We start from the raw sequence: 72,089 nt of genomic DNA on the forward strand, positions 1-72,089 counted from the left end.
CACAAAAGTTAAAAATGAAAAAGGAGGCTCCAAAACAAAATTAATTTTCCAAGTGGCTCATTTATTAGCCAAGTGAAAAGAACTGTTTGGCAGGGGTGAGATAATTACATGTATTTAATTGCTGCAACTGAAGCAATGTGTCCAAACAAAATGAATTTATTCAGGACTATTAGCTTTTTGACAAGAATAGTCACTCACAGAGTTGGGGACAATGGAATTAGCATCCATACTCAATTCTAGAAAAATAAGATGAGTCATTTTAAATTATTTTTCTTGGCTCTTGATAAGTCAACAGGTATCACTAATACTACATAGCAGTTTATTTGAGAGGTCAAAGACAAATTTGAAGTCATGAGAGTTAGCCTGCATGGATAATTGACATGGAACAATCACAGTTAAGAATATTTTCAAAGATATCAAGAAAAACACTAATTCATTATAATTTGAAGGAGAATCTACTAAGGTATGACAAAACCTATGGTATTAAAAATGTCAACAGTGAAACATGCCTCCAGAATGAGTTGAATCTATATGGATCTATTTTACAATGGATCTATTTTACAATGATGATTTAGCTGTTTGTTATTGAATCATTGGTGCCACCAGTAAACTTCCTTATTCTTATGAACTTAAGCATAATTCCATAAATGCTTATGAGAAATAAAATCTGAATATTCTGATCTTCCTAGTCATGCATTTGTTTGATGGCTTAACACCGGTAAAGTATTATTGTAATTTTTTGAATTCAGGGCCAAGATTAAAATTTTTCTAAGTGGGAAGAATCACCCTTATTCACTGTTTTTGAACACCGACTGGCTTTGGGAATTAGATAAATTAGATAAAATTAGATAAATAATGTTTCTTAGTGAATTCAATTTAAACTTACAAGTCCAGACAGCACTTATATATGAAAATTATTTTTCAGTAATTTTGACCACAATCAAATGAAAAAAAAAAAAAACTTATGTGAAGCTTCTTTACACATTTCCCACGCTGTCACAAGAAGTGATATCTTAATTCCCCACAAATTTGTAGCAAATGTATTTTTTGAACTCCAAAGATAATTCTTGCAGGACATTTCAGACCTCAATAAAACTGCAAAGGAAATTTCCATATTTCAAAGTCTGTCAAATGTACAATGGAAAAGCTTCCACCTAACCTTCAATTGGAAGTAATTAATTTTCAATCTAAAAGGAAAATATCAAAGCAAGAATCTAAGTCTATAAATGTCTTCCAAGCAATGAAAATGCACAATTAAAGTCATATGTTCATGGAGAGATATCAGTATTACGGAATATCATCTGCATAAAAGGACATTTTTAAGGAGGAAATATGTAAAATTTTCTTCTGGATAAGCATTAACCAATAAAAATTTGATAAAATTTGATGAGAAAGCTTGCTTTATAACTAATTATTTTATTATGATATATTTATTATTTCATCAATAAGAAAATGGAAGAAATTTGCTGTCTCTTCTATTATATAAGTTACTACTTAATATCCTCAATTTTGCCTTTTGGCTGACACAACCTAAAATATTTATTTTCTGGTCCATGACAGAAAAATTTTGCCAACCCTACTCTACTTTAATGCATCCTAAACCACTGCCTAACATATAGCATGACTTTGTTCTGGAACAAGTAGTAAGGGAAATTAAACATTAGGAATAAGATCGTCGATACATTTCTTTGAGAAACTGAAGCAAATGATATTCATATTTAACAGTCTTTCAAGAGGTCTAGAGTTGTGATCTAAACACTGTCAGGATTACAAGGGTTCATTTTCCGTATTTTCTTAATTTTAAGATATAAACAGCCAAATATAAGCAATGAATCCCAGTAAAATATTTTCAGAAAAATAAGTCAAATTATATAGTATAAAAACCAAATATATTGATCTGCATATTCAATTATACACATTGAATGAAAAAGCATATCCTAGTTTCAAAAACTTTAAAAAATATTAAAATATACACATAAACATATACATAAATATATATGAATGTGTATGCATGTATATACCATAAGTAAAAAAATTAGGAAATCAGATAATTTTCTGATCATAAATGTGAATAAAAAATTGGGAAATCTAATAATTTTCCACACTTCCCATTAAGTTTGAATATATGTTTCAGTCTACATCAAATAACCATTCCCCAGTCATTTAATGACAGGAGACACAGTTCCAGAGATATAAGAGCTTGTCTTTTTTTTCTAAGATAAGGTTGTATATTTGATGTGATCTGAATCCTTTCTACTTTGCAAAATTTGATGGGAGAGAAAGTGCCTATTAATAAATAATAAATTGTATAACGGGTTAGAAATTATAATTACCAGAGGGTTAGGGGGAAAGATCAGGGCAGGGGAAAGGAATATAAGGAATGTCAGGAGTCAGAATGGTTTACAATTTTAAATAGTGTGGTTAGGGTAAGTGTCATTGGACTTGAAGGAGAAAAATATAAATGGTCAATGAATATGGGGGGAAAATCTTAAAGATCAATAGTAAAAAAAAAACAAAGCTAAGAAGAAAATCTTTATTGATAAAATTAGCAAAAGTGACAACTATATAAAAATACCAAATTCGTTCTTTCATGGTGTGCTAGCAGAGTGTTAGATTAATTAAATTCTGAGGGTCATTTGGCAACAAAAAATAAAAGCCTTAACAATATGCATATCTCATGAGTCAAGAATTCCAATTTTAGAAAATTATCTTAACAGCAAGTATGCACAAATACTTGAAAATCTTGTCTAACTAGGAAAGATTAAACAATTATCAAACATTCAATAGACTACCAAGCAACGAAACACTGATGCAATCTATATGTATTGACCGGAAAAATCTGTGTGTGTGTGTGTGTGTGTGTGTGTGTAAAGCAAATGTTATTTGGTGATAGCGTACAAAAGACCTTGAACTTCCTGCAGGAGAGGAGTGTCCCTACCATAAGACTCTCCTCCTTGTGTCCATGAACATGAAACCCTGACAATAGGCAGTTTCTGAGGAACTAGCTAATGTCCATGTGGTACGGCCAACTGGGCCTTGTTTCACTGTTTTGGTGACTTTTAAATTCTGTTAGGTAAATGTCATACTTTCCACACGAACTTTAATTTTAAACACAAGCTGCCATTGGTTTCCCTTGATTATTCTACCAGTTTCAATCACTATGCCATAAATTTGTCTCCCTTAATTTTTTTTTTTTTATTGGCCAGACATGTTGTGAAGCTGTTCACAGAGAAGTTAGAAGGGCGTATCAGCAACAGTTTTCAATAGAAGTTTTCCATTAGACATAGATCTGAGGAATCCTGGTGACCCAGAAAAAGACCCTGTGCTGTGTAAGGTGTTCTGTTTTGATTCTGCTCAGTGAGCCTCAGATCCATGCCAGGCCATCTATGCATTTTTTTTAAAAAATATTTTTAGTTATGGATGGATGCAATACCTTTATTTTTATGTGGTGCTGAGGATTGAACCCGGTGTCTCACACCTGCGAGGCAAGTGCTCTACCACTGAGCTACAACCCCCAGCCCCATCTATGCTTTAATTCTGCTGGCCAATGGGGCATGCTTTGGTAGTAAATTGGCCTTTCCCTAGATATAATCCAAGAGACTAAAACATGGTTTAACATAAAATTATGAGAGTAAATATTTTATCAATAAAAACTGAAAAAAAAAAAAAAAGGCTGAAACCAACCACTCCCTGAAGAACATCCAGATAACAAGCAGGTCACTCCCACATTTGAAGGGAAAGGCTCATATTTTTTGAGCTTCATCCCCTCTGTTTCAAAAAGAACTTAAAGTGACAAAAGATATGGCTATTAAAATATCTAAATTTTTGGCTCACGAGTTCAAGGCCAGCCTCAGCAACTCAGCAAGGCCCTAAAAGCAACTTAGGGAGACCGGCTCCAAATTAAAAAAAAAAAAAAAAAATTGTGCCTATGAAGTAGGATTGATGGGTATAGTGGACAAACTCCAGACTCCAGGATAACTGATTGCCATTCCCCTATTAATCCTTTCCCTTCAAATGTGGGAGTGACCTGTGATTTGCTTCTGACCAATAGAATGTGGTAAAGGGGCCAGAATGTATGCACTTACATGTGATTGCATAGATAAGAAAGTGTGTTTTGTTGCAATCTCTTGTCCTGGCTTTGGAAGCAAGCTGCTGTGTTGTGGGCATGGCAAGAAATTGTGGGTAATCTGCAGGTACTTCCCTCTTTCCAACCCCACAGCTAGCAAGATACTGGAGCCTTCCATCATACCACTCCAAGGAACTGAATTCTGCAAACCTGAGTGACCATGTGAGAAGGTTCTTCCCCATGGAGCCTCTGTGGCTACCTTGGGATACCTTGTGGCCTGACACCTTGGCGGCAGCCTTCTGAGACTCCTTCCTTATCTTGTTAATGATTTTATATTGACTGTGGTATGAAATGATTATATTTTGGGTAGATTAAATTATATCAAAACCAATTTCACCTTTTTGATTTTAGCTTTTATAATGTGGTTCATAGAAAACTGAAACTTAAATATGTCAGTACTGTTAAGATTGAGAGCAGGTGATCTAGAAGTCAAGTCTGGACTAAATCACAGCCAGAATCCTTGGGGCATGGTGACCTAGCATTGTCCCTGGCAAATCCCTCATCTTGCAAGATGAGCCTTATCTAGCCTGGACCTCTCTTTTGAGCTCTAAAACCCTTGTATCCAATTGTCTACTTGACACACGAGCTTAGATGACTAGTCTCTAAATTCTAAGGGCCCAGAACAATCACTGTGCCTGTGTCAGGGGTCTCCAAGATCACCCTTAGACCTGATTATTTATTTGGACTCTCAGGGCTCAAAATCATCATGCCAAAAAGAAACAATCAGCAAAGGGAAGAGACATACAGGCAAAGTCTAGGAGAAACCAAGCACAAACTTCCAGCTGTCCTTTCCCAGTGGAGTCACAATAATATGTGACAATACATGCCAAGTGTTGCCAGTTTACCCAGGGCTTGGTGTTTGGAGTTGTTACCAGGAGTACTTTGAGTAGATATGTAGAGCCCACACATGTGATTGACATCAACTATTCAGACTTTAGGCCTAACATAGGCATTCACCATTAATCACATTGTTAGGATAAATTTTTTGCTCACGTTGGTACAGCCTGGACCGGGACCAACATCTGAGACATACAAATACTCTCTTAGCAGGCAGAAGATGCCAAGGCTCAGGGGTATTCTCAGGAGCCAACAGGGCCAGTCCTACAGACAGACCTGTCTTGAGAGTGATATGTAGCAACCCAGGTCTGCTAACTTCTTCTGCACTATCCCCTATCCCCCAAGCTGTTCTTCCTCTAATCCCAGCATCTACCATTGCCTAAGCCATGAGCCTGCCTAGATCATGCCACTTAACCCCAGCACCCAATCTGTGATTCTACCTATAAAATCTCTCCCTACCCCAAATCACTTTTCCCTTGGGTTACTACACCCTGGTCTCTTCTCCAGTTTACTTTCCTCCCCACAACTCTCCATGTAATTGACTTACATGGGAAAGATTTAAGCTTTTGCATTAAGCTATACCAGTTGTACCACAACCTATTCTAATATTCTGTGCAAAGACTCAAGTGAGGAAAAAGTTGGAAACACAAAAATCATAAAACAAGATTCCTACTCTCTTGAGAAAGAAGAGTTCTGGGACATGCTTACTGTGTTAAGCATTATACTAGAAACAAATATTTCTGAATTTTAAATATATGAATATTAAGGTATTACTGGCATTACAATAGTTCCTGAGCCCTCCCCAATCTAGTATTTGTAAAGAAGTATTCTTTAAACATTTAAACATTAGTCATATGAAAGTTTTTATATCAAATAATTAAATCAATCCACTCTAATTTACATCCAGCTTAGGGGAGAGAAAAACACCCAAAACACTATTTAGAAAAAGGACTGGAATAACTGATTTGTTTTCCTTATCTTTGTGGCCCAAATCCTTGCAAATGCTACATTAGATAACAGGGAGAATACCCTATGCTGCTTTGCATATGAACCACTTGTGAAAAACAATCTATTACATAGTACTTCCTGTGGTTAATAATGCCAAGACAAAATTGAAAGCCTGGTGTTACTATCACAAATGGATGAGGGGCCCTGGAACAGAACCATCAGTTACATTATTTAAGACTGAAAGTGTGGATAGTTTATTTTACGATTTAGATTTATATGGATTTACAATCTATCACTTAACTCAGAGATTCTCCACTGCAGGGAGTGTGTGCTTATCTTTTTATTCCCAAGGACTGGAAAGAAGTGATAAACCCTGACACATAGTAGGTGCTTAATAAATGCTTATCAAAACACTGAAAAAGAGTAAAGACAAACATAAAGTGTTTTTACTAGAGTTCAATAATCCATACTTAAATTCAATCTAGAAATAAGAACATGATTTACATTGGGAAATATATTTCAAAGATTTTACAACAGGACAATCATAGAAGGCCTTGATAATTCATGGCGCTCCAGGCATACACACTGCAAAATCCTCTTTTGGGGTCCCTGGGCTTTCAGATGCTTCCCAGGCTTTCAGATGCTCCCCCAGGGGAAGTCAAGACTGGATTTCAGGGTACTCTTTTCTCAACATGCATTATGGAATGTGTTTTTCCATAGAAATCATGTTATCACAAGCCTATAAATAAATCCTGGCTAGCTAAGGTTAAATACAGCACTCTTTCCAAATAACAAAGAATTTCAATTATACCATGAGACAAACAATTTGCTATGGACTGTCCTGTATCAATTAATATATTCTTCTGTAAGAAAACACCTATTAAATTTAATGATTTTCTGGCATCACTGATTGTTCTATTAAGTTTTTCATCACTGTAAACTGCAAGTGCAAACATTTAAGAGAAAGAAATTTTTATCTCCCATTTTCTTTGCCACTTTTACACTTTGAAAATTCAAAACAGATATGTCATATAGAAAAATGAATGAGGCATAAAATATTTCAGATTTACATATTGATAAAGAAGAAAACAAGATTATCAGGAGGGCTGATAATCCTGAAGTACACTATGGTACCATCATTTAATCATGGCTTAGATGTAAGACTGTAGCACAGCAGTATTAGTATATTGCAAATATCTTTAGAAGAGAAATTCTTGGAAATTTTATGTGTGGATTCAGGGGTTTTCCAACATGGAAAAATCACACCAACATTCTGGAAACCCTAGGTGATTGGGGATCATTTTAGAACTGGAAAGTACATGCCAGGCCTTGTGTCATACACCTGTAATCTCAGTGACTTGAGAGCCTGAACCAGGAAGACTGCAATTATGCAAGATCCTGTCTCAAAAAAAAAAAAAAAAAAAAAAAGACAAAAACCCAAAACAAAACAAAAATCTAGAATTACAAAGTATAGCAAAACAAAAGTGATAGGTAAAAAATATAACTTCTAGCAGATCTATACAAATACCAAAACCACAATAAATCTGGTTTTCATTTTACTGTTTCTTTCACACCTTACATTTTCAAAAAAGTCTCAAGGAAATTTTCTTTCCAATAAGAGAATTCAACACATTTTAAAATGAAAACACAACAAAAAAAGATGCTGCTTTCTAGAAATCCATCCTCATGCAATACAGTATTCTCTAAAGAGGATTAATATAAAAATCAGATTATTTACCTCTGGCAAAATACAACATGAAAACCCCTGGGGAAAATTTATTTCTAAAATTTCTGATTGCCTTTTTTTCGACCACATTATTGCAAAATAGCAAAAGAATGATTATATCTTAGCTAGGTCCCTTCTCAGAATCTCTCTTGACATTCTGTAAAATTTGTAATATTAAGACTAAAGAAGTGTCCATGCATCAAGCTGAAGATAGTGAGTGACTAATATTCAAGAGCCAGCTCCTTGGAACTATAAATAGGGTTAGTGTTAGTATATTCATTAACGTCTCAAGATACTATCAACCCTGAAAAAAAATGGCCACTGCTACACAACGCTAAAGAGTCACATATAGTGAATGGATAACATGAAAACCTTTTTTTGGGGGTAGTCTTGGAAATTTAAATGGAACAGTTACAAACAGGGTGAGCATATGTAAGTGGTTAAATTGCTAGAAAACAGGAAGGTAGATGGGACTTAACTACCACACCTAGCAAAGACTGGACCTGTGTAGGCTTTTATATACAGCAAAAAGCAGGGAGGGTTAGGCACTTAAAAGCTTTTTGATGGAAATCCAGGGGAAGAACTTGGGCCAACAAGTATTATTATTACTATCAATAATAATATACTATTCATGAAGAACATGCTATCAGAAACATTACAGAGACAAAAGAGCCTAAGATTGTTCTGAAAATGAAATGACACAAGACTGTCCAGAGTATCATTTCTGGATTATAAAATTCAATACTTTTGTACTGCCATATTTACTTATCATTAGTGATAAATATTTCATTGAAAAATTATTAAAAAATTATTGTCAATGATATAAAGTCCTAGCTGATATAGATTATTACCTTACTGGTACCCATCTAATAAGGAAAATATCACCATCCATCTTAAATATCTTTATCATCCAAATATCTTAAATCAATGCTCTTAAATTGTTATTCAAAGGTACTTTCGTTGACTTGCCCCATTACTCTATAATCAAGTCTTTTAAAAATTATAATATCCTATGTATATAAAATAAAAATCTAATGCTGTAAAAAATCTCAAAAATGTAATGTTAGTAATGTTGATTATCTAAAGAACTCAGCTTCATGGAACAGATTTTCGAATATTTATTGCCCATATGGATTAAAAAAAAAAAAAACAACCTTAAATGCAATGTGGCAATGGTCCTAACACACCTGTAAACAGAATACAACTGAAAATTTTACTATACTCATGGTTGTGTAGAAGTTTTTAAGTCTTAAAGCCTCTTAACATAATCATGTATATCTATGTACAAAACATACATAAATTTCATTTTATTTAAAACATACGAAAGAGGTAATTTCAAAATCACACTAAACATAATAAATATAGAACTTGCTTTGTTAAAAATCTACAGTATACATTCAAGTAAAGGTTAAACTTCCAATGCCAACTATATTTGGGACAAAAATTAAACATTTACAATAATCAGTTTCCTAAAAGTGCTATTTTTAATACCTATAAAGAGGAAACTCATTCTAGTGCTTTGTTTCCATCCAAACATCTATACATTCCTTTATTCACAGAACCAGATGTTTCTGTTACTAAAAATACATATCCAAAGCTTTTATATCCTTTTAAAGACATTTAGCATTTCAGCTCTTTGGGGGAAGACAGGGAAGTCCAAACAAACAACTCAGACCATCTTGAATTATTAGAGATGACTGACTTTATGGCATACCCTGTTTCAACTTAGATGTGAAATCTGATGAACATGTTAATGAAAAAAAAAAAAATCCCATCCACACATCTAGGGTAAGTCATCTTTTTCCACATGAGAATTTGTATAGGTCAAGGAGCATCCACTGTAGCAACCTTCCTGTGACCCAGGTCTTGATGCTATGCTCCATTTCTGATTTGTACATTCTCTTCCAACCTGATTTGGTGTAGTTTCTTCAGGAGTTATATTCAGTACATTGATTGAACTGTTGGAAAAAGAAAGGTAAATCTTTATAATTATCCCTTCCCTCTTTTATATTATATATGCTTTAGATATCCCTCAATGTCTAAATTCTGGCTGCTCCCACATCCTGTGCTAAGTACATTTTGAGGACATACTGATCAAGAACATTAAAGAGAAGTGCTTCAAAATGGGTTATCATTTTTACCTATCCATCTCCTTACTATCGATTTTATCTGTCCCTCTAATCTACTCTGAAGCATGCTGCCCAAGTGAAGCCTAAAGTAGATACAGAACATGTGGATTTTGAAAGCTAATGCTCCATGTCTCCATCTTTCTGCTACTATTTTCTAATCCTATTGTTTTTTTCTTTGCTTGTGTGCTTGTTCATGCTTGCTTTCATCAGTCCATCCACCCGTCCATTCAGATATTTAATGAGGGCCTATAAAAGTAATTAAGAGATCAGACTCCAAAGCCAGATGGTTTAAGTTCAACCAGCCTCAAAACAAAGAAATATGAAACGATTACTTTAAAATCCACAAAGCTGAGTCAATGAATAATATATTTTTATTGCCTGAATACCTTATATAATTTTTTCAGAAAAACTTTTCAAATGTACATTTCCCGTGACCTTTATTTACTAACCTGACCTTACAACATGACAATGTTGTTAGTCCTAAAAACTGAAACCAATTACCTAAAAATTTTATTTACACTTTATCTACACTTAAAAAAATTGCTTATACTTAATTCAGTCCTCAAAATCCCTGAACCTCAGAGCTGTCTCAGGTAAATTCAATGATCAACTTAGTTCTGTAAGTAATACAGCACATGTGTCACCCTGCAGATTCAAAGCACAGCCTTTGTATAAAGTTCTACTCTATAGTAAAAGAAGTAAGGAAGGAGCTGTTATAGAAATTAGTTACAAATACACCTAATTATTTTAATGTAATCTTATTATAAAATAAAACCCAAGTTTCTTCAGGAACAAAACATATAAATTTATAAAATAATATAAAACTCAAGAATTATGTCAAGATGCACAGCTTTATGTAATTCTATTCTGTTCATCTCATTCTCAGAGGTTAGAATAGTTAAACAGAGTTCATTTAAGCACCAAAATTTTGTTTCTTTGCCACTAAAGTTGTTTAGGGTAGCCCTCAAAATACAAAAACAGAAAATCTTTTTAATAATACATTTTTATTTACATATATTTTTGGTGCCACTGAATGTTTACAATGAACCAAACTTAACTTATATTAAAACTTAACTCACATCCTGTCATGTAGGTACTGAATGTTAGACTTTTTAATTAAACCACAAAACAATGCCTTCAAGGAATACTGACCTGTCAAATATTTCATAATAAAAATAATTATGTAAAAAAGTAAAAATTTACAAACTTAAAAATGACTGAGATAACTTAGATATAAAATGACTTCTTTGTATATGATGAGAATTTATATCTATATGTAGATAATTCTGATTGATAAATTTGGGAGTTACAGTAACATTCCATGTAAGAAAACACTAGGTTTATATTATTGTTAGATTATAAATTAAACTTTCATTTCCCATATTCAACGTGTCTATCAATCTACTGGCCTTATCTTCAAATACACCTCAAATCTCTACATTTTTATCTTCACATATGACCTGAGTTCCAATGACCATAATCTCTCATCTCAACTCCAATAATGTACTCCTAACTGGATCCCCTGGCTTAATTACTGACTCTTATACTGTTTTCCACATAACAAAACTGTACACTTTTAAAAACTTGGATTCCCACCCAAATCTTGAATAAAATTCTGTAATGCTTATCCAATGCCCTTAGAACAATATGTGATCTACAAACTATGTACTACATAAAAACTGTGAAAACAATATTGTTATATTATTTAAAATATTAACTATTGCAAATAAAATTGTATTTTACATGTGAAGTAAAAAGACACACATTATATAATTTTGAGCTCAAAGAATAGGAACCAGATGTACCTTGCTTGCTGCTGTACTCCTGGCACAATGCCAATATACTGGATACCTAGTAAGTACTTGTAGATTGAATAAACACATCTACAAAATTTCTATCCCAAACTTCTACTATTGCTAATACTACAGGTATGTCAACTTCTCCTCAGCATTGCAGTTTTTGGAAACACGTAAAAAGATCACCCACAAACAAATACCTATGTTCAGATACACAGGAACGTGTTGGACAAAAGTCTGAAGTAGAAGGTGAAGCAGGAAGAGATTTAGTCAGTTTGGAAATGCAAGCTGGAGACCCATTAGACACACTGTGAGGCTTCTTCTGCTGTGTCCTTGAGTGCACTATAAGATTGTCCCGATCAGAACCTGTTAAAAAAAAAAAGGCGGGGAGGATGCAGTACATGTGGTGAGGTATTAAAAACAGTGAAGACAGCTACTAGGATGATCCATTTGAAAGAGATATGAGAGAACAAATTAAATTAACTTGCCATATCCTGCAAACAGAAAGATCTAGTTATAAAAATGTTACCTCTAGACTGTGATTTTTCAAAACCTGACATTATTTCATTCACAATGAAAGTTACTTAAGATAGGCATAGTCTTCCTCTCATTCTCATTTTGACTCACTAAATAAAATCTTAAAGTTGATTTTTAGGTCAAATTAAAAGAACTTTTCCTCCTGATCTACAAAGGTTTATATTAATAATCTGTACATTTCATTTGGATACATATTCAGATTAAAGAGTTTATGAAGTACTCACTTCCTGAGAAGGCACTGAAAAGTTTCACATTTTCTGAGTTCTGGTAGTCAAATGTAGTCATATTTAAAAACTGCTGTTTTAACCAACTGGCTCTTTCTTCTTCAAAAGCCTTTCTCTACCATGACGACAAACCAAAGAAATAACGGTTAATACTTCAACATACACATGGTTGCCATTTCACGACTTCTCTATTGGTGTTTGCTCTCTGGCTTATTTATACATATTCCTTATATATCAAATAAATTAACCTAGGAAACTAAGAATATCATGTTTAAAAATTCTACCCATTTCACCAAATAAACCAACAATCCCTATTTTCATAGTAATTTTGAATTCAAATGAACAATGCAAAAACATACAGAACTCATTATAAACATAAAATCATAAACAGAAAAAGTACTTTATAAATTAATAAGTGGGGGGAAAAACGGACTTCTGGCTTCATCAATCATTTCTTTCATTCTCTAGCCCTTTACCAGCCACCACCACTAAGCCACAAGAGGGCATATACAGGTTATGTCACACCTCACCTTTCTGAACAGCAGTCTCTCATCCTTCCCTCTCATGTCCCAATGCCACCACTGTCCCCAGTGACCACCAGCAGCTAATATTTTTATGCAAAGAAAGACACCAGGCAAAGTAGCAAGAGCAGTGTCAGAGACAGGGGCACAGAATGAAGGTGCTCCCACGGGACATGCTGGCACAAACTGCTCTTGCTCCCCCCCCACCCCAGGAGACAGCTACTGATAAAATAGACTTTCATAGTGGGGGAAATCCATGTCATATCACCTCTTAAAATATAGAGTCCTTTATTCATAAATATTAATACAGAATCATGTATCTTCATCACACATTGGAAGAAAACTAATGACATGAAAAAAAGGCCAAGATATGTATATGTGTGTATATATATATATATATATATATATATATATATATGATGACCATGGGTAACAGGTAATTCAATAAATGGAAAAAACCTTTAAAAAATTTTAACATATATTATCAGATGAATCAATGACTGTAAAACAAAGCTTTATAAAGAAAAGCAAAATTAAGATTTTTTTAAAAAGCAAAAATTAGAACATTTAAAAGATAAATTCTGAAAACAAACTATGTGGCTAAAGTGAATAATAAAACTAACTCTGAACACCAGTTTGGTGATTCATAAGATAAAGGTAAAAGAATATCTAAAGAAATACTCAGAATGCCAAACATTGTCTGAACATACAGATGTCTAGAATACAGCAAAGTCAAAAAAGAGAAAAATTTAAAAATAGATAAAATTTCCGTAGACACAATCTTCCAGATAAAAAGAACTATTTAGACATATCCTGGTAAATTTTCAGAATAGTAGGAACAGAAAAGTCCAAACACTTCCAGAGAAGGGGATAAAAACTAACGTTATCTACAAAGTAATATAGGTTATAATATAATCTGGCCTTTCTTTAACAAAATCAAACATGAGAAGAAATGGAATAATTCTTCCAACACTATGAGGAGAAAAAAAGGTGACAGAACAAATGTGGAATGTATTTTTGGGTACTCCAGGATTCAAAATGTTTATCTCTTATGTACTATTTATGAAAAGTTACTTCAGATGGTAACATTGGAAATTCAAAAGAAACCCCTAAGAGAAAAGTATGAGATACATATAAGAAATACAGCAGCTAAGTCTTTATTTAGAAAATATAGAAAGTCAGAAAGGAAGCTACAGAGAAATTCAAAGAATTCACTAACTAGTAATACAGCTCTTCTGGGTATCGAAGTGTTAATAATACAGAAAATTTTCTATGTGTCTAAACATATTAGTTTATGGAATGAACAATATTTATATAATCATGATGCTATCAGTGTTGTTGCCTGGTTTTAAATTTTCAAATCTCAACTTTTGACAAAGTACTTATTTCTACCCTGATTATATTACAGGATGGAACACAAATGTGTTAACACCTGACAATGAAAAATAATACCATAAACAAAAATAGCCAAGTAAAGGGGGAAAGAGGGGTGGAAGAGGATAACTATCAGAATTTCTTCATCTTTCTTTGCAGGGATTTGATACTGTCTGAAGATGAACAAATGTGATATGGAAACATCAAATATATTATTTATTTACAGTAAAAAAGGAAACCAAAACAGCAAAAGTCATAATATTAAGAAGTCAGATGTGAATTAGGAAGAGTATAGATGGAAAATACCATAAGATCACTATATTCTTTATATTACACAACAGAGAATTGATAGACTAACATCGAGAAAAAATTATTTAAATACTATATATTTAAGTTAAAAGAATACTTTCAGAAGAATTTACCAACACAAACATTTAACAGTGGTTACCACTAAGGAGTGAAACTAGGAATAAAGGAAGAGGATTTTTTTTCTCACTTTGTAGTCATATTTTTTTTTTTTAAAAACTGTTCAGACATTACTTCTATAATTTTTGAATGGAAACATATAGGTAATACATTGCTTTAAAAAGCAAGCTGTAGAATTATACATGAATAAACAATCTAAACTATTAATTATTAATGCATACATCCCTGAATGAGAGACTGGAGATAGAAGGAGAATTTTGTTTTTAACTAATTTTTTCCCTCCAAACAAAGCACATGTTCTTGCTTGACTGTCTTCTGGCATACCTACTGATAGAGGCTAAGGTGCCTAAGACACTGTTGTATGAAACTAAAACACTTCACAGAAAAAAGCCAATCTGAAAGGAATAAATAAATGCTTATAGCTTATATTTTAAAAACTGCAATTCCCAATCTGGTAAGGGAAAAAAGATATCACTCTATAATATTCATATGCTTAGCCTCCCTTCAGCTTATGAGATGACCAATAAAATCCTTTAGAGAAAAAACTGGATAAGAAAGAAAGAAAAGCAAACTAAAAGCACTCTACTGAAGGCTATGTCCCAAACTCCCGAATTTTCAAAAGCACAACTATTTAAAATACCTCCAATCCTAAGCGAATAGCAGCTTCTGTAAAGTTTCGTCTTTCTTTCTCAAAATTCTTTTTTTGCTCTTTAAAAAGGGACCATTCTTCTTTGAGGCGTTCCTTTTCTTCCAACAAATAACAGTCTCGTAATAGTGAAGTGGTATCATCGTCACATGCAGTAGCGAGCTGCTGCTATTAATTTTAAAACATAGTAAGTTCCAGGGGATCCCTGCAACACTCCGAGTCGAAATGAAAGCAAGGGAAGACAGGTTAAACTTTAGCAAAAGGGCAGAAATTTATGAAGAATCAGAAAGTCACATGACAATTCTCCTTTCCCAAATACTACTATCTCAACTATATAAGAAAGGGTACAGGACATCACCTGTTAGCAGACAACTTGGTTTAGACTGGGAAAAGTGATAAATATAAAGATCTTAAGAAATACAGGAATAAAATCTAGTAAGATTCTGTAAAATTCTGGCCTTTTATAGGAGAGAACAGCTTTGAAAGGTAATTCACATTTACCTGTAAAAGTTGCTGCTGTGTTTTAATCATTTCTTTACATTGCTGAATTTCTAACTCCAGTTTCTCAGTTTCTTGTTCATGGTCTTGTCGTGATATCACATCTTCATCATTAAAACCTTCTAAATGTACCTTTGAAACTAACAGAAACCCAGTTAAGGTGACAAAGATTAATACCACCATTAGTTTTGGGATGTTTTGAGCATGTATTTAAAAATCAAGGGTCTCAGAACTTTTTGTAGAATCTCACAGTTTTTTTCAAAAAGATAGGGTTGTTTTTTTTTTTTTTTTTTTTTTTTTTTTGTACCAGGAATGAACTCAGGGGCACTCAACCACTGAGCCACATCCCCAGCTCTTATTTTATTTAGAGACAGGGTCTCACTGAGTTGCTTTAGTGCCTTGACATTCCTTATGCTGGCTTTGAACTCATGATCCTCCTGTCTCAGCCTCCCAAGCCGCTAGGATTACAGGCGTGAGCCACTGCGCCCGGCTAGTGCTTTCCTTTTAATAAACAAAATAAAGTTAAATTTGTTATTTTAACATTATAAAGTTTTTAAAAAGCAAAGCAACTAGAAGTTCATAACAACTCTAAATTTGTATGACTTTATGGATAAATGATATTTTTGCAAAGCTCTGTTGTCAACCTTTAATTTGTAATCCATATATATGCAAGACTATGTCCTGATTAGAAATAGACAAATTAGCTACATTAACAGAATGTTAACAAAAATAACAAATTCATAACTATGTTCTTGTTGATAGTGTTTTAGAGATCAATGCAGTCTTCAAATCTTGTTCTCTCATACTACATTCAACAAATAGGAAGTCCAGACATACTTACTATGTACTAAAAGACAATGAGGACTAACATGAATAACATGTACATTAATACTGAGACTAATAATTTTGCTCACTATTCTTTACTACTTAAAACAACGATGTTGAATAAATTTTTGGTAATTTAAAATAAATTTTCTTTCATGAACTTCTTTTAAACCATGTAGACTTTATTTAATAAATATAAAATATTAGGGATATATTCATCAACATAGATTTAAGTGTAAGTCAGGGAATAATGTCTAAAATAATACTGTTGAACTGAACCAGGATATGCTACTTTATATTCTTCTTAATTGATATTTTGCATTGAACATCTATTATTTTGAAAATAATTTTTAATTACTTGGAACCTAGTGACATGCAAATATCTTGGAGTGAGCAAAAGATTCATCTTTTTCTGTATTAATGAATGTCTTCATTTTCAAGATATAGAAAAAAAAATAGTTTGCTCAACTGTATACTGCATTCAGAGCAGATGGATACATGAAATCCTCTTTTCAAAGATTTACTTTGAGAACAAAGTATATTTTTCTTACTGAAGTTAAAATTTCATGGCAAAAAGTAGGCAAAATCTTGCTTTAAAACCACCAAATTGAGCTACCAGCTTCATGGCAGAGCCCATACTGTGGCTTTCCAAGTGACTGGAAATAAATGGCTTATCACAAAATCATTTTGCATGCAGGAAAGAAGTAGTTACCTTGATTATCAAGTTTTTCTACATGACTTTTCAAAATTCTCCACTGTTTTCTGATGCTGTTTGTAAGCTGCTCTCTCACAGTTTCACAAGATAGGTCCCACATACTCTCTCTGGTTAGTTCTCCAGCATCTTCTTCAACATCAGAGATAACCTACAAATGATGACAGTGAAAAGAAAAAGACCAGTATTTTAAAATGGTTTTACAACCAGGCAGTAATGATCAGATTGATTACAAGAAAGAGACCTACCTAAATAATTTCTGCGTTGTATTTTAGGCATACATGACCCAGTACTTTTATTTTGAGAAAAAACAATTTTGAAGATAATAACTCCCCAACTTAGTTCTCCTTAAATCTGAATTTGAATCTAAGTAGTGACAAAAGTCATGGAGCTGTTTGAGGAAGAGATGCTCACTACCTGTCTAAACTCATATAGAGAAGTGTTACATTAAGTGTCACACAGTCAAGTTCAATCAACTTGTTACTAATCTTAAGCTGCTTATAACATATATATATATATATATATATATATATATATATCAGAAACTAATAAACCTTTGAAATAACCTCTAAAGTAAAAGCAACTATTAATCCTACTTTCCTCATACAATTTTTATACAACTAGAAATCTTTTAATTATGACAAGACATGAAATTATAGAAGAATGTAGCAAATTTTAGTGATAAATTATTATATAAAGAATTACAGTAGGACAAAGGACATGGGAAAATAATACTAAAAGGCAAATGTCATAATGACCTGCTATCTACATAAAATAGTTCTAATTTGTTATTATCATCCAGGAAGGCAGATATACTTTATTAATTTGAACAATAAAAAGAAAAAAATAAGATACAAGATGGAAAGAAAGAGTTGATTAGACTGTTCCCACAGCAGATACAACAGCACTGGGCTAAAAGAGGTCAAGGTCCCCAAGGCAGAACATGTACAGGAAAGGCCCAGGATGTGGCTCTTGTGATTCTGATTGTTGATAATTTATCTTCAGGAGTTACTTGTCAGTAACTTCCAAGGAGTCACATCTTTTCTTCTGTCTATTATATACAAGTCTATCAGAATACAGATTGAATATCCCTTTTCTATAATGCTTAGGACTAGAAGTGTTTCAGATGTTTTTGGATTTTGCAATATTTGCAATATATACGTATACATAATCTCAGGGATGGGACTCAAATCTAAACCCAAAATTCATTTATATTTCATATATACCTTATACACACAGGCTGAAAGTAATTTATATATATTTTAGTAAGCTTTTGTTTTGACTGCAACCTACCACACGAGGTTATCTGTGGCATTTCCTACTTGTAGTATCATGTTGGTACTCAAAAAGTTTCAGATTTCAGACCTATACTACAAATTAGTTGTTTAAAAAAACTAGTAAGATTTCTTACTGGGTGTTTCCCAAACAGTATAACAAGATGAAAATTAAAAATTTACCTAACTTGAATTTTAGGTATCAAATAGCCAACGTAATAGGTATTTCATTTAGCAAGCCAGCTAAATAATAAACGAAATATGGATGTTATTTAGGCTAAAATGCGCCAAAATCTTTCCTTTAAAGAAGGGAATGGTTGATTACTTAAACTTTAAGATTAAAGGAAGCTAGAAAAATGGATCTTCTAAAAACAGCAAATATACTTAACAGGTATTTCCCCAAACTTAATACATTGGAATTATGAAGAATTACACACTGGCTAACTCATGGGAGGAAAGGCATCTGAGAAAAGAAAGATCTCCTTGATTTATTACTCACTTTTTCTGAATAAAGGTGATAATGAAAGATTATTAAAGGATGGGTCAAAAACTGAGAAAGACTAAGTAATGGAAACTATGCTAAGTCTGAAGAGGTATCAGTGAAAGTTAACAACTGACTAGAAATGAAGGCTTTGTGAGAAAAGGTTAACAGCTGATTAGACTGTTCCCATAGCAGATACAACAGCACTGGGCTAAAAGAGGTTAAGGATGGGTCAAAAACTGAGAGTATAAAAGAATACAGTTTGTATTCTCAGTTTCAGTTGTGTTCAGTTATCTTAGTCAACTAAGATCCTAAAATACATTTGGAGCAGTAAGGTATTTTCAGGGGAAGGGAGAAATCACATATAACTTTATAAAATATTAACTATTTTATTATTAGCTACTAATTATTAATATCTTATTGTGCCTAATTTATACATTAAACCTTCTCAGAGGTATATGTTATGGTTTGGATATGAGGTGTCCCCCAAAAGCTCCTGTGTTATGCAGGAATATTGATAGGTAAAATGATTAGATTAGCAGAGCTGTAACCTTCCTAGTTTCAATGGACTAACTGGATGATAACTGTAGGCCAGTGGGACATAGCTGGAGGAGGTGGGTCACTGGGTACATTCCCTGAAAGGATGCATCTTTCCCACAGTTCCTTCCTCCTTTCTCTCTCTCTCAGCTTCCTGGCTTCCATGAATGAAGCAGCTTGTGTCTATCATGTCCTTATGTCATGATGTGCTGCCTCATCGTGGGCCCAAAGCAATGAACTCAGCTGATCATTGACTAAGCCTGTGGTACTGTGAGCCAAAATAAATTCTCCCTCCTCTTAAGTTGTTCTTGTTGGGGATTCAGATCACAGTGATGAAAAGCTGACTGATATAGTATATGTATAGGAAAAAACATGAGAAAGTTTAATAGGAAAACAGGATATACAGGGTTCAGTATGATCTGTGGTTTCAGGCATTCACTGGGGGTCTTGGAATGTATTCCTATGGATAAATGGGGTTGGGGACTATGCATTCAAGTAACATTTAAAAACAAATTTTAAAGAAAAATAGGAGGCAGGATGAGCTTATTAGACTTATTTGTTAAACCCCCAAATAAATAAGTCTCAAATATGGGTTTAAAATACAAGTTCTGGTGACTTGCTAAGCATTTCTCATCAACAGTGTTATTTTTAGATTTTAATCACTAATGTGAATTAAGATTACTATCAGATTACTTAACATGTACAATGGTTCTCCACATGTCTCTCCCAAAAAGAGCTTTCTAATATATATATATATATATATTATTTTTTAGTTATAGTTGGACACAATATCTGTATTTTATTTTTATGTGGTACTGAGGATCAAACCCAGGCCCTTGCACATGCTAGACGAGCGCTCTACCGCTGAGCCACAATCCCAGCCCCACCAAAAAGAGCTTCTTGAGGGGAAGAGTCAGTATCTTTTTGCTTTTTCTTTCCAGAAACTACAACATAATGAACAAGCAATAAATACGTAGATGAAATGATTATTTGGTTCCCAAAGTTAACAAAAGTACATCACATGACACTTAGAAATAGTTGAAAAGATATTTGGGGGGCTGTGGCTGTGGCTCAGAGGTAGAGCACTCGCCTAGCATGCGTGAGGCACTGGGTCCATCCTCAGCACCACATAAATATAAAATAAAGATACTATGACCACCTATAACTAAAAAATAAATATTAAAAAAAGAAGATATTTGCACAACGGTTACAGCACGAGCTCTAGAAATAGACTTTGATTCAAATCCTAGTTTTGTCATGTATTATACTGGGCTACTACTGTGGCTCAGTTTCTTCACCTCTAAAATGGGGATAATTATAGTACCTAAATAATCAAAGCTTAATATTAATACTCTCACATATATAATACATATCATAGTGCTTAGTGTGGACTAAGTCACCAAAAGATTATCTCCACTATTTCCCAGGGCATGTCTAGAAACATGCAGGGACACTGGTTGTCACAGTGACTGGAGGTAGCACAGCAGTGACTGTCCTGTTCAAATTACCAATAGTGTATTCACTAAGCATACCTACCCAATGTTTAAACTGCCCTACTGTTATGGTTTGGATGTGAGGCATCCCCCAAAAGCTCACGTGTGAGACAATGCAAGAAGGTTCAGAGAAATGATTAGGTTGTCACAGTTTTAACCCAATCAGTGAATTAATCTCAGGGATTAACTGAGTGGTAACTGAAGTGGTAGGGTATGGCTAGAGGAGGTGGGAATTGGGGTGTGACTATGGGTTATATTTTTGTATCTGGCAAGTGGAGACTCACTCTCTGCTTCCGATAACCATGTGAGCTGCTTCCCTCTGCCACTCTCTACCACCATTATGTTCTGCTTTATCTTGAGCCATGAGGAATGGAGGTGGCCTTCTATGGACTAAGAACTCTGAAACCGGGAGCCCTCAAATTTCTTCCCTAACATTGTTCTGGTCAGATCTTTAGTCATAGCAGTGAAAAAACTGACTAAAACACCTACTTTGCAATCTAAAGAGCATATTAGAGAGAAAAAGGCCACTTACAGTTCCTGTACTATCATCTGCTCTTTCTCTAGGTTTCTTCTTTTGGGGAGAAAGAAGAGAAATCATTTCCTTTTTCATTTGCTGAAGAACCTTCTTAAGTTCAGCATTTTCCATTAGGATTTGTTTCTGACGATATTCATAATCATTCAAGAGAATTTTGTACATTTCATCTTCATTCCTGAGAAAGAAAACATTGTTATGAAAATGCATTGGAGAAAACAAAGTGTAAGTCTATCGATTTAAACTGGCCTTTACCTGGCTTCTGTTTTACCAGTCCTCCAGGAGCCTCTTTTTCCATCAGCTCTCCCCACATAATTTAAAACGTCCATGGCTACAAACATGAACACACAAAACAAAACCAATTCTTATCATATGTTATTCAAAACTTTAATGCATGCTATACACTCTAGGGATATGAGTCAACTTGATATATGGGTTCAGATTTGGGCTCAACAGCCTAATTTCAAATTTTTAGTTCCTCTGCTGGTGAGCACTGAGATCTTAACTACTAAGCCTCTTTCTTCACTGACACAATAGGAATAATGAAATTATTTACCAAAGAGTTTTTAAGATCATAAGAAATAATGCTAAAGGTAGAGCTGAACATAGAGTCTGGCACACAGTTAAGCATTTAATAGTTTTGATTTTTTCATTACTAATTTCATTATCAACATTTGGCAAACTATGGCCTGAAGGCCAGCCACCTAATTTTATAAATAAAGCTTCCCTGAAACACAGCCACATCCATTTGTTTATGTCTTCTATGGATATTTTTTCTTTACAATGGCAGAGGAGTAGTAGGCACAAAAAAACACCTGTAGACCCTAACAAAGCCAAAAAATATTTATTATTTGGATTTCTATAGAAAAAGTCTGTCATGCCCAATTATAGTCATCATTATCATCATCACTGTCATCTTCAAAGAAATCAAGAATCCTGACAATAGCAACACCTCTTCTGCCCTAGATAGAGGACACATTTGCTATAAGAATGAAATAAGATGAGAATAAATTACTGCAATTTTATAGTTAATAAAATCACTATGAACATTACGTCATTTCCAACTGGGTTTGAAACTGAAAACAACTAGACCCCTAAATATAAGGGCCTGTTTTCCAAAATTAAATCTTTGATAAGCCAGTAAAACTGTATTGTACAGCTCTACTTTCGTGTATATATAGATTGACTTTTTATCTATACTATTTACTTGCAATTAGGCATATACTTTTGCATGAATAGTTGTAGTTTTCAGAAGAATACTTTTAAAAAGGAGACCTTAGACACTAACTTTTACAGTATTTCTTTATGACTAATCACTTCAAAACATAGAACCAAACTTAAAGGAATTCAAACTGATATAAGTGATTTGGTCTAATGAACAATTTTCTGAACTCTAAAATCATTCTTTTGACATTCAGAAATACACCCTGGTTCTTAATATTTTCAGTTCTTTGCTATGGAAAAAATTAAGAGTATCTTTGGGCTCAGTTTCTCTCTATGGCCCAATACTACACCTGTTATGTTAAACAGATATGTACAATTAATAAATCAAACCAAAATGACTTTTTTCCACTAACCAGTTCTCTAAATTTCCAGTTTATACAGACATACTAAAACTAAAATCAATCTAAAATCTACTGTATAAAGCATGAAAATAACACATCTTGAGCTGTTGTCCTCAATCCTTTTATAATTTTAATTCCCTTGGCCAGATCTTAGCCAGCTGCTTACTTATTTTTTTATCCTTCTTGTTCATAACAAGTTGATGCAGACGTTCCTTTAGCTTATTATATTCACGTTCTTTTCTCTTCATATCATGATTATACTGAGTAGCTCGGCTTGCAATGATATTTTGTAATTTTTGTACCTGAAAAAAGCATTTCCATCAAATGAGAAATGATAAATCCAGTTAAAATTCACAAATTCAAAAGAGAAAAGTATTAGCAGTCATCTTCCCATAGTACTTAAATTGAGATGATTCTCCCTTCTTTTTAATGATCACAAATCACTTAAATGAGTCACGAAGTTTATATTTCTTAATTTTAAAATTTTCAGAATATTAACTTCCTAAATTATCTTCTACAACTTTTTACTATACAAATATTCTTAGTAACTTAGAAACCAGAAAATCTTATGGAAGTATTAAAATATTAAGGGCTTTGTCTGAAACAAGTAGGACCCAGATAGTCATCTTAAAAAGTGACCTCCTTCTCCTATTGACTTGCAATCACTTTACTTCGTACATTAGGTCCGGATAGGCCGAGTACACCAAGTGATCATGAGGTACATTAGCTAGTGGACATGTAGCAGGTAACTACGCCCACTTCTCTCTGATCAACATTTGCTGATCATCTGTTATGTGTCAAAATAGGTATTTACCAAAGCTTCTCAGGCAGTACTTGACATAAGTGCTTTATTCTACAAAGACATTCTCAATCCTTGCTAGAGAATAATATGATTAACTTATTCCTTACCAAAGATGAACTGTTTTCAAACCATTTAAATCAACAGATCTGGTCAAACTTTTCTGTGAAAAGTTTATTAAATATACTACTAAATATTAAATATACTACTAAAAATGAATCAAATCAAAGGGTTTCAAAGACTTACACTCCCTTAAGAGTCTTTCATAAAACACTGAAAGTGTATTTTTATAGCTATTACATGGAATAAAAATAAATAACAATAAAAACAGAGCAATAAAAACATAATAGTACAGGTACCAAGTACAGATACATTACAAAACAAATCCATTAATTAAGTCCAACTAACCACTGAAGAAATTAGAAATTTGTCAGAAGATGTCATAATTCCAAGAACCCACTGGATTAGAAATTAGAATTCTACTAAGTAAACCTAAAGCAAAAATTAGAATTATTATATCTTTCACCTCAGAAATAAGCTTTTTAACAAGAATTGCTCCTGTGCCCACTGAGCCAAGTAATTGCTTAACTGGACCAATAACATCAATATTTCAGATAGTACAAAAAGGGGCAAGTCAGATATCAAGTGCAGATATAGCAGAGCACAAAAACCCTGCATTTAAAGCACCTTGTGCCTGTGAAAAAGTGAGTGAAACTGTGTGCAGGAAGGATGGTAGAGGACACTGTTGTTATCTGCTATGAACCTAAGCCAAATCCATCCCCTAGGAGTGGAAGGCAGAGTGTATAGTAGGGAGGGTTCCAAACCTCTTAGTTAAATATGATTTTATACACAAAGGTCCACCACAACAATTTGACATAATAGGTTTTTTTAAAAGTTACATGGCTCTTATGGTTTCCCTCAAATTACAAAAAATAAAAAAATAAAACATCATATGCAATAACTTGATAACTTACCTCATCTTTTTCATTTTTCAGGAGCTGATGCAAATTCCTGTTTTTGCATTGCAATTGTCTGTCTCTCTCCTGAAGCCCAATCATTTCCCTCCTGGAGGTTTCCAGTTGTTCCTAAAATATTTGTATGCCATTTTGACCAAAATTATATAAATTCAAAACAACTGAATTCTTAAGTCAATAACAAAAAGTTATACAGACTAGTTTTGTAAGCTAAATTGTAGTGGCACACAAAATGTTTATTTAGAGCAATTACTATGCAGCATTTACCTAAATTTACATATCAAATTCTATTTCATTTAAGTTCCAAATTTTGTGTGTATATACAAAAGGAGCTTCAAAATGGTTCTCTTGAAAGGCTTTTCACTTATTCCATGATGATGCCACTGAATCCATTTAAAATTTCTTCAGACTTTTTATTTCTAATACTTTTTATTTTTTACTTTTTGGTATCAGCGATTGAACCCAGGGGTACTTAATCACTGAGCCACATCCAGCCGTTTTTATTTTTTATTTTGAGACAAGGTCTCATTAAGTTGTTGCTCGGGGCCTTGCTAAATTACTAAGGCTGGCTTTGAACTTGTGATCCTCCCGCCTCAGCCTCCTGAGTTGCTGGGATTTCAGGCACTTGACACCTTGTTTTTAATAAACAAGGTGTCAAGTTCAAATAAACATCTGCCTTGTTTTTAATACTTCTGCTGAACACTTTGGAAGATATCCTCATCTATAATATCATCATCACCTCTCCTTTGAGAATAAATTTTTGGCTTTGAGAAAGAGACAAGTGAGCTACAGCTAAGCCAAAAGAAGGGTGGGAATACCATCCCTGGCGTTACTTTAGTTCAAGTCCAAAACCTCTGCAAAGACATTCTAACAGGCACCCCCATCTTGAAGTTTTCTGAGCCCCGTACACCTCCATCCTGAATACAAATGTGCACTCTCCCAATCATTTCTCCACCTTTCCACTACAATGACATTTACACGATGTCTTCCCTCTGTTTACAACTCTTCAGCTCCTCCCAGTTTCTGAACCATGACTTTCAAACCATTTGGAACCCGGGGTTAAAAGCCTCACCTCTCACCATTCTTCATCCATATTTTACACACTCCAGCCCCTGCAGGGCTTTGTGGTTACTTGAAAGTGAAATGCACTCTCAAGCTACCATGCTTTTCATGCAAGTTACATGCTCTTCCTGGAATGTCTTTTCCAAGAACAAAGAAATCCAATATACAATAGTATATTTAGGAAAAAATTAGACTTGGATACCAGTATATTATATCCTCAACAACATACATAAGCCCTCACCATATTTTGAACACCTTATTCCTCTCTGCCAATATTTTTAAATATAAGCCAGGTATGGTGGTACATGCCCATAATCCCAGTAGCTTGAGAGGGTGAGGCAGGAGGATCACAAGTTCAGAGCAAGTCTTGGCAAGTTAACAAGGCCCTAAGCAACTTAGCAAGACCCTGTCTCAGAATAAAAAGTTCAAAACAAGTTTTAAAAAAGTGTGGGGCAGTGGAGGGAGCAGTATAAGCTACTGGGATGTAGCTCAGTGATAAGCAGCCTGCGGGTTCAATTCCTGGAAGGGGGGGGGGGGAGGAAAACATAAAAGAATGTTAAAGCAAACCAGGAACCAGTAACAAATATTCTAACATTTTAAGGCAGCAGGCCAATGGTCTTGTGAAAATAATTTCATTTTCTCAGAGACAAATTTAATAAAGCATCTTTCTATATGATCTTTTTCTAAGCCCCAGGACTCTTAGATATTATCTGGTCTATTTTCATTATTGAGCTTTAGAACGTTTGATATAAACACATCAAGAATATTTTTCTTAGAATGAACTAATAAAGCTCTTACAAAGAATTTTAAATTAAACATCTACTTTGTTAAGGAAGATTACATGGGGTGGTGTAATCCTTTTCCTCAGAATATAAACATTTTCTAAGTTAACTTTCTAAAGATTAATAAGTCATTAGAGTAGTCATAAAATCAATGCCTTCAATATAGATAATAGGAAGCAGTATAACTGATTTGTGCAAATTAAGCTCAAAGTTTCAAAAAAAACTAAAGCTTTTAAAAACAACCTTAACATTTGATAGTCAATGGACATTTATAATAATTAGTTATATAATAATGACACTAAAATACATAACGATATACGTTTTCTACCTTAAGTTTTGCATAGCAGTTCTGCAGATGGTCCATATCACTTCCCAGTTTCAGATTCTTTGTTTCCACATTTTCCTGAGCTAGAAGGTTCTTCCGCTGAAGTACAAGTAGCTCATTCATACAATTCAAAACAGCAACTATATTTAATTCTCTTTTTGTGTCTTTACTTTTGGATTCTTCATATAATGAAGGAAAACCAAAAGTGGTCAATTCCTGGTAGGAGAAAAATGTTTTTTTAAAAGTTGGTTATCCTTAGGGAGATATTGGTCAAAAAGACACAAAATTTCAGTTAGATATAAAGAATAAGTTCAAGAAATCTACTGTACAACATGTTGACTATCATTAATAACAATGTATTGTATTCTTGAAAATGCTGAGTAGATTTTAAATGTTCTTACCACAAAAAGTATGAAGCATGTTAATTAGCTCATCTGAGCCACTCTACAATGTACACGTTAAAACATCGTGTTGTATATAAGAAATATATACAATTTTTACTTGCCAATTAAAAATTTAAAGTTCATTTTTTAAAAGTTGACTACCAGAGAGCAAAAGAAACAAAATATTTTCTAAAAAGAAGCAGAAATATTTTCTAAGTCAGAGAACTATACTGAGTTCATTAAGAAACTAGTAAATTTCCCAAAGAATAAAAAAATTAAAAGAACTTTTTTTGTTGTTGTTTTCCCCTAGACTCTGCTCTATAACCCCTGTGACCTGGAGTAAGGTACTTAGTTTTCTGCACCAATAAAATGAGGTTAAATTCAATGGAGAAGCCTGGGATGATGGTGAGGCCAAACTGCTCCAAATACAATAGCTAACCTTATATGAGACTAGATCATTACCAAGGTTCTCAGTAAATCTAATCTAAGTCTCTGGCCACTGCATAACAATGTACTTGTGCTCGACAAATGTTTTTATAACCTTCTGTATATGTTCTACTGTATAATGATTTATGCTATTTATGAAAACATGTTACCTGATCAAGATATGAAATACTTTGTTCAATATTCTCTTCTGTGCAGAAGGCACTGAAAAAGCTGTGCACATTTTTTGATAAAGGTATTGAAGAACATAGCACTTGCTGTGAATATAGACTTGATGGAGACATCTTTGTTTCTGAGGTATATTGAGAGATATTTTTACTTTCTGAAAAGAATCAATAAATAGCATTTGCATAACTAATTTTAAAAAATGTTTGTAAAACTAACTTACCAAAGATTTTAAACTTTACACATACACACACATATTTAAGAATTTTTAAATTGGGATGAAGCCATTTTTATCTGATACCTATGTTTTTTCTTTTTCCCCAAAAACATAAAATTAAAGTAGTATTCTTAGTAGGCATGTTAAGTGACAATACACCTTAACTTCTACTACTTTAGACTTATAAAAAATTATAGACAAAACACACTTGTCTATTTCACTCAATGCTTACATGACAAAGGAACAAACCTGGGAAACACTGAAGTAGCCACTAAATATATTTCAAATGCATAAAAATTTTACTCAAAAATACTATGGATCCAGTAAGCTATCTAAAGCACTGAACCCACTGATTACAGCACCTTCTTAGCTCTCTCTGATAACTTTATTGAAGTTGAAAATTGGACACTTGTAACTATTTATCTCTCTCTCTAGTCACATCTTCAATATTTTCGTAACTTTTTAGTATTTTTGTTGAAAACATTCACCTTGACAATTATTGCTTTGATTGCTAGTTATTTTAGATTCAGTTAAACTGCTTTGGTTTCCCTTTACTTTAGATTCAGTTACCTGCAGACAGACCTGGATCTGTAATAGTCATCCAATCTCCCATAGCAATTTCCAGAGCCAGGATACCTGAGGAACCAGTTTAGCACTGAAACATGTAGACCAGCTGCTGTCACTCTTCTAAGTAGGCATCTCCTTAAGAAGCAAATGACAGAATAATGGCCTCTAATTTAAAATATGAAAACCAATATAAAACCATTATGTAACAATTAGTTGCATGTGCTTCAAAAACCAGAAGGATTTGCAACATTTATTCCCACCCATGTGAATACAGAACATTTGTAGAGTTTAAAAATTATATAAAAAGATGTTACATATATGTACAAATATATAAGGATCAAGGCTAAAGGTTCTCTAGTTCTCATGGGGGTATTTGCGTTACTTCATATATAAGCTACATGGTACCTGATATGACTCATAATATAAATATAAATCTAAGATAAGGCATTTAACTAAGTAACATTTTTAAACAAAAATATCCTTTAAAACAAAGCATAACTCTTATTTATGTAGACAAAAAGATGAAAAGCTTCTTGGTCATCATTCCCCATTTTGTCTTCCCAAACTTTTCTTTCAAATTTTAATTGCCAGTGTTGGCATAGATGTAGGGCTTGATGCTATTCAAATAACATCAATTTAAACTACTATCAAGCAATCTGGCAATTATGTATCAAAATTAAAAGTAAAAAAATGTCTTCATCTAGAAAGTCCACTTCTAAAATTTTATTTTAATAAGGTAATGTATACAAAGATTCATATACAGGTTGTTCATTACAATAGGAAAAAGAAACAATTATGTTCCACAATAGAGGACTGGATAAATGAGACATTTATACACAGAACACTGAATAGCCTTGAAACAGAACTATGTAGAACTAGGGTCGATAACAAATATCTAAAGGCCAGAATACAAATGAACTAAAAAAGTAAACTAAATAAGACATGTAACCTTTTCCATCTACCATTCATGTTTCCTCTTCTTTAGAGATAATAGAAAAGATATTTCTCCATCACAAGAGAAACAATTCGAGTAAAATTATAAATGGCAACTGGCAATTGATTTCAAGGTCAGGGACAGAAGGAGGAAGGGTAGAGTCTGCAGGCAAGCTGAAGAACATGTGCCAACACTTTGGACAGCTGCTTCTCCACTAAAGTAACTTGTCAAAAGAGAAAGCAGGTTCTATGTTGATAGAACTTTGAGTTTTTAGAGATGTTGGAATTCTGAATTTTTATGTGAAGTCTCCCTATTTTTAAATGGTAGAAGCTAATTAAAAGTTCTTAGCTCTATGCAAGTTATATTGTCAGAAGTGGGGGAGTGGGTAGAAGGGTATATGAGAACCTTTTGGGGTACCAAAAATGCTCTGTGTCTTGGTCTGAGAATTGATCACGTGGGCATACATGTAAGTACATTTCATCAAGTTGTACACTGAAGATCTATGGCCCTGACTGTAAATTGAAACTCAAATAACAATGGCCAAATAAAATGTGTCCTCAGGCCAGATCTGGACTGAGGATTAACAGTTTATAACCAGTATCCTCAATATTTCAGGGTATGAAAAATAATTATGTGATGTTAAGTTAAGATGAGTTGGGCACAGTGGCACAGGCCTGAATCCCAGCAGTGTGGAAGGCTACTGCAAATTCAAAGCCAGCCTCAGCAAAAAGCAAGGCGCAAAGTAACTCATGAGACCCCGTCTCTAAATAATATACAAACAGGGGTGGGGGTGTGGCTCAGTGATCGAGTGCCCCTGAGTTCAATCTCCAGTGCCTCCCCCCCAAAAAAAGTTATATGAAACTTTTCGCTCATCCAACAAACATTTATTGAGCTCCTATTATGTATCAGACATATTTTTTTAGGCACAAGGGAGGCTTTGCTCTTAAGAAGTCCACATTCTGGTGTAAGGGGGAAAAAGACACTAAAGAAGCAAGCAATAAACTAACAGTTGCAAGAACTAAAAACAAAGTAAAACATGATAATGAGATAATATGAGAGTTTGGGGATGGGGAGTATCTGGGTTAGTAAGGAAGGCTACACTGAGATAGTAACATGTGAACTGAGACCTAAATAACATCAATGACCAAAGCAGATAGGTAGAAAAACAGCAGGAACAAAGAACTGAGATGGAAACGAACTTGATAAGTATGAAATACAAAGAAATCCAGTGTTTGAAGCACAGTAAGCAAGGCTAGAAAAGTAGTGGGTCAAAGTTCTCTGAATTGCAATAAAACATAGGTAAACAGTTTTATTGCAATAGTGCCCTGTGAACTGAGACCTAAATAATATCAATGACCAAAAGCAGATAGGTAGAAAAACAGCAGGTACAAAGACCTGAGATGGAAACGAACTTGATAAGTATGAAATACAAAGAAATCCAGTGTTTGAAGCACAGTAAGCAAGGCTAGAAAATTAGTGGGTCAAAGTTCTCTGAATTGCAATAAAACATAGGTAAACAGTTGTAGGCAGGAAAGTAACATGATCTCCTTAATGTTTTAAGAAATTTCATCAACTGCTGTTGAGTAGATCACACGTAGGCAACAGTAAAGGTTGAAATCAATAAGGAGGCACTGCCACAGCCCAGGTGTAATGACCAGTGATACACCCCAGTGCTTCCAACAGTGGAAGTTCAAATGAATTAGAAATGTCCTGTGTGTATGTGTGTGTGTGTGGGGGGGGGGGCTGGGGATTGAACCCAGTGCCTTGTACATGCAAGGCAAGCACTCTAAACTAAGCTATATCCCCAGCCCTAATGAAGAAAATACCTTTAGGACTTGCGGATGGATTGAAATGTGGGCAAATGAGGAATCAAGGATTATTTTCAGTCACTAGTATGGCAATATGTGAAAACGTGGATGTGTAACCGATGTGATTCTACAATCTGTATACAGGGTAAAAATGGGAGTTCATAACCCACTTGAATCAAATGTATGAAATATGATATGTCAAGAGCTTTGTAATGTTTTGAACAACCAATAAAAAAAAGGATTATTTCCAAGTTATGGAGAAGCATCCAATATATTTTAATGCAGAGGATGTTACATGTTATTTTACATGTCATGTCACACATGCATACATACACGTGGAAGCTTATCCAGTCTGGCACTAATCTTTTGCCAGTATGCTACTCATGTGCTTTGGTAAGAAAGGGTACCCTGATCAATTCTGTCCATCCCACTATCCTTAAATGAGTGCCTTCAATAACAGAATAAAATTTGAGTCTGCACCAAGTAAGAAAAACATTTATTTTACTTCTGGGTTTTCAGAGATAGCAGCTATAAGTAAAATAAGACTGCAAAGGGCTATGAACCCATTTGTTCTTATGTAGCTCTGCTTTAGGTAAATAACCTCTCTGAGCCATAGTTTCCCCACTGGTAAACTAACAAAATAATGACACTTATTTCAAATTTCCCATGAGGATTAAATGAGATAATGTATGAAATTGGTACACTGTTTGGTATATGGAACACACAAAATAAATATTAGTTATCATCATCATTTAGACACAGGGCTGTATGGTGTAAATGAAAGGATTCTAAAATCTGTAACAAAATGCACATTTGCTTTTAATAAAAACTGACCACAGATCCTTAGAAGATTCAAAAACGTATCTTCATGGATATATTAGTAGTGGGCTAATTCTTTGTAATCAACAGATATGGGCAGAGGAACAAGAAGAAAACAAATAGGTATCTTGTAAAGATCTTTTTGTCGTTTTGTGAATGTATGCATGTGTGAAGATATTGTGTGAATATTCGTAAATAAAATATAATAGTGCCCTGTCTTTTCTCCTCATACTCAAATACTAAACACAAATGTGTCTACTACAGATCCATTCTTCAACATTGTAACTTAAACCAGCTATTCTTTCACTGTGAATTTACCTCTTCACTGTCTACAGGTTTAGAACGTGAATTGTTCCCTGTCAACTAAAACAAAATCCTGCAAAATATCCAGGTCCTGTTAAATGTTTATGTTGAAAACCAAGACTCCATTTTTAAGTCCTATGAAATAAAGAACTTTCTAACAGTACAGAATTTCAGTATATGATCTCACACTACCTAAGTTTCCATGAAAACACTTCTGTTCCATGATGTATCGAAGTATACACTATGAGACTTTCAATTAAAAAAAAATTTTACTCAACCATTTTTTTCAATAAAGGAAACTTAGGACTCCTAATCAATATATACCTGAAAACCAAAGAGGATAATTCAAGCAAGGTATAGTATTCTAATTCAATCATGGCTAAAATTTCATTGTTGGTAGTTGCAAATATTTTTATAAAGATGTTAAAATAAGTCAAAGTTACTTTTAAAAGAAAAAACAGAAAACTAAATCTACTTTGCATAAAACTAAAACCAAACAAGCCCTGCCACAAGTTTCAAGAGCACTCAAGGACTCCAATACAAACCTGGCACTGGAATACAAGTTCATACTATACACTGACCAATTCAGAGCAAATCATTATAGAGTGTACATGATTAATTATGATGAATTAAATAAGAACAAACCTGTTATACTAGGCTTTGATACTACAGATTTATTAGAAGAAAAAAGTTAACAGTAAATCATGTTTTGGTTCAAATAATTTGGAACCTAAAATTTTCTATATATGTACCATTGGTTGGGGCAGCTGATCAGATTTCAAGATGGGTGAGACCCACCTATCATGAGTAAAACTTGAAGAATAAAAAATTTAAATACCTTTTAAAAATCATTTCATTCATCTATAATTTTTAGGAACAATTTTGAAATACACTAAAACAAGAAAAACCCTATAAAGTAATTTTTAAAATAAGAATTATTTTTCTCCTGTTCTAACACCAGAGACAGTTTTGTTCACTACAGATAGAAATTATATATCCATCTAATAACCTTTCTTATTTGAGGTACTTCTAAACATAAATTCCAATCAATAGACTTCATGATGAAAAAATCTTTCTAGAGTAAAATGGCAATAATTTTGGTAAAAAGGTTAACTTGCCACTTTTGAAGCAATAAGAGCTATATCATGTCTTCCCTGCTGTGGGTTCTAAAGTACCAACGCCACATACTATAGACAAAAAACAAGCAAGAGTAGTCTGGCTTTTCTGGAAAAGAGGATTATGCAGAGTTTAACAATAATCTAGTAGCTTTTTCTAGATTAGAATCTGAACAGAGAAATGGGAAGCAGTGAAACATCTGAACTTATTATTGTACCTTTTCTGAAAGAAAATGAAGATTTTACTAAAGTTCACATATCCGTCATCTTCATGTTAAAGAATCCTCACACACACCACCAGGACTGCCCAAGGTCACGCTTATAATTGGCTGTGAATGCAGGACACAAAACTAAGTTTTCAAAATCCTGTGCTCCTTTCATTCTATCATTATTTAGCCTTTCAACATTGTAAATGTAAATTTACCTATAGCAACCAAAAATAGAATGAAATAAAAAATCTCCAGAGTTTCTTTAAAAGATCACTTTGCAGGGCATGGTGGAACAAGCCAGTAATCCCAGCAGCTCGGAGGGCTGAGGTAGGAGGTATGCAAGCTCAAAACCAGCCTCAGCAAATTAGTGAGGTCCTAAGCAATTTATCCAGACCCTGTCTGAAAATAAAAAATAAGGGCTGGAGATGTGGCTCAGTGGTAAAGTACCTCTGGGTTCAATCCCTAGTACCAAAAAAAAAAGAAAAAGAAAAAATAAATTCAGATCTTGTAATCTACTTTAAACTATTTCATTTTTTATAAAATTTAAAATTCATCCCTGCTTTGCCACAATCAGCTTCTTTCTCGTTTATAAACCCTTTCCTACCCTATCCTAAACATTAATACAACACTGAAACAGACCTAACAAAAACATTTGGTTCCTGAGAATTACACTTTTTTTTTTTTTCCATCAGAAAAGTTCCTTACCTAGTTCATGTTAACACTCGGGTTCTTAATACACATCAAAACCCTGTAGAACTTTGGGGTAGGCAGCCTCTCACGCAGACCCGTTATTCCTGCTTCTTGAGTATGGGCTGCATTTAGTGAATAGGTTCTAACAGAAATACAACAAAAGTGATGGGATTTCACTTTGAAAATTGGATTATAGAAAGGGTGTGGCTTTTATTTGTTTTTTTTTAACTTACTGTTTCTCAAATCCCTCTTCATGAGGCAAGCACGTTATTGTGTTATGAGTAGTCCTATTTAGAAGCCAATGTGACAAGGAACTTATGTATGTGGCCAACAGGACCTGAAGCCTGCTAAGTCATGAATAAGTTTGGAAGTGGATCTTACTTCAAACATTGAGCTGCCTATAGTCTGGCCAACACCTTGATGGAAACCTAGTGAGAGATTCTGAGCCACAGGCACCCAGCTAAGCTGTGCCCAGATTCCCGACTCACAGAAATTATGAAATAGTAAATGCTTGTTAACTTGCTAAATTTTAGGGTAATCTGTTATACAAAAATAAACAAAGCATATGAAAAAATGTATATATGTATGTCTCTAAGTCCCTTCTAAAACTTACTCCATAATTACATGTCTCCTACTGAAACAACTAACAATGGTATTATACATTACAAATGCAAATGATCAGGTTTAAAACAATATCATCCACTATGCAATTAATCATCCCACGTTACAGTTAAATGCCTCCCCCACTATTTTATGAACTTCTAGAGGGTAGGGAATGTACTCAATCTCTGTAGCCACATTCCCCATATATAGCAGGTGCTCAACAAATCTCTACAATGAACTGAGTCTCACATTTGATACTCACTTCAAATTCTGTGCCTATAGCTATGTTTTCTTTCACCCACCCCCAAACTAATGCTTTTTCACAACATAGCTCAACCACCACCAAACCCTGCACAGTCTTCTCCAACTACTCCAGCCCACAAAACTTTATGCTAGACCCTCCATATATTTACTAGATAGGAGCTATCTGTGAAAGATAAAACAAAGTACCATACATTTATATTTCTGCATTCCCTCCCACCAAGCTTAACAGAATAGTCAGTGAATACTCAAGAGAATAACTCATCATAAATCCGTTCATTCTGGAAAGCAAACAAGATAAAGAAAAAACAGCAATGGAAAAGATGCAAAAGATGAGTCAGTCCTTTGAGAAAAAAAAATAAAGGCATTAATCTTGATTCCGTTTCTCCTATCCTTATTATCCCCCAAATTTCAGAGTTCAGCTGAAACATAGCATCTTTTTCTTTTTTTTTAGTTGTAGTTGGACTCAATGCCTTTATTTTTCTATGGTGCTGAGGATCGAAACCAGTGCCTCACCTGTGCTAGGCGAGCACTCTCCCACTGAGCCACAGCCCCAGCCTCCCCAACCCCCAACACAGTATCTTGATTACAAGATTCCCTTTACAGGTTACACTATTTTAAGTGTTCTTTTCAAGCTCTCTTGCAATTCAAACTTGAGAAGGTACAATGCCCACCTAATCATAATTCTAAAACCAAATGCAATCAAGTGTCAGGAAATAATAGCTTTCTGTTATACATTATAACATTAGACCACCTGGGCTTCTAAATATTGCACAGGATTTTTTACAAACAGCTAAAGGTTTTTTGTTGTTATTGTTTTTTGCTAAAATATTACGAAGTTATAGTTCTCAAACTGTTGGGTTAAGAAAATAAAATTGTTAAAAATAAATCTTTAAACATTAGTCCTATCTTACAAGTTCAGTCATAAAACTTGAGAATTTAGTTATCCGCATATTTTAAATGTTATTATAACTATCAAAATGAAATATGATTATTTAAAATAATACCACCTCCTACTATAATTTTGTTCCAAAAGGGACTATAACTTTCAATTCCATTGCTAATACTTCTGCTAACTTAAACAAAACTACTTAAGTATGTATATTGGTATAGAAACACATTTAATTCAATCTCTTAGAAAATCTACAAATTCAAAATCTATAAATTATTTCACCTGTGTGGTATAATTATATGGATATTTTTCAAAAATGAATTAATCTTAAATAAAATTTTAATACATACCAAAACAACCAAAATTCAAAAATTGCTATTATCCTAATAATTTGCCTTCTTGATGAGTTTGTAGCTATTAGGTGGCTTCACAGTTGGAAAACACAGGGCAAACAATGCATGGCTCCCTCACAGGCCTGGATCAACAGACTGGAGTCACATCCTGATTTAGGTCACTTATTGCAAGACCATCTCTCCAGGCTGGTTTCCTCACCTGTAGAATAGGAGTGATAATACCTATTTCTTAAGGTTGTTGTGAGTGTTTAACATGATAACTGGTGGAAAACTAAGTACAGTCTACTAATTTAATATACACATGTGCCAGGCACTGTTTATACGTATTATGAAGTCAGTCCTCACAACAACCTTGTAGTATATTGTTTCCCTTTCAGATAAGATTGAAGCAGAGAGGTTAGGCAATTTGCCCAAAGTCATAGAGCTAAGGAGGAGAAAAATCAGGATTCCAACCCCACCCTAGAGTGCAGACACATTCTCTTAAGGGTCCTGGTCCTGGTGTGTGGTGGGAGAGAAGCTTTGGTCCTAACGCTGCCCCTTAAAAGACAGGACCTCTTACTGGATCTTCCAATTGGGCAAACAGATTACATAAAACAGTGCAAAGCACAAATTATGGTAAAACATTTCATGTGTATCCCTTTGGGCTAAGGGATACAATCACAGCCAAGCTCCTAGCCAACACCTGCCATAACAAAGCTATCTTAGATTAAGGAACAAGGAGCTACATGCTGTACTTTATAAACTCCTTACATACCATACCCTTCAACGGTTTATTGCTGCAGTATGAGAAACAGTATGGTTAAAAGCACAGGATGCAAAGTCAGACCACCTGGTTTCAAACCATAGCTCCACCACTTACAAACTAAGTGATCCTGAATAGAAATCTCCTCTGGGCCTCATTTTTCTCATCTGCAAAAGGGGAATAAAAACAGTCTTTACCTCAAAGGATTATTATTGTGGTCAAACAGTAAATTTAGTTAATAATTTTATTTAATAACTTTTTAAAATAAGCTTATACATCTAAAGGACTTAAAAAAAAGTTCTTGGGTACATGGTAAGTGCTCAATAAATGTTAGTTATTATTAGCTATTTCACTAACTTGGAAAGGTTTCCAAACTATGTTTGGTAACTTAAAAAAGGTTGCAGAACAATACCTAACTTGATTTTATTTGGTCTTTTAAAAAATCTAAAATTATACATAAAATATATATTTTAGAAATCTGCTCCATAAATTTATAAGTTTGCATGTGAACAGAAAAACAAAATGGAAAGACCAATCTAGGAGTAAAAAGGGGAGAAACAGAGCAGTACTTTCCTTTTAAGAAATAGGACTTTTCTTCTCTTCCACTCTCCCTCCTCCTCCCTAATCTCTCCTTCTCCCTAATCTCAGGGGAAACAGGATTATCTTTCTTCCCCATCCAAGGCAGAGTTATCTGTCCTTGAGCACACACCCACCACAGAAATGAAGCCAAAGGCACCAGAGGATCTCAGGAATGACTACCACCCAAATTAATAAGTGAATTACAACTCCCAACAGAGAACACTGGGAGTGTAGCCTTAGAGTCACCTCTTTAGAAGCAGCCTGTTCCTGCTGATGGGCAGAGTCACACAGCCTCTGGGACAGGAATCCCCAGTGTTTCTTCTTTGCTAGCAAAGCAATAAAACTTATTTTTCCTTTTTCTCAAAACTGTGTCCTTGCTATTGGATTGTCATCAGGAACAAGGACTAGGCTTTTCAGTTAACACTTTCATTCTATTCTCTATGTACATTCACACACACACACACACAAACAAAATTATGGGTAATTTTTATTTTTTTTGGTTCTTTCCGAATTTTCTATAAGTGAATGTGTTTTCATATAATGAGAAAAAAAATATGGCGCAATAGTAAGGGTAATTACGGTGATGTTAGGCAAAGGCAATGGGGATGAACTGTACCTCTCTCAACCTCCAAACCTAATGTTAGAAAGGCATAAGTAACAAAAATGTATTTTCAGATGATCTAAACACACAAAAGTACGCAGTTCTTTGGGCAAAAACTGATCAGAAATTATACAAATGTCTGAGAGTTATGGAGATAATTGATAATATAGGGGAAAACAACTTTGCCAGAGATCTACAAAAAATATAAGCAATTATATTTCTTGACATTTATTACCACATTCAAACAAGTAAGCAAGCATAACTGACAAGGATGTTGTAGACTGTATCATTATTGTAATGACAAAAAGTGAAGACTATAGGCATCAGAGAAACAGCTAAAATCCAAAACATATGGAATAGTCAGAAGCAGCCCAACTCTGGGATAATTAAAGAACAGAGTAGATCTGCACGCACAGAAGATTAATGGGAACAGTATGATCACCACTTTTGAAAAATCAAACTACCTATACATTTAAGAGAAAAGTCTGAAAAAGTTACCAATTGTTACAAATATCACTCTTGGGGATCAGATGATGTTCCTAGCTTCAAGGAGGGGTGGAAGACCAAGACCTTTACTTTATACACTTTTATGCAGCTTGAATGTGTTAGGAGACATGTATAATTTTGTGCAATTTTTAGAAGCAGGGGTTCAAGCAGAGTTAAAAATGAGATCCTGTGTGTGAAAGCACTCAGCTTAATCTCAACCGCAACATTACTACATGGATGTCCGGCTATCAAAACATGTCTATGGGAATGTCTTTAGGAACATAGCCCAACAGGAACACAGAGATCCAAAACACAGAAGCCAAACTTTCCCCAACTGTTAGGAAGAATAAAGTCAGAGTACAAGCAGATCTAGCAAAGGTGGGACTCTGCCCTAGTTCAATTAATAATCCATCTTGGTAGGGGGAAAGGAGGAGGGAGACTGACTTTTATTTATAACCATTACAACTTTCTTCAAAACGGAATGTTTTTACTCTATTAACTGTCCATGAATCAAGCAACTAAGATGCATTTCTGCTTCAATGGAAAGGTTCATTAAATCATATATGGCACTTAAGAATCTATGTACAACATCTGATATTTTGTTATTCACTGACTTTCCACAGGTAATGTATTCATCTGTTTTCGTCCTGTTTCTTCAACTAAACTGTTAGTTCAATTTAGTTCAGGGCAACCTCACTTCAGGAAAGCTGCACAGAATACTGAAAGAGCAACAGACCCAATGTCAGGGCCTGTGGTTCTCAGCAACATTTCCATCACTTAAGAAGCAAACTTGAACTGATCATAATTTCTTTGTTTCAGTTTCCACATCTGTAAAATTAGGAGGTTAAACTAGATGATCTTTAAAGAATTGTCTGTTCTACTATGATATTTACATTTGTCATGGGATCTAATATGAAATTGAGAATAGCCATTTATATTACAAATTTTTCTCCACATTTTTATAATAGAACATGTACATATTATCTTCATAACTCAATGTTTAATAGAGATTTCAACTAATTTTAATAATATAATAAAATTTATTAAGCATATACCATTTACTTGGAACAATTTTAAGCATTTTACATGGATTTACTTATTCAATCCAAATAGATACTTTCCTCCATTACAGATGAGGAAACTGAAGCCCAGGGAGTTTTCTTGTCCAAGGTTACACAGCTAGAACACAATAAAGTTAAGATTCCAACCCTGGTAGCCCAGCACATTTAACCATGACACACTACTATATCTACTGCAGGAGAGGAGAGTATGTACACTACACCAGCTGCTATTTCTGGATACAGGTACTCTTTTCTAGCATATCACCCTGATGTTAGATTTCAATCAGACAGAAATGATTCCAAATGAACAACCAGAATGTGAACTATCTAAAAGTAGGAAAGAATATTAAATGTAGCTATTTAAAAAAATTAAAAATCAGCAGACATCATCATCTTCTTTGTATGGGTTATGCTTACTGATGATTTTCTAAGATGCTGTCTTATTTTTATATTGTAGGTCCTACGTAGTTATATTCTAAATCTATGAATACAGAGCAGAAAGAATGTTGAAGTTGCTATCTTTCCAACCAAACTGCAAATAATTAACAAGACTGATAAACTACAGACAAAAACCTTATCAGTGATGGGTTATAAGTATCTATTGGCCACTCTCTAAACTAGATATTTTTAAATCATATTTAATAATACAAGTCCTTTAGAACAATATTCTGCCAATCTCCTCCAAACAATGTTTCCAAAATTAGCACCATTTTTAGTATCCCTGGTACAAAAACATTTTTTAGCGATCACATATGCCAGGAACTACACAAGTAAGTTGTCTAAAACTTTGCTTTTGCAGGGCATGATGGTGCATGCCTATATCCCAGCAGCTCCAGAGGCTGAGGCAAGAGAATTGTGAATTCAAATCCAGCCTCAGCAAATGGCAAAAGCAAGGCGCTAAGCAATCATTGAGACCCTGTCTCTAAATAAAATACAAAATAGGGCTGGGGATGTGGCTCAGTGCCCCTGAGTTCAATGGCTGATTCCAAACAAAACAACAACTTTGCTTTTTATCCCCCCCCCCTTTTTTTTACATAAAGCAAACACTTCTTTTATAAATAATATAAAAATATAGTAAATGGGAAAATTAATGGTAATGGGCTGACTGGCTGACTTAACCAGTGACAATGAGGAGAGTTGAAGATACAAACTATAGAAGTCAGACTGACAACATGCCTAGTATACAAAGGGAAGGCATTTATTTTCTCATGTAAAAGCCTACCTTTGGTACTGAACAGAAAATACTGTCATTTAAGTAGAGAGAACATAGGAGTAAGATTACTAAAACTGCATTTGGGTATATGGATAATAATGATTGCAGTGCAGAACTTACTGAGTTTAGAAATGCCCTCACCGTATGTTCAAATAGGGGATAAACTCTAGGGCTTGGAGACCAAGAGCCTTTTGAGCAGATTAAGGAGTCATCAAGTCATCACCCAATCCTTGAGTCAGTTCACATTCAAATTATAGCACTTTTATATCAAATAGAAATACTATACATTCAATGAATATAACTTATTTTTCCAGGCATGGTCAGGATATTTATCAAATCATCACAACCCTATGAAGTAGGTAGCTGTATTACCATCCTTCAAAAATAAGACAGCTAAGGAACTGGGTTACATAGCTAGTAGTTTGGTAGGCAACCAAACATTTGATTCAATATGAGAAAGGGAAGGAAACATATGAAGCAAGTTAAAAACTGTGGAATTTTAGTTAGGACTATTCTGATTGTTTACAACTGGTTACAGTTTAATTTCTGTTATGAACTTCTTGTTGTTGTTGTTGCTAACCTAAAAGACAATTTATATCTCTTCTCATCTCAGGCTCCTGTACTGCTAGAACGTGAGGTTTTTATGCATTCTGATTATGTAATACATAATAATTTCTCCTAATGGAGCTGTATCTTATTTATGTTTGAACCCTAATCCCCAAGTCTTAACAGTAGAAGATACTCAAAAGAAGTTTTTTACCAGTGGTCCACTTTATGCTTTGAATATAACCCTTGCTGCTCTGCCACTGCAATTTATTTTTAAAATGGACATGTTTCTTTCTCTTCCTCTCTCCCTGTTCCTCCCTAATCTCTCCCCTCCCTAATCTCAGGGAAAACAGGATTATCTTTCTTTCCAAGCCTAGAGCCTAAACAGAGTAATCTGTCCCTGTATACATCTACCATAGAACAAGTAGCACAAACTTTGGGGATGGCGATCTCTCAAAGTAACAAGTGAATTACAACTTCCAACAGAGAACACATGGAATGCAACCTTTAAATCACCTCTTTAAAAGCCCCCGGTTTCTGCTGATGGGCAGAATCCCAGCCTCTGGGACAGGAGTCCCCTATGTTTCTCCTTTGCTAGCAAAGCAATAAACCTTCTTTTTCTTTTTTCTCAAAACTGTGTTTTGAGAAAATCACTATTGGATTGGCATCAGGGACAAGAACTGAGCTTTCAGCAATAGTTTGTTGTATGATTAATTATTCCTGCTTTTCGAAAGTATCTGATCCTTTAATAAAATTTTTTTAAGTCTAACTGCTATGTAAAGTTAACTTCCAATATTATTTGGAATGTCAAAGTTAAGAACACTTTGGGTCATTCAAATTATTGACTGTGGTGGATGGACTCTTCTAAAGTAAAAAGTAAATATAATTCCTATAAACACAACCTTTTATATTGCCTACCGGTCAAAGTTCATGGCACCATTCTTGAACTTTACCACAAACACAACCCACCTAGGGCTAACCAAACCACCTGTAATTCTTCAACCATATACTGCTGCAAAATGCACCAGCTGCTTGGTGAAGTTCCCTTTAATCAAGGCTCAGCTGAAATTTTCTAATGCCTTCTACATCAGCATTTTCCCCCTTTTTTCTCTACTACTCATCTTTCTATCCTCAGGTCTGGCAAGTAGCAGCTTATTAAGTGTTTAATGCTACTGAAAGAATGATTAAAGCATGATTTGGTAAATCTGCTCGTACTACATAAAATATTGGCCCACCATCAAAAGGCATAACTCTAGGCTGTTTTCCATTATTAATAAGAATGGTATTTCTCTGTTCTACCTTATAAACTCATGGAGATAGCTTGTACCTTCATTACCAGCTAAGTATATCATTACACACAAAACAGTTCCACATAGTGTCAAAACTTCTTTTATGTCATAAGCAATTGGTCAGACCAATAATGCATGTTCACAACCATCAGAAAAGTTACAGAAAAATATCACTTAAAAGTTGTCTCTTTTTTAGATGGGTCTCAATGTTACCAGGCTGGTTTCAAACCATCTCCCTGCCTCAGTCTCTCCAGATGTGTGATTATGCACATGTAACACTCAGTCTCTCCAGATGTGTGATTATGCACATGTAACACCACACCCACTTATTGCTCTAATTTATGTGAAATGGATTAAAAGCACAAAAACCTGAGGTAATGTCTTTTCAGCTTTTTATCCAAAGGTACTCAAATGTCTGCCTTTTTAAAACTGTGTCACAGCCAACTTTGGCCAAAGAGCAGACTTTATCAAGTTTTAGAAAAGCCTAAGTAACTTTGTGAAGAATTTAAGACCTATGGAAAACACTCTGAACAGTTAACATTTTAGTTTTCTTATATATCTGCCTCAGCATGTTTAGAACATAATGTGCTTAACAAGCCTTGTCACAAGGCGCAATGTGTGATGAGGAGATCTTCACATTTCATCCTAGAATAACCGGTCTTTGCAGTTATCTTCAATCTGCTTCACCCACGTTCTTTAATCCTAGGGTTATTATTTTCACTGTACAGATGGGGAAAGAGAAGGGAAGGAAGGGTATAAAATGACTTTGCTTTAGAAGCCCAGGCAGTCAGGAGAAAAGCCTTCCTTTTAACTGTATTAGTTTCTACTCTTTTTCTCAAAGAACAATTTTGTTTGAGAAACTTTCATTGATAGCAGGTACAAGGGTGTCAAATTAGGGACCTTTGTTTGAATGAACAAATAAGGTAAGCTTCCTAGGCCTATGATAGCTCTAGAATGAGAAATTTGATGGATTGTTTTGTGTAGTTCATAAATATACCTATAACTTTCAAAATTTCAAAATAGCTTGATCTAAACTTTAAAGGCATTTCGTTTCTCTCCAGAGCACTAACTAAAATTTTCAAATTTTATTGTGTCCTAAATGTGTCAAGTTATCCAGACCTTTCTAGTTCAGGATCAAATTATAAGGCTGCCAGGATTTTCTTCCCCTGTTCCTCCTCAACCAGAGTGCCATAGCATCTCCCCATTCATAATCAACCTGGGACCTAAACTCTGATGTGAATAGCTAAGGGATCCCAGCAGTTTCTAAGTCCAAGAAGCCCTCACTCTTAGGCTTCTGAACCACCCTCTCCAAATCTTCAATCCATTATATGACAGAAAAGGGAAATATGTCTCATCAGTCAACAAAAACTATCGTGTTTCTAATAATGAGTTTGGCATTCACAACTGTGAACCCTGAAATAGAGTATTAATATAAGAATTCCGATAAGTGTGCTGAGAGCAAATTATTTAGCAGATGCTACTTTCTGGGCCCAAGTGACTTGCATAACAAGGCGACTAGCACAGACTCCAAGAGGTGCAGGGAGCTCACAATTTGTTTTACTGTACTTTACTGGAAAATTCTAAGCCAAAATATTTCTCAAACATTCCTGCCTCTTGAATGATGTAAACTCTTCCCCGAGACCTTTAGCTCTCTACCCGGGTGCTTTTCCCCTTGCAGGAGCCACTGGCCACCCAATAACTCATTTTAACGACTGCCTCTTGCGGCTGGCACTGACAAATCGCTGAAGCCCGCAAGCCCCACCGCCTCTAAGAAGCCACTGCAGCCCCAAATTGGCCAACCCCTCCTCCCCCACGTCTCCGCGTCGCTCGTCATCCGCAGCCAGGCGCCACCCTAGTTCCATCCTGGAGAGGGTTTGGGGCGACCCGGCCGGAGCCCTCTCGTGGGCGCAATGCTCAACCGCCAGCAGGAATGATCCCGGAGCTGGCACCTACCTCCTGCTCCAGACGCGGCGAGAGCCAACACTCGCCAGCACCCTCCAACGGCCCCAACGGCCGCCGAGCTTCTTGCCGAGAAGCTGGGCGCCGAGCAAGGTGCCAGTGCACACCTCCAAGCCCGCCCCCACCCCGACCCGCCTGCCCCCAGCCCCGCCAACCCCAGCGCCCCCTGTCGGGCCGGGCATGTCACAATCCCGCCGAGGGGAGAGCTGCTCACCGTCACAGCCCCCGGGAGCGGCGGGGAGTCACCGCTCGCGGTGTCCAAGAGCGGCTCCCGCAGCCCCGCGGGCCGGCACAGGCACGGCGGGACGCAGCGCCTCGCGCCGACCGCCCCTCCTCCGCCGCGGGCTCCCGCCTTCCCCGCCCCAGACCGAGCTGCGCTCCGCCCCTTGCAGCCGCCTCCCAGCCCCCGGCAGGTTCGCGAGGTTCCCACCCCGCCCCCGCACGCCGGCGCCGCAGGCTTGGCCGCCGCCCATTGGCTCCGCTAGTTGCTAGGCGATGAACAACCGCGGCCTGCATTGGTCGGGTGGGTGCCACCGAGCCTCCTCCTCACCTCCAAAAAAACCCAGAGAAAAAGAAAACCTTATCCCTGGAGCCCGAGCGCTCTGCTGGTGCAGCTGTGACCGTGGCACCTGTTACGCCCTGCGATTCACCCGGCTGGCCCGGCTCCCCGCCCCCTCCTCGCGCCCGCTGCGCTCGGACCCTGGGCTCTGTGGGGGCCGAGGTCCTGGCTGGTTTAGGGCACGTTTTCTTAGCCCCCACTGAGTCCCAGTCCCATTCCAGGAGAAAAGTGAAGCTCCCGGAAGAGCCACGTGCATTTACTAAAGTGGAAGAATAAACCAAACAACCGAGTCGGCGTCCAGAATTAGGTCAGGCCCCAGGGAAGGGAGGTTCAAGCCTCGGGAATCGTGGATGCAAACAACCAACCGGTAGAAAGGTACAAGTAAAATTAGGGCAAAGAAGCGGACCTGGGGAGAAAAAAGCAGAAAAAAATGGAAGATCGGAAGAAATGGCACTAGTGTAGTAGAAGTTTATCCAAAAATGGCTCACAACCACTCGGCAAAATGTGTGCAAAGGAAATGTATGCTGCACGTGGCCAGGGTCATGTCAGCTCCTCCCCAATCCCTTCACAATAAAAAAATTCCCCGGGCAAGAAAAGAAAAAAGATGCAGAAATCTCAGGCATGTGAGTTGGGTTGTAAACACAAACCTGCACTTTGGTGTGTATATGTGTAGCCAAGAGAATTTACTCAAGAGGAGAAAAATAGATTTGAGGGTTTTGAGGCGGCTCCTGAGGGCACTTCGAAACCAAAATAGGGATGAAAGCAGAATGAGAAATACTAACACTAAAAAACAACTTAACACACACATTATCGCCAGTCTGGATGAAGGATCAAGGTGAGAAAATGAATGGACCAAGGTGACGAGGACCTCAAGAGCCCAAGGAAATTCTCCTTTGTGCCTTGGGCATAGTGGAAGCCTACTTACTAACTGCTGTTGAGCACAGGTACTGACTGCCAAAAGCCTAGGTAGGGCCCATCTTTGTAGGGTCGCTTTTAGCGCAGAACTGGGGCTAGAGAGAAACCGATTACTGCAAAATATTAATAACTTATTCCCTAACTCAAAATATTAATAACTTGTTCCCTAACTCCCTCTGTTCCAACAGAGGTTTTGAAATTTCAAATGTCCACTTCTCAAAATACCACACTTCTTCCATCTCAAGGAGCCACTTAATATTGACAGTTGTTTTTCAAACAGCCCTTAGGGCTTCATTTTGACCATTTCACCACCTCCCGGTCAAAAAAAGAAGAGCTCACCTCCTGACTAGAAGATGAATCAGTTCAATAAACAAGGTCTGGCAGACCCTGTTGTGACCTTACCATTGATGGTAATATTTGAAGAAGTTTTGAGGTTAGGCCAAGGTGAGCTTTGAAAAGTTTGACCTTCCCCTTAGTAGCCCAGGGATGAATCAATCAGACCTATCTGAATAAACCAGAGGTTTTCAATCTTTTGGTCTCTGGACTCCTTTCCATGCATAAAATGCTTTTCTTTATGAGGGTTCTATCTGTCAATATTTGTCATACTAAAAACTCAAACTGAGAATTTAAAATTATTATTTTTAAAAAATAGGATAAAAATTAAAGTCAACATATATATAGCACATTGTAATGAATAATAAACCAATTTTCAAAAAATTGATAAAAGAAATGGTATTTAAAATTTTTCATATATGTTTAACTTCTGTCTTAATATAAGAAGGCATTCAGATCTTCATACTTGCTTCTGCAATCAATGATTGCACTATTTCTAGGAAGGTCTGCAAAACTCCATTGTGCACCCATAAGAGAATGAAAATAGCAAAAAAATATATTATTATATTAAAATATAACTCTCTGAAAAGGTCTCCCCAGGATTCCACAGATCATACTTTCAGAACCACTGACCAGAACCACTGATTCTTTGTCAAGGACTGATTGAGGGGCTAAGAACGTGACTGGTCAGTACATAATGAGAAATGAGGGGTGGGGAGCTTCAGGGGAAGGGTTTTATTCTTCAGTCCCATAAAAAGAAATCTTTTCCTTACTTCTTGTCTTCACCACCCTCCAGTGAGCAAGATATGTTTAGAGAGTCACAGTGGCACATCTTGTAACCATGAGAGAAAAGCAGGAAAAATACAGAAAAGGTACCAGAGCCCAGATTTCACTGAGTACTAAATTAATCTTCCCTGGCTCTGCATTTGTCCTACTGCTCACCATGTGAAATAGTAATGGCCTGTTGCTTAAGCCTTTTTGGGTCAGGTATTCAGTTACTTTCCACTAAGAAGATCCTGACTTCTACACAGGACAAAATAATTAATATTGTACCGGAAAGTAGTCTAGGGACACTCTGAGCCAAAATCTGGAAGAAATTGGGGTTGATAGAAAGAAATTTGCTATGATAAGGAATGATAAAGAGCAAAGATAGGATCCGAAATATTTTTGAAAAAATTTTTGATTTGGCTCCTTTCTCCTCTTTAATAAAATTAAGGAGATATGTCTAGGAAATGTTACTATTTTCCAAAACACATGAAAACTTTCACTCTTGCTCCTCTAGTTTATTTACATCACAGTAGTCAGAGAAATCCTTTGAAAACACAGTAAGATGCTTTGGCTCTCCTCCCTCTGTGGTTAAGCCAAAATTCTTACCATAGTTACAAGTTGCTTATAATCTGCTGTCTATCTCCTTACTTTCTGCTGAGGGCCATTACCAAGTAGGTATTGACGCATCGTAATCCTTGCCAGTGTACCCCATGTTAAATGGACTTGCCTTGGAAATTTGCTGCGACCTTGCTTGTGTGTTTGAGAAAGATGACCCTGCTCAAGGTGATCGAGGGTGGATCCAGGTTTGAGGAAGTATCCTGCAGGTTTGAGGAAGTATCCCGGTCCTTGGGCTTAGGGTGTTCCCGGTTTAAGGCGTTTCCCGGTTTAAGAATATGGGTTTTAGGGAAGTTGAGGTTGAAGATTATTGCTGCTGGGATTAGGGTGTTCCTGTTGCTTGTTCCCGTTGAGTTCTCGTGAGATTCAAATGGGATTTTGGAAAAAGCCTCGTGGAGTAGGTGAAGTGTGCGGCAGAACGAGACTGCCCCTGAACGTGTGTGGAGGCTGGTGTGAGATCCGGAATAAAGAATTGCTGTTTGAACCTACAGAGCTGTGTGGTGGCTCGTGATTCTGTGCCAAGCCGAGTCATTGGCACTTGGCTTCGGCAACTTTCTGACTTTATGTCCTTCAGTTCTATCAACTAATTACTCAATTACTAGTAGCCACCACATTTTTCCTCAACCTTGCCAGCCACATTCCCTTGCATTGGCTATTCTCTCTATTTGAATGGTCTTTCCCTGAGCATCTGTGTATTTCCTCTTTGAGGTCTGCTTAACTGTCACCATCTTTGTGAAGCCCAACCTGACATTATTGAAAATGAGGACCTTCTTCCACCTCTCCAAATCTCTCTCACTTTGCTCTTATATAATCTTTAACAATAATTTATAGTTTACTTATTTTGATTGCTCGTTTGGCCTGTCTCCCTCCACTAGAATGTAAGCTCAGTAGGAAGAGATTGTGTCTGTTGTGTTCATTAATATATCCCCAGTGCCTGAAACAGGTACTGGTACTTAGTGATTTGTGAATAATTATTTGGTGACTAAAATGATTGTTTTTTAACATTTCAAAGTAAGCATCTTAGTAAACTGCATATGCATTCCACTGATGCTACTCAAAAAGTATCACGTCTGTAGGCAATCCATTTGTTGAAAATAATTTTTTCTTTGAAAATAAGTGATTTTCTTTCAGGACAATCCAAAAGTCATTCAGAGCCAAATCCAATGACTATATTCTGGGGCCAAATGTTAAAATGCTAAGTTGGTGTTTTTCCTATTAAGATACTGCATAAAGATGAGTAGGAAAAAACAAGATGTATATGATTGGGAGACTGTAAACTAACCCTGAACATAATTTCATAGAGGAATTCTAAAAAAAAAAAAAAAAAAAAAAAAAAAAAAAAAAAAAAACCAGCAACCAGTTGTAGAATAAGTGCTATATGCCATCACTTTTTGCCTTTTTAAAAATAACTATATACTTTTTTTTAATATCAGAAATTGAACCCAGGGGCATTTAACCACAGAGCCACATCCCCAGCCCATTTTTGTATTTTATTAGAGACAGAGTCTTGCTGAGTTTCTTAGGGGCTCACAAAGTTGCTGAAACTGACTTTGAACTCATGATCCTCCTGCCTCAGCCTCCTGAGCTGCTGGGATTATAGATGTGCACCACCATGCCTGGAAATATATACATTTCTATGTTTGTGTTTATGTGTGAATGAAGTCTGTGGACAGACTTCCATTTTTGCCACCACTACATCAGAGTCATCTTTCAAAAATAGAAATCAGTTCCTTTTCATCCTGAATTTAAAAACTTTATTGGCCTATCATTGTATCCAGTAAGAAATTGAACTTCTTAATTCAGTCCTACCCAGAATGATCTGATTCCTGAAAACTCTCATTCACACAGAAATATTAAAGCTGTAAAGTTAAAGGGGAAGATTTAACTCCCCCTTTAACTCCCCTGGCCTTTTGCACTTTCCATTCACTCTTTGTCTGTGACACAATACTGAGATAAATCAATTTAAAAGAAGGAAAGGTTTATTTTGGCTCCCAGTTTCAGACTTTACATCCATGATTGGTTGGCCTGTTGCTTTGGGGCCTATGGCATGACAGGGCACCACTGCAGGGAGCACATGGTGGAGCAAATCTGCTCACTTCATGGCAGCTGGGAAACAAAGAGTGTTCCCAGTGACTATGTCCTTCCTTTAGGTATCACCTCCTAAAAGTTGTATCACCTCCCTATAGTGTTGTGGGCTGGGGACCAAGTCTTTAACACATAGGCTTTGGGGAAGATATTTCAAATCCAACCTGTAGTAGTCTTCCTGGAAGGCTCTTCCCACAAAGGTTCAAGACTCTGATTGTTCTCATCATTGAGATCCTGCCTCTCTATATAAAGCAACCTCCTCAAGCTCAGTCTTATGTGTTTCTTGGCTTGTGTTCTGGCTCCTAGCACTAAAACATAAGTGAAGGCAGGAACTGTCTTCTGTATCCCCAGATACTCATGCCTACAAAGTGTGCATTACTGTGATTTTAAAATATTTTAATTCTGCTGAAATAAATAGCTTCTGACCCCCTCCGTATTCTATTCATATGTCTTCCTTAGAAACAACTATTTCAAATAACCCAGCAAGCATTCTAGATGCACAGCCTTTAGCATGCATATTCAGATCTGGATAATAATGGGCCAACTCATAAAGGCTTTCTGCTGTAATGCATACCATCTGGGTTATTTCAATAGCAGCAATAGTTTCTGGATCTATCAAAGTACATTTCTTATTAGAGCCTGTGTTCTGTAACAGATGAGAATATGAGCTGAGTCACTTCTGCTTAATGGTCTTGCTTTCATTACTTTTGTGTTCTGGCCAGGATTACATTTTCAGGGATAACAGGGAGGATAAACTAAGTTTTTCTGGATTCTGAGCTGGGCACTTTTGAATCTGTAGGCTTTTCTTACTTGCACAATCAATTTAAAACTGTTATAATTCACTGTAAAACATTATGGAACAGAACTCAGGGGCCAAGAGACTTCAGAGTCTTATCCATGGGCTTTAGAATGATCAGGAAGTACTCTGTGATGGAGGAAAAACTGGAGCAACACCTTGCGACAGTCTTCATTCTGCAAAACAAGCAATAGTTCCATGAGTTTAAGAAGCCAACTAGATCCCTCCCCCACCAGAGCCCACTCACCTCCAGACCAGACCACCAGCTCTGTTTTCTGACTTGTAAAACATGGCCTTAAACTTAATGGGGTTTGGTTGCTCTACTAAGAAAATTTCTACATCATGCTGTTTTTCCCAAAATGATTTATTTCAAGCCAATTCCTTTGGATTTGGGCCAACATCAGTAGTAGTTCAAATGACACTGTGTGCTGCCTACAAAGTGCCAGCTGAGTTTGCAACAAAAACAGACCACTGCTGTTTATAGTTCTTTTTACTTCCATCCAGGTGAAAACCCCAGAAAAGCAAACTGTCCTTTTTTCTTCACCACTCTGCACCACTGTGTCACACTCAACCAGGTTAGCAGACTAACGATTGGTGTTCCACACTTCTGTATGTTCTTAGTGTTTTAGATTTTGTGTGGTCTGCTGAGTGAGTGTTTTACCATATGATTTCTTTCAAAAGGATTCATTTAGGGGAAGAACACCTGCAGAATTTTATCAAGCACTAATAATTTGGTTCCCAACTTTTCATTTGTCCAAAGATTCATTTATTAATTTTAAAATGTGCTATGAAAAACTTGATTATACATAAATCACTCAATCAGTTAATACGGTACTATCATAGAAAGGTGATCAAGTATCAACTAGAGTAGATCTCAAGTGGTATTTCTAAGAGAGAAGCTTACTACCTTTAGTAAATGCAGTGTGCACACATGCAAAATATGTACATGCATGCAGATATATGTGCATGATAGTCATCATCATAAACATTCAGGATGACTATTCTAAATCATGATACAACACTTCAACCAGGTAAACTCAAGTTGTTCACAGAGTCTCATCTTTAGTATCTAATGCCTAGCATAATATGACTCAGTTTGCTTGTTTTGAGACAGGGTTATCCTATGTTGCCCAGGCTGGCCTTGAATGCCTGGCCTCAAGTGATCCTCCTACATCACTTCTCTAGTATCTGGGACTACAATAATGTACCACTGTGACTTTTATAGTTTAACTGAAATCTTGTGGGGTTTTATCACACAGCCTATAACTATCACTTTTTAAAAAGTCATCATGTAATGTGCATACTCTCAGGTTTCTTCTCCAGTCTTGTTTTTGCCCAATTCCCCCCTCCTTTCTAGCACACGCACACACTTACACACAGATATGCAAACTCAAAGTCACACACAGCCATGCACACAAAACTAGCCATGCCAATTCCAGTGGCCTCTATACATTTCTCATACAGAGCAATTTAGTTCATTGTACTCTTAAACTTTACAATTTTAAACTCAGAGCTTTGCTCAGCCAACAAAGGACCTTCCAAGGAAGTGAGGGACTATAAATAATGCAAAATGTTTTCCAGTTATACTGAAATCTGTTTTAAAATCACAGAGTGCAAAGATCCAGCATTAACTTGAAAAATCAAACTGACTTAATTCTGCACCTAAGCATCCCTTTGTTTCATATTGCCCTCTTCTCCTTTTTCCTTAAAATGGATCTTGATGATTTAATGAATATTTATTTAATGATTATGACACGCCAAGCACTAGAAAATGTAAGATAAGAAAAGGTCTTTGTCTACAACAGCAACTAAAGAATCTCCAAAGAAGACAAAATAATGACAGTGTGAGTATTGTAAGAAGTAGAAGCCTGGCACAGTGGCACACACCTGAAATCCCAGCTGAGGCTGAGTGAGGCTGAGGCAGAGGATTGCAAGTTCAAAGCCAGCCTCAGCAATGGCACAATGCTCAGCAACTCATGAGACCCTATCTGTTTCTCAATAAAATAAAAATAGAGTTTGAGATATGGCTCAGTGATCCAGTGCTCCTGAGTTCAATCCCAGTACCCTTCTCCAAAAGAAGAAGAAGAAGAAGAAGGAGAAGGAGAAGGAGAAGGAGAAGGAGAAGGAGAAGGAGAAGGAGAAGGAGAAGGAGAAGGAGAAGAAGAAGAAGAAGAAGAAGGAGAAGAAGAAGAAGAAGAAGAAGAAGAGCATTCCAGCATTCCATAAGGCATTTGAGTAAGAATGCCTGGGCTGAAACCTTGGCTCAGGCAACTAGGTTCATGTTAGTATCAGAAAGCTCCAAACCCAACCTGCAAACACTTTCCTCTGGCCATTTTGTTTAATAAACAACAAATGCTTTGTATTCTAAGCCACTGTTGGGTTGGTGTTACTCCTAGCCAAAAGCACCTTATCTGATAGTTCACTGAAAAAAACTCTCATGAAGTGACCTGAGTTGGTAATATTTCATTTTTTTGGTATGAATATCAAATGTTACAAGTGGGAACAGTCAAAAGAGAAAAAAAAGTCAATGAGAAATGCAATATAGGACTTATTTGTAAAGCACAAATTGAATGGAATAATTAAGAAGCAGGAAAAATATGAGATGTTAGTAAGTTTTCCATCACTATGACAAAGTACTTGACAATCAATTTAAAGGAAGGAAAGATTTATTTTGGCTCCCGTTTCAGAGGTTTCAGTCCATGGTTGCTGGTTCTGTTGTTTGGGGGCCTGTGGTAAGGCAGAATGGTATGGTTGGGAGTGTGTGATAGAGCAAAGCTGCTCACTTCATGATGGACAGGAAAGAGGCAGAGAAAGAGAGAAGGAGGGAGGAATCTCGGTCTCAATTTCCCCTTCAAGAGCATGCTATAATGATCCAGTTTCTTCCACCACAACTCCACTTCTTAAGGACTCTACTACTTTCCAATAGCATCATCATCTTCGGACTGAGCTTTCAACGTATGAGACTTGGGGGGACATTTAAGATTCAAACATAATTAACTGTTATGTTTTATATTAGAAATATGTACCTAAAGTATAAATGTCTTTTTGAATCATACTTTCTTTCCTTAATATTTTAATTAGGTCAGAAAAGTTAAAGCTTATTGTACATCTTTTCATTAAATTATTGCTGTTCTGAAAATTTCAGTTCACAGGACTAAGTTTTATTGCTAGTATTTGTTTTATGTAGTAGGTATTTTCGAGGAAAAATAATATGTAAATAATATCTTTATAAATCAAACCATATTCTCAATGTGACAGTTAGTGAAGTTAGATGTTTAAAAGAAAACTATGGTATGGGCTGCGGATGTGGCTTAAGTGGTAGCGCGCTCCAGTGTGGCCTGGGTTCAATCCTCAGCACCACATACAAACAAAGATGTTGTGTCCGCTGAAAACTAAAAAATAAATATTAAAATTCTCTCTCTCTCTTTAAAAAATAAACCCATGATAAATCTTTCTGTATGATGAGTGACATCTTTGTAGACTAGTATTTTTATCATTTGTCTATTCTAAAAGAGTCCTAATTTAATATGATAGATTTCCTTATCTATCATCATTTAAAACCAAGATTTTTGTGAGGTGAAGAGTTTTCTGTAGTATGAATCACACTATAGAAGGCTAAGATGTTGCAATCAGCCAACCAGTTTGTATCTTTTTATTCTGCAATTGACTATTCAATTTTATCTTAACTTATAAATCTCCATTTGATTTTATCACTTATATTTTACTTTGCAAAATTTCTTTTTCTACCTTCTCAGTAAAGAAGAAATCCAGAGGCTTGTCCCCTGATGGATTTTTTTTTTTTGTGTGTGAATCTCTATCAGTGATGTCAACAAATCAGTGATCAAACTGAAGTATAATGAAGTAGTATCTGCTTCATACTAAATAAAACACCCTCATACATATTCAGGTCTGTAAAACTCTGATAGCAATTAAAATACAGTAATACAGCTTTAGACTTAATACCATATATGAGTCTGCCTGTCCCTTTAAAAAGAAAAGCAATTGCATTTTCGTTGCTGGGCTCTCTTGGAGTTATTTTATCTTAGCAGCTGTTCCTGAAGTCGACATTATTCAGATGAGGCTTTTCAAGCTCATTGTTGTGTTTTTCAACTTTTGTATGCTATCAAACACAAAATCCAAATTTAAAATGATGGGTAGGAGTGAGGACAATTAAAAATACTGGAGAAATAAAATAATACCATGAAAACCCCTCTAACTTTCATTTAACAAAGATAAAACTCTTGAACATAATCTGCCTGAAGCCCCAGTTACAGTAGCAAGGCAAAACCCCTGCACCTCTAAGCTAAAAGTTGGAAGATATATTTAGTAATAAGTGTGTGGGGGTGGGAGGAAGTATCCTAAATGGAAATCATGGAAATTTCTGAGGCTATAAAAGGTGAAGAAAGAGAACATGAACCCCTTTTGGCCCCTCTGGAAATAAGCACATTATGAATTTTGCTAAACACAAATACTTTTGGTATAGGAAGAAGCAGCTTACGACTCACATCTCCCACTTCATATGTATTTTTGTTTCACTTGCTTTCCAGAAGGCAATGCATGCAGCACAATGCTCAAAAGTAAAAACTCTGGACAAGAACAGCGACTGCCATGTGCTTGTGTGGAAATTCACATTTTGTGTTTAGTTTACCAATTAAACCAGTAGGTTAGGTAAGAGAAACTTCACCAAGATGCATTACTTTAACTTATTTGGGGTCTATGGTTTTGATTTTTATGTCATCTATAGTATTTTCTATAGTATGATGTTACTAATTTATTGAGCCATTACTATAAGCATTGTTCTAAGTGCATATTAACTCATTTAATCCTTAAAATAACTCTGTGAAGTAGATATTGTGATTGCCTTTATTTCCTGATGAGGAATTAAACAGGGAGAGGTTAAATAATTTTCCCAGTTAGTCAATCGCAGAACTGGAGTTCAGAGTCTTCTCTTAAACACCCTGTCATCACCAAAGTGTTCAGAATGCCTTAATCTCTGTGCTGTCCAGTCATTTTACTTCAAAAGATTGCTAATTAATAAATAAAAATCTTCAGGGCTGGGGTTGTGGCTCAGAGGTAAAGAGCTCACCTGGCATGTGTGAGGCACTGGGTTAGATCCTCAGCACCACATAAAGTAAAATAAAGATATTGTGTCCACTTATAACCAAAAAATAAATATTTTTTTAAATGAAAATCTTCCTAAAACCGAGCTGCCTGAAAGCATGGCCAAGGTCTCTTTCTCACCCCTTTTCACAATTGCCATTTCCCCACTTGACAGAAAGTTATTCTCCTCACAGATCCACATTTCACCAAGGTGCATTGTCACAGGAGCAGAAAATTAGAAGCCGGGGTGGTGTTGAGAAAGGAAATGACTGTGATGACCCAAAACAAAATTGTCACCAGAGCAGTAAAAATCACTGAAGTCATAGATCATTGCATGATGTGTCATGTAACTGAAAGGAGTCCCAGGAGTTGAGTAATGCTGCTAAACAGATTCTGTATCCGCATCTATTCATTTCTATGAACATAGTATGGCAGGATTTATATCTACGAAAGCAGCATCATCAAGCACATGAATAGAATTGGGGCAGAACTCTGTCTTCTTCTAGCTGTAAATAATATCCATCTTCTGGTAAGAAAAAGCCTCTTCCATGTAATTGATGGATATACTTTCAATAAAATTTATCTATCTATCTATCTCTACCACGCGGCCTGCGCAGTGGTTTCATTAATGAGGTTCTAGGCATAAAGTTAGTTAGACGAGATCGAAATAAAAACACAAGACTCAATTACCTTAATTCTATTGCTAGGTCCGAGACGGCTCCCCTCTCTGGTTCGCTCCTCTAGCCGCCCAGCAGGGCAGCAAGGATTACTCAGGGCTAGCAGGAGAGAGAGCGAGCACGCCGGGAAGTAGCCTTTTATTAGGGAACCAGAGATTCAGGGGAGAATTCCATCCAATGAAGGTTGAGGGGGGGCTGCACTCCAAGGTCAGGGTCAGCGATTGGGTCCCCGGGGTCAGTGGTCAGGCACACCCCCACACGGATGGGCTCTCTCATCAGGAGAGGGCCGGGAAAAACTTCGACATATGCCAAAGTGCCTCAGACCCTCAACGGGAGGCACCCGATCACGTGTGAGAATGGCGCCCCACATCTATCTATCTATCTATCTATCTATCTATATTTTGGTACTGGGGATTGAATTCAGGAGCAATTTACTACTAAGATACATCCCTGCCCTTTTTCAAATTTTTTATTTTGAAACAGGGTCTCACTAAGTTGCTGAAGATGGTCTTGAATTTGAGATTCTCCAGCTTCAGCTTCCCAAGTCACTGGGATTGCAGGTATGTGCCACCTCAGCAATAAAATTGTATTTTTATGTTTAAAATTATGTATTAAATTGTAATATAGCTACTATTTAATCAACTACTGTCTGTGCACACATCAATTAATATAATTTTGTACTAGCAATTATAATAGCAATAACTATCTGGAGACATTTTAACATCTAGAGTATTAGAGTCACGGGTAAGTAAAATTACATAAATATGTAGTTATAATATCTGGATGAAGAATGATATGATGATCAATAAAACTCTTTTAAGTATGAAAATATGCAATATGAATGAGAACACCCTGTGGGTGATAAGTGAAAATATGAGTTGAAGAAGAAAAGGAAACAATGCAATCTTCTATTGAAGAAAAGCTGATTCAAGTACATTTTAAGTGAAAAGTGTTGAGTAATAAATCATTGTGGGATTTAGATTCTGTTGAATAAATTTAGAGTGAGCTAATTGCTTTTGCAATATGCTAGAAATTATACCCTTTGCAAACTCGTGATGAAAAATTATAGGTGGCAACATAAAACCGTGGGAGGAATACTAGGTTTCTCAACTTATTTTCAGGGGGCCAAGTGGGCCTCACAAATGAGACTCAAATTTATCTTTACCCACCTTTGTCTACAGGTTGTCTTAGTCATTTTTAAGTCAGTTCACTAAGCTAAGAGCTGCTTCCTTTTCACGTAAGTAGGAAAAACTATCATTTGAGAATTTGCAAAGAGATTTCCCCTTATAATTTGAGTCCCAGTTTTCCCTAATATTGTGGCTTAACTTGTGCAAATTTACTTTTTTTTTTCCTCCTTGCCTGTTTGCCTAACTAGCTTAGTCACTATAAAAGAGTGTTTTTTTGAAAACAAATTGTAATTGTATATATTTAAGGTAAACAACATGATGTCCTAAGATCATAAATATATAGTTATGTTTATTCTAAAATGACCAGTGTAGGGAAACAATGAAGATATCCATCATCTCACACACTCACTCATTTTTTTTCTCTGTAGCAAAAGCAGCTACAATCTACTCATTTAGTAAAAATCCCGAATATGATGCATTATTGTTAACCATTCCCCTCATGATACACATTAAATCATACCTTGAACCATTGGAAAGAGCATCAAGTGGATTTAGAATAAAGGAGAAATGTGATTAAATGATTTACAAAGAACATACTGGCAGAAATATGGAGGATGGATTGGAAAGAGGTGAGACCAGTGAGAGAGACTACTTAGGAGGTAACTGTAATAATCCAGGGAAGAGCTAATGAAGACCTTAATCAAGATAGAATGTGAATTGCAGGTGGCACTGACTTGAGTTCTTCAGGAAGAAGAATGGACAGACAGCATTATTAAATCAACCGAATTCTAATGAATTTACTTCGTGCTTTCTCTTTATCTAAGAATTGCCTGACTCAAGTTCCAAGAATAATCAAAATCAATTATTCCTTCCTTTTAAGTGGCCACCAGGTTACCATGTCAGAAGTATTTATTTCGATGAGCTCAAGCTTCCCAGGTCAAATTTCACCACTCACCTCCTTATCTTCCTCTGTCATCAGAAAAATCCCCTCTAACTACACTGTTGTGAAAAGTCCTTTCTCTTAGCTGGAGGGGAAACCTGACTTTCTGCTGAGGCCCTGAGTTCTCTGAAGTTCTCATGAGTGGTGGCCAGTTTTCTCTAGTGTATCACTTTCCACTGGGCCAGCAGGTGATGGAGCATCCTTCTCACTCCTCCTTATTACTTTCAAACTTTTGTTTCTTCCTTGGTTTCCTCCATCAGTTATTTTGAAGCTCATGGCATCAGACTGCATCTATTAGTGAGTTTTCTGTTACTATAACAAATACCTGAGATAATCAACTCATAAAGATAAAAGGCTTACTTTGGCTCATAGTTTTAAAGATTTCAGGCCATGATTGAAATACCTGCTTCAAGGACATGCTGCCAATGACCTAAAGACCTCCTACTAGGCTCTTAAAGGAACCATAACCTCCCAATAGTACCACAGAGGGGAGCAAGCCTTAATCTTGGACGTTTGGGGAACCCCCTAAGATCCAAACTATAGCAACTTCCCTCCAGACCTCCTTGCTGTGGTCTTGCCTTTTGCTCCTGGTCACTTCCACACATTGTTGAAAATTTTAACACTTTTAAAAGACAGGTGTACTGTCTTTCTCTCCTCTATTCTCTTGTCATTATTCCCAGTAATTTTAATACCTACAGAAATAGTCCATCCAATCCCCTGGGCTCCCTATTCCTCAATCTCTTTATTCCTAGTGATCTGGTCTTCTACCATTCTACTTCAGCCACTGTCCTCTGCGGTTGTCCTTAGACCTTACCATTTACAACTACTGCATCCCCTCAATTATCTTAGTTTCAAGCATCTTCTACAGTTTTAGATCACCCCCCCCCCACACACACACACACTCAGCTCAAAAAATTCATACTCTGGACATGACTTGCTTTTGTGGTCATGGTCACACACAGTAACCTCCTCCAAGAGAGTCCATAACTGCCACCAGGGATGATATAGCTTCATGAGTAACAGTGCAACCAGCTCCTCTTTGTGGTACTATTGGGAGGTGATGAATCCTTTAAGAGCCTAGTGGGAGGTCTTTAGGTCATTGGCAGCATGCCCTTGAAGCAGGTAGCAGGATCTCAGCCCCTTCCTCTTTCTCTTTCACTTTGTAGCTCTAAGGTGAGCACCACTTGCTCTTGAGATGATGTGCTACTTTCCCACAGACACAAAAGCCACAGGGCCAAGTGGTAGTATGGAACTTAATATAAATTCTCTTGATACAAAAGGGTTTTTTGTTTTGTTTTGTTTTGTTTTGGTACCAGGGATTTAATCCAGGGGTACTTAACCACTGAACCACATCCCCAGCCCATTTTTTATTCTTTTTATTTTGGAACAGGTTCTTACTAAGCTGCCTAAAGTCCACTAAGTTGCTGAAGCTGGCTTTGAACTTGTGATCCTCCTGCCTCAGCCTCATGAGCCACTGGTATTATAGGCGTGCACCATGATGCCCCCGCTTACAAATGAGGTTCTAAAGAGCCATGGCAGTGTGTGTAATAAGAGTCTAGTTGCATTTTTCTCATTGTGGAAGATACCCTATTAGTGAAAAACAGTACATTTGACACTAAGGAAGATAAAGAGCTGATTCTTAGACCTGAACAGAAGAGATGGTGTGTAGATACTGCAAAGACATTTCATTAGGGCTACAAAGTGAAAGAGAAAGAGGAAGGGGCTGAGATCCTGCTACCTGCTTCAAGGGCATGCTGCCAATGACCTAAAGACCTCCCACTAGGCTCTTAAAGGATCCATAACCTCCTACTAGTACCACAAAGTGGAGCAAGCCTGTGGACAATAAGCAAATACAAAAGTGTCTTTTCTCCACCCACTATTCTAAATCCTCAGCAATAAATGACTATACCTTACCTGGACCTAAGAATTCCGTGATATATTCCTGAATCAAATTGTTTATATCAACAGGCCTGCAAACATTATTTGCCTGTACTCTCTTTCCATTTCTCACCTCTGTCTCTTTTGGTATACTTGGCCTCATTCTGTCATACTAAGATATGATTTCACCAGGAGGTAGAAAACACAAAAAACACGGGCACAGGTTACATATGAATATAGCAATTGAGTTACTTTTATTTGCTTGTCACCAAAGAGCCATTAGAATAATATCTATTCCAGAAAATTTCAGGGAGACACTCTGATTATCTCCAGATGGGTTGGTTATATGTCCTTTCTTGAACAAATCACTGTATCCTAAGGAATATGGTCAACAGATAGCTTAACTTGGAACCCTTACTAAAATCCTCTGCCAGAGGCAGGGTTACCATGATTGGTCATCCCAGCAGAGCTACATGGAGTAAAGGAAGGCAGTTGAGGGACTGCTGCCATGAAAAAAGAAAAAGGGATGCAGGATAAACGAAAGCGACAGGAATACCTACCAAAGGTTCTCAAGTGGAACAGGAACCTGGGAATGTGGGCAGCCAATAAATCCTAGAAGACATGACTGTAGTACATTTAGATGACAATTTGTTCCATACTCCAAGTGGGATTGGTAAAATGAATTTAAATGTTTTATCCAAACATCTGTAAAGTTCATACTACTAAGCAAGGGCCCAGTAAACGAAAATTCAAGAACAAATTAAAAAGTCTATTGTTCCAAATTGCCATCACATGAGACACAAGTCCAATCAGAACAATATGATTAATGATGCCTTTCATTTATCGTTTTCTTAAGAAGTAAAACTTTAAATCCACCTCTGTGCTTTTATGCAAACCTGGTATAGGGAATCAAGCACACAAACACATTCAGAAACATTGAAACATGGCCTTGAGAACCAAGAATAAGTGTTTGAAGCTTTTTATCTGTATACAAAGTTTGCTATATCATTTATTTGGTATACTATTGTTGATAATAAATGTCTCCTTTTTCAACTATATAAGAAACAACAAGCAAGCAACGAAATAAAGAAAAGCAGGAAACTCCACAAACTCCACTGGAGGTCTTCATTCTCTGTTGTTTGAATTTCTAGAGCCCGATGAACTACTTATGATCTGAATATTTTCAGAATTCTACATATTTACATGTTGCTACCTGACTTGATAAGTGAAGGGACTTAAAACAGAACTGTAAGCAACATGGATAGAATAGTCAAACCCAGACCAAATGACTCTTCAGTGTGAATGCAGTAGGCTGGTGGTAATGTGGTGACATGGTATTATCTAAGGATCCAAAAAGAGCAAAAGTGAAAAATTTTCAAAAATATATCTCCCTTAGTTAAAGTCTTGATGTCTGAAACTCCACCTGGAGTAATTATGGGAGACAGATGACATATGTTGCTCTTGTCTGCCTAGCACCTATTCATTCTACCGGTGGCAGCATCTTGATTTTCCTTAAGAAAGCATCTTTCCCCAACTCTCCTTGAAACTCTTCAGTACAGTTGATCTGACTCTTGATCTGGGAGTGGGAATGAGATCCAGTCTTGGCCAATCAGAATACTGCATGCCCCTAGCCTCAGCAATTGGTAAATAGATAGACACAACCCAAAAAGATCTAATGGTGGGATTTTGAATGATGAAGGTGTAGCCCTCCTTCACCTGGAAAGCTGGAGTGACAGCGATATAAGCCTGGTTTGCATGGCCACTTCCCTTTCTTCTGCCCCTTTGCTCACACCAGCCACTGTCATGCCAGGGGCAGGAATGCCTTTGTAGGCTCCCACCTAGGCCCCCAGAGCCAACTAACGTTACTTCCCATTAACCTTTTCCAGCTTTTTAAATCCTCTAGGATGATTCACTAAAGTCTACACAGCCCGACTTTCATGCTTTTCAGACAGACCCCGGAAGATCATTCCAGGAGAACCATGTTACCCTGAGTAAATGTGTGTCATTAATATTCCTGCTAATATGCACACAAAAGGGAGGAAAGACCTACCCATTTGTGAGGAATCACTTGAATTTTCTTCTTATTTTTTTTTAATCAAGTCCTTGAAAAGGAGCTAAATGGACATTTAAATTTTTCCATTACAAAAATATGCTATAAATACGGAATTTACTGTACATAAAGTAAAAGAGTCCTATTGGTTGTAAGTTGTAGTCAACAAAGACCTTTGAAAATTTTGTTTTGTTTTGTTTTTTTTAAAGAGAAAGAGAGAGAGAATTTTTTTAATATTTATTTTTTAGTTTTCGGCGGACACAACATCTTTGTTTGTATGTGGTGCTGAGGATCGAACCCGGGCCGCATGCAAGACCGCTTGAGCCACATCCCCAGCCCCGACCTTTGAAAATTAATCCATTTTGTTCTGCTCCTGGAAGTCTTCTGTGGTGACTGATGGGACATGAGGAGAAAGGCAAAGTAGATTTAGTTCTCTGAATGTACTGCACGTCTCCCTCATTTCCAGATTTGATAAGGTTCCAGAAGAGGGAGGGAGGCTTGGCAATAGGTCCATCCAAATGTTTAGAGTTGAGTTTTTAATACATGTCTTGCTCCTTCAAATCATACCTTCCTCTGAAATTGCTTACTGCCTGCCTGTGTAGAAATAAAGGAACCCTGTGTTGACAGTGTAGAAATCTGCGAGATAGCAAAACAAAAGGACAGATAGAATCCATTTCTCATAGAGCTTATGATTACTGTTGGGTGAGACAAAAAGAAAATCAAATCAGTCTTCAGATGTGGATGATAATCCTAAGGAGAAAATCAGATAAGGAGTGTGACAGAGAGTGACAGGTGGGTGGGAATACCTCAGGTGTGGTGGTCAGGCTAAAATCCAGGGCAGAGCACTCCAGGCAGAGAGACAGGTGAGCGTGAAGTCTCCGAAGCCAGAACTTAGTGTGTTTGCCCTATGGAAGGTCACTGAGGGGAGTATTGGTTCCCAAGGCTGCTGTGACAAATTGTCGGAAACTCAGTGGCTTAAAATAACACACAGTTGTTATCTTCTGATTCTGGAGGTCAGAAGCCCCAAATGGCTTTCACCACGCTGAACTCCAGGTGTCAGCAAGGCCACAGATGCTCCAGGCACTCTGGGGAGAATCTGTTTCCTTTTTTTCTAACTTCTAGAGGCTTCCTGGATTTCTCAGCTTTGGCCCTGGGCTCCAACTTTAAATTCAGCAGTGTGGCATCCTCAAATCTCTGTTCTCTCTTCTTTTCCTTCTAAGGACCCCTGTGATTTACACTGGGCCCTCTCCAGATAATCTTCACCTCAACTGTCTTAACTTAGTCAGATCTGTAAATAGTCTCTTTTGTTTCATAAAGTAATAATTTCACAGGTTCCAGGGATTAGAAGATGGCCATTTGGGGCAGGCTAGAGTCTGTCACAGAGTGTGAAGGAGAAAAGTAGTGGGTGAAAATTAGACAGGCAGATAGGCCAGGGTTGGTTGGTTCAGAGAACAGAGGGATTGAAATGTTAATTCCTTCAGAATCCTTTCTCCATCCCTATCAAGGTAACTACCTGTGTTCCTACCTGTTGCTAAAGTGCCCCCTTCCTGCCCACAAAACTCCACTTGGGCCCCTCCACCTCATCTGCTTCTTACCTTTGGGCCATCCACCGAGCATCTCCTGGGCCTAGTCACTTACACAGGAAGGAGAGAGATAAGGAGCAGGAGAATAAAGAAAGCCTAGGACATATAAAAAATGCAGAATGGCTCTTACTTCTTGGGATACCAGGATACCAGCTATGTCCCCCTTCTCCCTCCCAGGAGAAGTCTATGTTACCCCTTTTTAAATAAACCCAGTTTTATATGCTTGCCTCGGCGTGCTTCTCTAATGTCATACTTCCACATTATGTGAGAAAGCAGGACTCCTCACCAGTAACAGTGATATTGTGAGGAGTCTGAACTTCAGTCAGTCAAATGAAATGGGAAGGCATTTGATCTGATGTAAATTGTGTGTGTGTGTGTGTGTGTGTGTGTGTGTGTGTGTGTGTGTGTATGTATGTGTTACTAGAGATTGAACCCAGGGGCTTGTGCATGCTAGGCAAGAGCTCTACCAACTGAATTATATCTCCAGTCCCTGCTGTAAATTTTTAACAAGATTACTCTGAATATTGCATGGAGAATAGAATAGCAATGCCAAAGTGGGAGAAAGGAGATTATTAGGAGGCTTTTGCTATGGCTCAGAAGAGAGGATGGGGGCCTGCATTTTGGGAGAGCTACTTAGCTTTTCTATGGCTCAGAAGTCTTATAAAATAAAGTGAATATTTTAGGCTGTATTGAGTTGAAATAATGCCTGTGAGAGATTCTGTGTTGTATTTGATTCCAAAGAACACTCAAGAAATGGTAGCTATACTTTCAGTATGCTTTATTAAAGTTTACATTTTATTTTAAAAACTAGGACACTTAAAAAGTAGAAGAAACCTTAAGAGTTAAGAAAATGAAGCTCAGTATGGAAAAGCAACTTATTATCAAGCAGTACATCTAAGAGAAGGAGAAAGAGCAACTTCCGTCTTTAAATAACCAGCAAAGGTGTCTCCATGGGAAGGCACAGGAGGCAGATACTGTGAAGTGCTCAGGCCAGAGCCTCCTGGCTGGGTGGTGGGGTTGGGGAGGGCATGCAGGTGGCTTCCAAAGGCCTAGTTTCAAATCCTATTACAGTACTTATTGGCTATGCGATTTGGAGCAAGTGTCTTAATCTCTCTTTACCTCATTTATTTCTCTCAAAATAGTCACAATATCACATCCCACAAGGTTGTGTCATGCAGTTAAAATGGGAAAACATACCATACAACATTTGGTAAACTGCCAAGGCCATAAAGTTAAATATTATTTATGCCCCCCTTTCCCAAGTAGCCTACTTTCCATTCTCCTCACATCTGTAAGGCATGGAGACACGCTTATTTTCAGTTTTGTAGCAAATCTCATCTTTCCACACAGGTTTCTGCCTGAATGACAGTCTTCTGATGTCCCTGTCTAGATAATAGATCCAGCAATGTTTATTTGTTTCTATTTCTGAGTACGTCGATATTTCCTTTCAAAAGTTGACATTCAAACACAAAATGTGCTTTCTCCATTAATATGGTTCTGGGTTTTCATTTCTCCAAGCTTTTTTTCTGCTTGCGATTTCATTTGTCATAAACTGGAACTGAGATGAAATAAAAATAACGGTACTCTTCCAAGAGATAGAATAGATTTAAAGCTATATGCAACGGGAAATATTTATAGCAAAGTCAGTTTAAGGATGTATTTAACTAACTAGCATATATATATATATATATATATATATATATATATATATATATATATCGCCAGATTTAAAATTAGGCAGTCAGTATAGTTAGGTAAATCGGGTCTGATATTGAGTGAAATCTAAAATGGAGGCCATGTTGAGAATGAATTTCCGGAAAAGTTGAGCAACTCTTGAAATGTTCCTGAAGTCCCAAGAAAAGCCCTAGGCCCAAAGTCTATCCCAAAGAAATGTTAATGAACAGCCCCCAGCAGATTTGAAGATAGCCCATCCCAAAGAAGTGTTAATGAAGTCCTCCCTGCCCAGATTACTTGTTTGGCCCACCAGTGTCCCACCCCTCGGGCCTCCCCACCTACATTCCATCACTGAAAGAACTATAAAAAGGGGAAACAACCGCACTTCCACGGATTCCATCTCTTGGGTCCCCTTCTTCCTCCAGGAGAAGTCTTTTCTGCTGTCCTTTAATAAACTTCTAATTTCTACTCTGACCTTGCCTCGGTGTGCTTCTGTGGTGTTATTCTTCAACATTGGGGAAGCAAGGACTCCTCACTGGTCAACAGCGGTAACGAATATACCTTGCATAATAGGGTATGGAGAGGTTGAAAAGAGCATTGGAGAGGGCAGAGTTCTGAAGCCAAGTAAATAGCTCTGAAGTAAATAGTTCTGAAGCCAAAGCCTATCATACAAAAGGCCAAACCCAAAACAGTCATAGTACCCTTCAGCATTCAGGCACACAAGCTGCAATAAGCCAGCTTGGCAATGGCTTATCTGATTATTAAATTGCAACTATCTGCTCTAATACGAGGTGACACCTCCCTCCCCCACCCTTCTTTGTTTTCAAGAGTTCTCAGCTGTGACTATATCAAATGCTGTCTCCTGTTAGGCCCACCAACTCCCTGGGGAAGGTCCACTGAATGGAAAAAAGTCAGCCATTCAATGTATCTAGTCAGATGAAAAGCTATTCTCTGAGGGGTAACCTCAATCCCAGTGGTAAATGGGGAACAGAGCAGCCCATCAGTGAATCCCAGGGCACCAGACATTGTCTGGTAAACAAAAAGAAATTAGAAACAGAGGAGTAGGGCACACAAACCCAGACAAATTAATGCTTTCTCTGTGTTAATGTCTATCCTTGCTTAAGGGAAGATATTTGAGACAAGTGGTGAGTCATCTGTAAATGACTGTCTGGTTAGACCAGGGTGAGAAGGAAGGAGAAACATCATTCAATAGAACATGTGAGATTTAGATTTCACAGGTAAAAGCTTTTCAGACATTGAAAATAAAGATGACTTCCACTTACCACCAAACCTTTGTTACACGTTGGTTTTGAATTTAGGCTGGGCTCTATCATACTGTAGGTGTATGTATAGCTTAAAAGTGAAGAAAGATTTTTTAAAATAAAAGCTAAATATTAGCAGTAACTATAGGAACCATGGCCAGAGAAACATGCTAAAGGGTGTGATGGAGATCAGTAATGCCTAAATGTAAAAATATCTATTGAACAGATGTCTGGATATGCCAATAAATAAAATAGGAGGAAAAAACTTTAAAGAGAAAAGGAAAACCTGCAGAATAAAAGAGGCATAAGAATCCTATCAATTAAATGCAATATGTCGACCTTGTTTGGATCTTGACTTGAATAAAGTATTAAAAAAGATCCATGAGACAATTTGAAATGGATTAAAGAGTTAATAATGTAAGACCCAAAACTATAAAGTTCCTATAAGGAAACATTGGGGGAACTCTCCTTGACATTTATTAGAGCAATGGTTTTATCCAATGTGACACCAAAAGGGTAGGCAACAAAACCAAAAATAAACAGTGGGACTGTATCAACTAAAAATCTATACAGCAAAGGAGATTATCAGCTAATAAAAATGAGAAGGCAAATGAGAGAATGGGAAAAAATATTTGTAAACCCTATTATCTGATAAGAGGTTAATATCTAAAACATATAAGGTACTCTAAGAATTCAATAGTAAAAGAAACAAATAACCCAATTAAAATATGGGCAAAGGAGCTGGCTCAGTGGTGCATGCCTGTAATCCCAGCTACTGGGAAGGTTGAGGCAGGAGAATCCTGTGTTTGAGGCCAGCCTGGGCAGCTTAGACCCTATCTTTTTATTGTATTTTATTTTATTTTTTAAAATATTTTATTTTTTAGTTTTAGGTAGAAACAATATCTTTATTTTATTTTTATGTGGTGCTGAGGATTGAACCCACTGCCTCACAAGTGCTAGGCGAGCACTTTACCACTTGAGCCACAACCACAGCCCAAGACCCTGTCTTAAAATAAAAATAAAAGGGCTGGGGATGTAGTTCAGTGGTAGAGTGACCTTGGGTTCAATCCCCAATACTTAATAAAATGTATAAATAAAGGGGCACAAGATCTGAACAGGCAGTAGATTAAGAGAATATAATAATGGCCAACAGATATATAAAAGTAGATATAGTAAAAGTGCTCAAGAACATGAATTATCAGAGAAATGTGAATCATAATCACACACACAAAATATCACCTCTAACCTAATGGGAAGGCTATTATCAAAAAGACAAAAAATAACCAGTGTTGTCAAGGAGGAAGTCTGTACATTGTTGGTGAGAATGTGAAAGTATAAGAATTGTGGAAAACAGGACGAAGTTCCTCAGAAAATTAAATATCGAACTGTTAGATGAGCCAGCAATCCCACTACTAGGCATCTATCCAAAGGGTGTGAAATTGGTGTGTCAGAGACACCTGCACTCCGAAGCTCACTGCAGCACTATTGACAATGACCAAGAACGGGAACAACCTCAGGGTCCATCTATGGAGGGATGGATAAGGATCTGTGATATACATATACACTAGAATATTATTCAGCCATAAAAAGAAAGAAATCCTGCCATTTGTAACAGTGCAGATAAACATTATGTTAAATGAGATAAACCACACATAAAAAGACAACTACTATCCAATCTTCCTTATATGTAGAATCTAAAAAAATTAAGCACACAGCAGAGAGGAGAATGGTGGCTGCCTGGGGCTGGAGGGTAAGGGAAAGGACACAAACTTTTAGTTATAAGATAAATAAGTTCTGAGGATGTGAAGTAGATCATGGTGACTATATTTAATAATATTAATATATTGTGGTACGATGTTGCCGCAGTCCGGCTGCAGCAAAATAACCGGGGGGTGACGAGCAACTTGTGTACAGTGATACAGCAGGAGTGGGAGCCGTTTATTGCAGGACAGGAGGGGTATATATACATTACACACAGCTTATCTTAATTAACATAAACTAGATACAGCAGTCAACCAATAAGGAATCTCCACACTTAATGGCTCACTGGCGTTACTTCTCAAACCACTCCCTCTGGCAAAGCTCCAGGTGCCATCTTGACTTGTTTACAGACTCTAACACCATGTACCATGGTACATGCCTAAGATGCCAGCACCTAAGGAGGCTGAGACAAGAGGATTGCAGGTTTGAGGCCAGCCTCAGCAATTTAGTGAGGCCCAAAGCAACTTGGCAAGATTCTGTCTCAAAATAAAAAATAAAAAGGCCCGAGGATGTAGCTCCATGGTAAAATGCCCCTGAGTTCAATCCCCAGTACCAAAAAACAAACAAAACAAACAAACAAAACTGTATTGTATACTTGGAATTTGCTAAGAGAATAGATCTTAAGCATGTTGATCTCACTATAAAAAAAGAAAGAAAGAAAGAAAGAAAGAAAGATAACTACTTAAGGTGATAAATGTGTGATTCAACCTGATTGTAGTAATCGTATCACAATAAATACATATGTCAAACTGTCATATTGTATGCCTTAAACATATACAATTATATTTGTTAGTTATGACACAATAAAGCTGAAGAAAAATCAATGGGACAATTGGGAAATTCAAACTCTAGATATTCAATACAATTATGGCTTTTTTGGAGCTATATACTAAATATAGATAAAGTGATATAATGTCTAGGATTTGGTTCAAAATATAAAAGATGATTGTCTATGGTTGATAATTACTAAGGATGGGAAATGGGTATATGGTGCTTCTTTTTTAAAAAAAAATTTTTAGTTGTCTACAGACCATCATTTTATTTATTTATACACAGTGCTGAGAATCGAACCCAGTACCACACACATGCTAGGCAAGCACTCTACCACTAAGCCACAACCCCAGCCCCTGAAGCTTCTTTAGACAATTCTATTTTAGTAAATTATTAAAAATATGCATTATTATGCTTGTTTCTTCAAAAAACAAGCCAGCTTCAAATAATAAAACAAATGGCTATTGTTAGAAATGCATGACCATATTTCTAAATATTTTTGAAAAGGACACTGCAAAAATTAAATCACAGCTCATAAACAGGAAGCTTTTTCCTAAATGAGTTAATACACATAAACTAGTGTATCAGGTATACTATATGATGAGTGTTCAAGGAATGTTAACCAGGGCTCAGGACTGGGGTGTACATAGCTTAGTAGTACAATACTCTGTCTGGAATACAGAGGCCCTGGGTTCAATCCCAAGCACTGCAAAAAAGAAAGAAATTTTAACCTTTGTTATTATTTTCTTAAATGAAGTTTTTTGTTTGTTTGTTTGGTGCTCTTTGTTTGTTTGTTTGTTTTATACCAGGGATTGAACCCGGGGCACTTTACCACTGAGCCACATCCTCAGCCCTTTTTAATATTTTATTAGAGACAGGGTCTTGCTCAGTTGCTTTAAGGCCTCACTAAGTTACTGAGGCTGGGTTTGAACTCACCATCCTCCTGCCTTAGCTTCCTGAGTCGGGATTACAGTTGTGATCCACTGCACCTGGCTGAAGTGGATTTTAAAATTAGCCTATAAACTCTTTATTTTTATATAACTGAACATAATCTCTTTTTTTAATCCTACTTTCTCCTGGATGGTGAGAAAAAAACTTCAGTTCTGTTCTAGGATCCTCCTAAGTGTTTACCTGTGACTGTATCTAAGTTGCAGAGGCTTCTGTAGATTTATATACTGGAGTTGGAAGTGTGGGGAGTCTATCTGATCATCCAAGTCTTCTGTTCCTTCTTAGCATCTGCTGAGGCATCCCAACCCTACTCACCTTCATGTTCTCTTTTCTCCATCTTCCAGTTGGGTGGGCCTCCCACACAATCTGAGCCCATCTCAGGCCTTGGGAATCATGCTGCTGCACCCACCGCAGTGGCACATCCATGAGACTCTCCCAGGTCATTTCTTCTCTGGGGTTTCCCCCTGTCTGAGGCTCCATCTGGGAGACAAGACACCGATCTTCTTCTCTTCTGCTGAAACTCAAAAGCATGGTGGGGTTTGGTCCCTTCATTGCCCCACACTGCTCCCCAGTCCAGGCTAAGCCCAGGCAGCTGCAGGGGCCTCCTTCAAGACCCACCAGCAACTATTTGTCACTTATCCATTATTTCCCCTCAACACTGTCTTCTCTTCCAACCCAAGAAGCACTTGTTCTCATTTAGCTTTTCCCTGTCACAGGTCTCTGTACCCTTTTGAAACTCAAATACCCTAAAAAAAGATGCCTTTTTCTCTGACTTCTACTGTTATAGCCCTACCCTGAGGCAATTATTCCAGAAACAGTACCTGGCTGAATGGAGAGAAAACATGATAGGATAATATGT

At 36.6% G+C, this 72,089-nt stretch overlaps 1 protein-coding gene across 3 annotated transcripts; it reads right to left on the reverse strand.

The window, feature by feature from the left end:
- Positions 1-6,335: 6,335 nt before the first annotated feature.
- Positions 6,336-45,707, reverse strand: Ssx2ip (SSX family member 2 interacting protein). Of its 3 annotated transcripts, XM_026406161.2 has the most exons (16): positions 45,603-45,707; positions 37,772-37,821; positions 36,910-37,111; positions 28,929-29,060; positions 28,129-28,298; positions 27,153-27,365; positions 24,981-25,091; positions 23,374-23,509; positions 21,898-21,973; positions 21,643-21,820; positions 17,326-17,476; positions 15,792-15,928; positions 15,285-15,458; positions 12,324-12,438; positions 11,763-11,928; positions 6,336-9,595 (listed from the first exon to the last, which is right to left on the reverse strand). In XM_026406161.2, exons 4-16 carry the CDS (start codon positions 28,969-28,971, stop codon positions 9,421-9,423), a joined length of 1,845 nt encoding a protein of 614 aa, XP_026261946.1. In that variant the 5' UTR covers positions 28,972-29,060; positions 36,910-37,111; positions 37,772-37,821; positions 45,603-45,707; the 3' UTR covers positions 6,336-9,420. The 3 variants fall into 3 exon arrangements, with proteins under 3 accessions (XP_026261946.1, XP_026261947.1, XP_026261945.1); XM_026406162.2 differs by lacking the exon at positions 37,772-37,821; XM_026406160.2 differs by lacking the exons at positions 36,910-37,111; positions 37,772-37,821.
- Positions 45,708-72,089: the final 26,382 nt, after the last annotated feature.

Source organism: Urocitellus parryii, chromosome 11, assembly GCF_045843805.1.
Source record: "Urocitellus parryii isolate mUroPar1 chromosome 11, mUroPar1.hap1, whole genome shotgun sequence".
Lineage (NCBI taxonomy): Eukaryota > Metazoa > Chordata > Mammalia > Rodentia > Sciuridae > Urocitellus > Urocitellus parryii.

Excerpts from the sequence above, each read along its gene's own strand:
- Ssx2ip (XM_026406160.2), bottom strand. The coding sequence starts at position 28,971 with ATGGGAGATTGGATGACTATTACAGATCCAGGTCTGTCTGCAG. Across the intron at positions 25,092-27,152 it reads ACTGCTATGCAAAACTTAAG|GAACAACTGGAAACCTCCAG; the intron begins GTAGAAAACGTA and ends CAAATATTTTAG. Across the intron at positions 12,439-15,284 it reads CTATTCGCTTAGGATTGGAG|AGAAAGGCTTTTGAAGAAGA; the intron begins GTATTTTAAATA and ends TCGTCATGGTAG.